Source organism: Aquila chrysaetos, chromosome 8 (assembly GCF_900496995.4).
Source record: "Aquila chrysaetos chrysaetos chromosome 8, bAquChr1.4, whole genome shotgun sequence".
NCBI classification, from domain to species: Eukaryota; Metazoa; Chordata; class Aves; order Accipitriformes; family Accipitridae; genus Aquila; species Aquila chrysaetos.
In genome coordinates, this window is record NC_044011.1 from 8,847,642 (window position 1) to 8,919,730 (window position 72,089).

Below are 72,089 nucleotides of genomic sequence, written 5' to 3' on the forward strand. Positions count from 1 at the left end.
AAATGATTTTTCTACAGTCTGTGCAGCTAGGCTGAAAAACATGGATATAGATAGAGCTTGGCTACATATTCTCTTAACATAAAACCAGCAGTAAAATGTGTAGTGAAGACTGAGATGGACTATATATAACAGGCAGAGATGAAAAACATATCCTGCTGAAAGCAGTTAGTTTTATCATTGATTTAATTTGAGGCAGGATATCAGTCAAGGTGTGTACATGCCTCAGGCCTTGCTCACAGGAACATGTCTTTATGTGTGCACCCCCCTACACCTACTTCCCTTTGTTATCATGGTTTTCCCACCAGCAAAATCCAATATTTTGAGTACTGATGAGAGACTTGAGAGTCCATCAGTTCCAAAAAGCAATCTCCAGGTCAAGGACAGTCTGATAGCTGTTAGAGTTGTACTTTCAACTGCCAGAACTGACTGTTGCCAGAAGAAAAGCCTAGTATCCAAATGCACTTGGAAGTCAGATTTCCCAGTAGGATCAGTATAGCTTTATTAAAGGTGAATATGGTTACACTTATACCAGCAGCTCATCTGATTGATTAGTAGAGTCTCACCTTGCAAGATTGCAAGAATGGCAGTGGAAGGAAGGCAAGCATTTTCCAGCGCTCCCTTAAGAAAGTAGAGAAAAAATCGGTATTAAAGGGACCGTGAATGCCAATGTGTGATGTTGACTGTGGATGAAGGTTGCAGAACTTGTAACAACTTTTGCTGAGCACCCAGAGCAGTGGTAGGTTTCGAGGCCCATTCATTTGGACTGTAATCTAGACCTGGATGAAAACTCTTTTTTTGCCAGCCAAAGATCTCAGAACTGGAGACCTGCCATATCTTAGTTGAGTTTATTGTACAATCAGCTGGGCTACAACTGAATTGGGCAACATGAGACTTGAAATGGGAACAAACTGCTTCCCAATGAGGTCAGCTATGGCAGTAATGATTCTGGGGCAGGCGGGGCTGGCTTTCTGGTACTTGGGCGTATTTTTCCTGTGAATGGGCACTTTGAAATAAAATTCCTTTCCTTGAGAATTCCCAGACCTCTCTACTTAGACATGCAGATGCCAAATATAGCGGGAGGTACTGAGTCCTTTAAGAGTCTCTGTCTTCAACAGTTTTCATGGTGCCCATGTGGGACAGAGCTGTTAGTGAAAAGGTTTACTCTGGGAAGGAAACTAATACCACACAAAACAAGGAGGAAAGATCTTGCTCTTGAAATGCTTTTTTTCTCTTTAAACCAGAAGAAAACTCACCTGAAGACCAAGGCATTTAGAAGTTTTAGAATTCATTAAGCATAAGGAAATAACCTTGGCAAAACTTGCTTTTCTGTGTCAATAACTTGAGCAAGAGCAGATTCAGACAAAAGTAGCAGGAAGTACTGAAGGAGGGGGGTAGGTTTAAGAAGGCTGGGATGCTGCTGTCTTGTAGTGCTGAGCTAATTCAACAGCCCATCAAACATCCTGGCACAAGCATACAGCTCTCTGTCACATAATCCAGATGGCAACCAGAAGCAAAACAAAATATTTCAATTAACGTACCACTAATGGTAACATGAAGTCCTTGTCTTGTCTGGATTTACCCTTTAGCAAATTATATGCATAAATAAATAATGGCTGACATTCATAGTCTTAATAAAGATTGTTGTATTCTGTATGGGGAGATGAGATCTTTCCTTTCACAGTATTTTCCTCCTCCACTTTTATCAACTTACTAACTCTATCATGTTTTCTTCATGATCCTCAAATTTAGTTCTATGTTGTTTTGATGCTGGTGTAGATAACGAATCTCATCCAAAATGACCTCTGGCACCTCAGCTTAGTTCTCACCTTTTCAGGGCTGTTTTCAGGTATCATAGCCATCTCCCACAGATGGCATGTTCCAGCCTTGCTCAGTCTTTAGTCCTCTCTAGGCTATCCATGGACTAGCCATGAGTTCCGGTAGTAGGGACAGCTCTTCATCAGCCAAAATATCCATCGAGCTGTTGCCCAGGTCATATCCCAGATATATGTCTTCCTTCCCCCTGTACAGCTTGTGGCTGATCCAGTCTTTTAAAGGAAGTGAGATGTGCTTCAGAGTGCTGTGCACCCTGCACGCTTCAGGATGTGCTCAAAATGCCAACATCAGCAATATGCACAGCCAAGTGCTCCCTATAGAGTCAACCCATTTTATCCATCAGACAAAGAGACATAACTGTCATCTTCTAAAGACAGGTCCCAAAAATTATAATCCTAAACTCAAAGCAGACCCATGAGATCTGTGTAAGTAAAATTTGCTGATGCTCTTTTGTTATGTCCAAAGCTAGATATATAGATGACCTGGCCTATTATTTATCTTCTACTCTCCAGGGAGCTCATCTTGGTCATCTTGATAAAGCCAACACTGAACCTTGCTTGGACTGAGAGCCAGCACAATAGCAATGTCACTGTCAGCTGTGTGATTTCTCAAAGATTCTCACATGTTCTTTTATTTTTTCCTTTGCTAAGGAAAAAATAACCTTGCACCCTATTCCCTTGGCTTTATTAAAGGAGGGGCAAAATCACATTTCTCTTGGCTATTCAGAGAAAACTCTTTTAAAATCACAAACTAGACTGGTGCCCTTATGGTCTTCATATATTGGTGTTTTTCCAGCTGGGATTCATATGCCTCTGCCACTTCAAGGTCTCAACAAGATCATGTGAAAAATTGCCTTTCTGACAACTGAGGAAAAGAAAAGGCTCCATAATACACAAGACCAACCAGTGAAAACGTTTCATCTGCACTTTGCCCTCGGGCCAATAGTTTAAGTATAATCTGCAAGCAACAGCTTCAGAGTCCTACAAGCACTGCCCATATCCGTTAGCAGCATTTTTGGGAGGAAGATCACGGGTCTCTCAACTCCTTAGTCAACTTCTAAAAGGCAGTTGTTCCAGGGAGGAGGATCTCTCTTGCTCTGTCTCTTCTGAACGGGTTCTCATCACAGGTGAGATTTACAAAAACCCACAGCCTCTGTATTTCCATGACTGGCTTCCTTCTAAAAACTTACTCTCAGTTCCTCACAGGACAGCCAGAATACCAGGCGAGCAATTAACAATCTTCTGCCCACCCCCTTACCCTCAATGCATTTCAGTGTCTAACAGCATAAGAGAACATAACTAATGACCCTCACAATGCAGAACAGAGGGAGGTAGAAAACATAATGAGTTACTGTGGAATAATGCACTTATCCCTGCTATCGAGGAAATGAGCTGTAAGGGGCATGGTTAAAGCCTGGGGTTTTGTACAACTATGTGTTACCTCACTCCATGTTCATTTTAATTTAATTGAGTCCTTTCTTTAAAATATTACTTTCAATTTCCAGTCATCAGGAAAAATTATTAAAATAAGCTACTTTTTGCCTTTGTCAATAAACTGTACACATGACCAAATTTTTCATCATTCTCTAAGCCTTAATTTCTGAAGCAGTCATAACTCCTGAGCCTGCATGTGAGAAAATGTGCTTGAAATCAGTTTTATACACAGAGCTTATAACAAAATTTTCTTCATTTCCTACCACCTGCTAGTGATGATCCAATTCAATATGGGCAAAACAGTGGATAGATTCTCTCACATGGATTAAAAAACAGAACTGTTTGAAAGTAGGTGTAGTTTTTTGTTTGTTTGTTGTTTTTTTTCTCTACACTGGCTTCCATTTGATTCCTAGCTTAAGGGTGTATAGTCTTCAAAATTGTTTTATTGCTGCAGTTTGATGTGATAGATCACCCTCCAGCTCACACTTGGGGGAATCCCGCAATTCTTCAAACAACTCCCGGTTTGCAGTAGTAGTGCCCCCAATATCTGGATATAATAGTCCTGGACAGTGGGTTTTCTGATGAATAGTGCATCTCCCCTTTCCAGTCGTCCATCACAATAGCTCAGGTCTGATAGCCATTTCTCACTCCAGGGAGGAGACAAAGACTTGTCTGGCTGCTGGCCCACAGACCATTGCTGACCGACGACTGATTTGTGCAGAGGCTGCCCTACAGCTGAGCATGGCTCTAATAGTCTCCTGAGCTATTCGAGCCTGTCTTTTCTTCTCTCTTCCTCCTGCTCGCTCCCCCCTCTTGGCTCTCCAGTTTCAAGCCTTCTTGATCTTACTCTGTGATGACTCTGCCAGCTCTACCTGGCAGCTTGCACTTTGCCAACACCACTTTATAGCCTTTGCTCTTTGGTGGGTCATCAGGAAGTGTCCCCTGCACGGTCTTCTCAGAGCTTCTGCCTCCTGCCCGAGCTTTCCTTCTCAGTCCTTCCCATCCTTTAGATAACCCCTCAAAAGGACAGCCAGACATTGAGCAGTATCTGCTAAAGGTACATCAGCCATGTTGTCCATGTGAGGTTCATAACTTCATCCCGATAGAATGCAATTCAGCAATAGGTGTTTAATATTTATTTACTATCATTGCCAGATGCTCCACAAAAAAAGTGGTGAGAATATTATTTGGGGATGGGATTTCCAAAGATGCAATTTTTTGCCATGATTTAGCTCCTGTTTAAATTCACAGTAATATTCATCCTGAGTCTCAGAGGTAGAGAGTTGATTATGGATAGATGAGGAATGATTTTTAAAATGTCATCCATCTTGTCAAAAATAAAGTTTTTGTTACATTTAAAAGAACAAATGTAAATTATCATTGTGGTTTTAAATCTTTATGAAAGGAATTCTGAAATTAGTCTTGTGATTTCACCAGCTATTTTGTGCTTTATTATCCATTGTGGGATTATTTGGGTACAACCATTTATTTGGGTAATTATTTTTAGTATTTTTACATATGCAACTTTGAAAGGCTCTGTAAGAATATAATTGTTAAGACTGCATTTCTTCAGGAATGATTAAGCATTATCATGTAACTATAAGCATGCATTGCACAGAGAAGTAGAATGCAGAATTGATACAGTCTCAGTTGTGGTTGCTATGTAATTTTTCTTTTCATACTAATATTGAATTTGATGTATAAAAGAGAAACTGATTTCTAAAGGTTGAGAAAAAGCCTTAATTCAGACTTTCCTGTAGATGCAGGCTCTTTATTTTGGTAAACTGCATTACATATTTTAACTAACATGATATTAAATATGATTTTGCCTCGGATGTAATCGAAGTTAACTTTGACCATAACCAGATAACACATTTTTAATGGCTACTGTCCTTTTTAATTTATTATATACATACATATATCTGTATATCATATCAGATATGTAATAGCCTGGTGGAAATAAGTGGTGGTGATATTTTATATATTAAATTAAAATTGTATAGGAAGGCATTGTCACACAAAGCTGTCTCGTCTGTGTGAGGACCTAGAAATTGGATATTCATGTAGGAAATTGTATAAGAACTAATAATAATAATTGTCCTCTTTCTCATCAGTTCCTCCAACATGCACCAAGCGTGCTGGTTCTATACTGGAAAAGCTTTATTGAAACTAATGGAGTTGCTCCAGTGTCCCCGAGCAGGGAACCTCGCTCTTAAAGTTTCTTTCTCTGGAGGGCTCTTAGCACCAGATATAATAGAAATATGATGTTTCCCGAAAAGGTGAGGTATCTCACCAACATCACTCAGAATAAAGGCTGACAGAAATTGGTGGAAGGTTTACCTGAAAAGGAGTTGAGGAATCAGATGCTGGATCTGCAAGAGTAAAAATATACAGTAAGTACTAAACCAGTGTGTTGCTGATATAGTGTTATCATCAAGCTCTCTGCAAGCTTTCTGTAGGAGAAGCATACTTTTCACTCCAGAGGCCAAGAAACGTCACGGCCTCAGGGCTACCAGGAGGTATAGGTGACTCTAACCACGACAGATGGCAGCTAAGAGACTGCAGCATGCTCTCCCACCAGCTGCAATAGCATGACCATGGCTGACCTCGTAGCAGCACCTGAATGCTGTGCACCCAAGGACTCACGCTGTCCCCATCCCTGCAAACTGCCAAACAATGGCTGTGGCTCCTTGTGGCCTCTTGCTTTCACCTTTGGACACTGGAGCCCATGAAAAACACTCCTGTGTTTTCCAAGAGTGTTCATATAGTCTTTATGGAGAAAATTTGGGAGTACAGTGGATAGCCACTGTGGCAGGTACTATCATCTGGGTGAATTCAGCTAAGACACTATAGATCAAAAGAGCTATGGAAATCAAGCTGCCCTATCTGATGCAGTAATAATCCTTCAGGGCTGCAGAAAAGCCCATGTATGGATCTGTTGCTCTTCACTGCTTCAAAACACACATATCCAGTGGCAGCTCAAATGCTTTTTAGCTGGTGGAGATCTCAGCATAAAATTTTTGTAGTAGTACTCTATCCCAGCCAAAACCAGGACCATAAGTAACAGTTAATAACTTGTTACGCTGCTACTACACAGCACTGTTAGAGCAGAATGGTAAAACAAGACTTTAGAGAGTTTTATAAAGTACTGGAGGGGATAGATCCATTATTCCCAGGTAAGAGTCATTCCTGCACACACCAAAGAGTCTCCCTTTCCACAAAGTATCAAATGCTCCCAGAGTCCCTGTGAAAGCTAGCACAAACTAGAGCTGCCGTTCCACATTTTGCACAGTGTAGATAAGTGTTTGTTATCACCTTGTTTGTTGGCTTTTGTGTACAAAAATAAAAGCATTTGCTTTTTAAAATTATGCATGTAAATCTTGTCATTAACACCCAGCAAGGACCCTAAACATGTTTACAACCTAATTCCAGATCTCACAAATGCAAGAGTGAGGTTGATATTGCAACTTTCCACCTGCTCCGTATACCTATGGATAAATTAGTTGCCAGCTATGCAAAAGGAATTGATGAGTCCAATTACGCAAACCTTTACTACAGACAACTCACCAGTTTGCGGGAGGACCCATCACAAAGGCACACAGGAGAAAGGTTCCCTCTTTCCCCCTTTAGGCTTCCCCTTACCCAGTATACAGGATATCTGTGGAACTGTCTCTTGTCACTGGATTTGGAGGACCTGTGGCTATTTAATCTTTGCAAGAACCAGAAGAAGGAAAGTTTTGTTTCTCTCTATTTCTACTATCCTGGCCATGGGAGATCTCTGACAGCAGAGAAATGTCCATGTCACCTTCTCAGGTCTTATCTTCACAGAGGAACAGAGCAGTGCCCAGGGACCATGCTGTGAGTGTGGCAGACCTTGAGTCTGGCTGGGGGTTTAGACAGTCATCTGCAGTGTCTCAGAATATCAAAAACCTCAAGCAGAAGAGACATCTTAGTATTTCTGCTTCCTTCTCAACCTTGTTGTAAGCAATAACTCAGAAGCAGGCTCACTGATGCCAGACATCCCTGTTATATCTACAAACATTAGTGAAGACTGACACAAAGGGGGACTTTTTAATTTAATGTTGCAGACTACAAATTGAATTCTCAAACTTGAGAATTGCCAATCTGACTTGAGGCTTGACAGTTCTTAATAGCCCAGTTACAAATTAATAATTTTTATCTAGTTGAGTGCATAACATTTTGATAAATTGTCCATTTGCCTGTCTGCTTTATCCAGCTATGCCTTGTTTCCTTTCTAAGTCTAAGGAAACTCTGTCCCTAAGTTGACTGTGATGGAAAAAGCTGTTTAAAATCCCAGATACCTCAATGCTTTTCACGTATTCTGTATTCTATTATAAAAGGTGTTGCCGAGCCACTAAATAAAAATAACATCGTATGTATAGATAGTTTCCTCCTTCTTTATTTTTGTCTTTTTTCTTTGCTTCTTTTTCTCATGTCATTGCAGACTTGTAATTTTTGTATATAGTTCAATATCTTTAACTTACGAGTATATTTCTCTGTCATTACTCGACTCCTGTGGAGTATTTCAGTCCATCTCAGATGTCCTAGAATACCACCCTTACTGCGCCATCAATAACACAGACAAAAGAGGTTTGCAGTGACACATGACATTCTTTCCAAAGTAAAGCTTTATCTTCTGGGCAAAAGGTCTGGAATCATTAGTAGTTTCAGGTTAGAAAGGCAAAACAAAACCTAACCAAGCATCTCCCTCTAAATCTGATAGCTTGTTTGTGTTAAGCTAGCTGGACCACTCCTTGCCTGGCCTGGAAGGCAGTTTGCATACTTGCCTTCTCTGCCTCTGCATTTGTCAGGCTACCCCAGCCCACCATCTCTTTGCAGACATCTCTTGAGAACCCTCTTCCTACTAGTTTGACTTCTTTTTTGTTCCTAGTGCCCAGGCCTGTAACAGTTTATTATTCCCTTTGATATGTCTGCTGCTAATTATAGCTATAAATCTAGTTGCTCTGCTGGTGGGCATCCACCTCATCTGGTCCTTTGTTTTCCTTGCATCTAGTCCAGGTTATGACACAAAGTGGATTAAACCAGGCACAGTTAACAGAGAGCTTTAGGAAACCTCTCTGCATTAATGCCGCAGCTTATGCCCTGCCATAAAAAATAACAAGTTGAGATTGTATTCATAAAAACAACGTGCATGTTCTGTATTTGATAACACATGGAAAAAGAGCTTTTGGAGATCTTCAAGAATATCAACAAATTCCTTTATTAGAAAACAAATGTCATTTAAGACATAGATTTTTACACTTGAAAAGCACTTTATGACTTTGGGACACTTTCTCATCTCAAAATATACTTGAAGAAATATGAATATTTAGAGGACCCATAGCAACTCTCACATGTGCTGGCTGCAGTCAACCTTGCCTCCAAAAGTCTTTCTGACTCCTTACACCAAAGGGATCACATAATGGTTGGCAATAGGTCTCTGTTTCTTGTATAATCCACTTTCTGTCATAACCTGGACTAGATGCAAGGAAGCAAGGGATGTCATGATGTCTACTATTTTATTCTTCTGACACGCTGCAGGGTCAGCTAGGCTTAAACCATTCCTGATAGATACTATGCCCCTGTGTCTGCTTATTTACTTTTTCTAGTATCTCCAGGAAATCTATTCCAGTGTTAAACTATCTTTCCAGGTCAAAAGTTCTTTTGATGTCTGGCCTAAAATTTGCTTCACTTCAGGAGTAAACCCATTGCTCCTTGTGTTATTACCAGTTAACTCAGAAACAATCTGTTCTATCCCTTTCAGTAACCTTCTTATGGAGATGACCATGATCTGTCTCTTCAAGTTTTTTTCAGAATTATGCAGCTTGGTTTGTTTGGGTTTTTTTTTCCTAGTCTTCCCTCAAGAGCCTTCATTTCTGTATCACTAATCCTCTTTGGACTTTCACTAGTCAGTGTGGTGCTGAAGATGGAAAGATTACCTAAGCTAAAGCGTTACCAGAACAGACTAGAAAGCCAGATCAACTTCATCTGTTTTACTTGCAGTGCTTGCATTTTGACTTCCCAGTATGACGTTTTCTTTTTTTTTTTCCACAGTTATGTTGCTTCATATTCAGTTTCCAGTCTACTATAAGGCCCAGATCCTCTTCTGCGGAATGACTGCAGAGAAATTAATTTCCTACCTTGTATTTTTGTGGTTCATTATTTCTGTACAATACTTTAAATGTAGCACTCCACACTTACTTTTAGTGAATTAATTGATTTTTTTTTTCCTCAGACCATTTCTCCAATTTGTCATGATAATCTTGAGCTTTCATCCTTGAGCTTTCATTTCAATGTGTTGCAGCCTCACCCAGGCTGGTATCATCTCCATGTTTAATAAATTTAATCCATTCCATTATCCATCTCATTAATGAGATTACTGAATAGGAAACACCTTGGTGGCACCAGCATAGGGAGCTTCAGTTCAATTTGACAGTGAGCCTTTAATAATTACTTCCTTTCAGTACCATCTTTGTGAAGGATGAGGCACCTGGTGCAATGTGGAGCCTGGAGAAACATCTGCCCTCCATGAGCTGCAGAGCTTCCTGCCTTCCAGGGCTGGGAAGCTGAGTACTGTATAATAGGCAGTTTATTTTGTGCTAGCAATCTAACCTCCCTGACTTTATGCTAAAACCAGCTCTGCTTGGGAACACGTACACACTTAGCTAACCATGCGTGCAAGTGTATATGCTTCCCGGTACAGAACTTCCACCTTTCAGCCTGGAAACCACAGGTGTTCCCTGAGCTGAACAAACATGGCAGGTGCTCCTATAGATACTCCTATAGATACCTAAGAAGCACTGGCTTTGCATTCAAGCTAGTAGGTTTGAAGGAGACCTTTTCTTTTGCTGATGTGCTACTTTACAGTGTTTCTCAAGTGTGGCTCACAATGGAATAGGAAGCAATCACAAGTGGGATGACTCACAGTCATGAGCTATTTTCACCTGGCTTATATTGCTCTGCTAATAATGTTTTCTCTTTGTATTCTGAAGTCTTTTTCAGAGAAAATGAGGTCTGCTGGTGCGAATCCACCGGTGCCATCCCCAGCTGGCATCATGTCTTCCTGACTGAATCGTTCACCTTTTCTTTTCCTCAGTTGCTCCACTGTGAATATGAAATTCACCTGAAAATGTGAAACATTCTTCAATCATTTGTAGATGCAAATGACTCCAATTAATTCCCATTTGTATTTTTATGGTGATTTGATTCCTAACCTCTTGTAGAAGAAAAATCTGCCTCTTTCCATCCTCAGACCAGTGTGGCATCCAATCACTCAGTGAGATCACCCAGTACCTATGTGTGAAGTTGTAGTCAACTGATTTCCTAACAACTTTCCACCCACTCTGACACATTTTCCTTGCCTTTCATCTATTTAGCAGCAATGGAAATGAATTTAGCAAGTGCAAGACAATGGGTGGTCCACCCCTTTTTGGAGAGGTTGGGGCTGACAGCTTGGTGAAAGAATTCATCTGCAGCAACTGTGCCAGAAGCAATAGAGGATTTTTCCTCCCCACCTCTTAAACATTTCTGAAATGACATCCTGTGTAGGTGTGTGTCCATGAAGGTCTCCACAAACCTGCCCAAGTCAGACATTTGTCTCCATTAAGTCATGTGCAAAGATAAGGGCATTCCTGTAGTTACCAAGACGGCACATTGTATTTTAAAATGAAGGATTTGCAGGGGTGGCAGCTCATTTGCATGCAAGCAATGTGAATGTAGCGGAGGAGGTGTTGTAAATCACCAAAGAGCTACTTGACAGTGCCACTCCGTGAGTCTGGTTCAGAATTATTAATTAGAGCAGGCTGAGGATGGTTTGTTTGCATATCAGTTGAGCTAAGCCATGTTGGAATCCCTGTAAATAATAAAACAGGCTGATTAGGCCTAGTCATTAATTAAGTGTCTTCACTGTGAATAAACAGTAAAATCTTTCGGTTTGCCAGGGACCCCTATGACACTGTGATAAATATGCAGACGCAAAAGCTCCTATAACATGGTTTGACATCTTAATCTATTAAATTGCAGCTTTCTCCCCAGTGACAATGGGTTCAAATCCCACAGTGGATGATACATCTGCCTAATTTTGTTCGTTAAAATATATTGCTTTGGAGGTCTCTGATAACCAGGGTTGAGAACCTGCTAGGAAAAAAGAAGGGGGGAAAAACTTGTTAATACTGTAAACTGCAGTGTTCAGTCATCTGTATGGGTGGCTTTTTATTGGTATAACAATGCAGAAGCTGATAAAAAAGCTGGTTTTATTATTATATGGATGTAAAAGTCAGCTATTATTTATTTGACTAAAATGGTATACATTTAAAACCTAATTAACTCGTCTCAGAGGTTGGTGCTTGAATGGTTGTTTCTGGTTCTAGTGTCTGCTGCCCTTCAGTGCGGAGAAAGACAAAGTTAAGAAATCATTTTTACAAATCATACTGTTTCAAACTAAAGACAATGTTAAAGGCAATTAAATCTCATGCCCCAAGGCATGAATTGATCACGGTAGGTGATCAACAAGGAGATTTTCTCCCCTTATGCACTGCTGAACAATTGGTGAGGTGCAATGTGGGGATCTTTCATCTTCTGAAGATTTGAATATTGGCAACTTTTGCAGTCAGGATATTAGACTGCTAGACAGATCAATGTGTTGAGCAGACAGGGATAAGTTCTGTTTTCTTGTGTAACATACAAGTACTGCAAGTCCCATGTGAACATTGTCTCCTGGAAAATAAGGTAGTTTTTATCAGTTCAGCAACAGGGCAGAGATCCACTTCATTCCTCTGAAAATTGATGGCCTTGTCCCCAAATATTCCCCCTCTGCAGCATTCTCCCTGTGCTCTGCCACGGCAAAGAGGCCCAGAACAGCCTTATTTAGGAAAAGGGATATAGCCATCATTTTGGTATTCTGATACTCCTAACAGCCAATTTAAAGGTCCTGAGATAATTACAATGCTGATCATGAACATTTGAATAGGTGGGAGACAGATGACTCGGTGAGATCAATCTATTGATCTCAAGATTTTCTAAGTATTTAAGTGCCATGCAACAATTAAAGGTATTTCTGAGCATGCACTAAATGGCTTTATTCTGACAAGCTTTCTTGTTTCTTTTATACACAATAGAGACTGAGAATGCCATTGAACTTAGAATAGCTTTTAGGAAGCCAGTGCTCAGCAGACTGACCGTTTGATGCTGACAGCCCTGTGTAGTGGTAAACAATCAGCCAGGTGGCAGGAGATGACTGAAGTTACTGTTGTGGCAAATAGCAACTTCCCAAATCTTCAGGTTTACCTGGATGTGGTCAAAGGTTATAGGCTTCAAAAGGAAATTAATACAGTGATACAAGTATATTTGGAACAGCTGGATTAACTCCTGGTAAGTACAGACAAAGAAATAGAATCCACAGCGGTTTCTCAAGGAGGATAGCAATAACCATGAGGTTTGATTACTTATTTGGAGAGTCCACCATCGATGTCCAGAGTTGCTCTGTGAAGCTGTCACTTTCGTGCTCCAGAGAGACCCTAATAGGTAGCCGTTGGCAGCATTCCTCTCTCTGCAGTGATTCCAGCAAAGTAGCATGGGAAAGGCGCATGATATGTGTGCCAGGAGACCTGGCTCGTGCAGAGATTTGTAGTGATATTCACTATGCTGATGTCAACCAGCTGGCACAAGGGAAGGATTAGCCAATGTCTAGACAAACTTGAGGCTTGCAGGGGAGCTGGCTATTTGCAAATGAGCCTGGAAGAGACTGAGACAACCTCGGTGGGCTGAGCAGGGGCAGGGAGAAGTCCTGCCAGAGTTTCCATCCCTGCTGCTCGCTGAGGGAGCGTGGCTGCTGTTGGTGAGGCAGATGAAGAATTTAGGTGTGTGTTGAGAGTCTGGGCTTCTCCTCCTGGACATTGTCCAAGAAATCTATTTTAGTTTCTGTCTGAGGAGGAGACACAGCTCTTCTCTTTTCCACTAGACTTTCCTATTACTATCTGCACCTCTGTTGCCTGGAGATATGGCTGCCATAATTCTGCCTGATAACCTGCTGTGGAGTCTACTGTTGCTTTTATCCCCGGTTTCAAGAGCCTGAGGGATCCCATGCCCCTAGTTACGATTAACTGATCCCTTTGGGCTGGAGTGCCTTTGCTATAAAAGCAAGGAACTGCTGAAGGAGGAGGCATCCCCGAGTTTGGCATTTATTCTTCTTCAAGGCCTTTGGGACTGCAGGAGTTTTAAGTTATTAAGCCTTTGGCCATATCACAAACCATGTCCTTTTTTTCCTGGCTTTTGCAGAACAAATAGCCTGAGAGCTGGAAAGGTTGGAGTTTATTTTATTGTCTCCTTATCTTGCCAACAGCCTTTGTCAGGTGGGATGAGCAGTCTTTTTGTTTGTGGCTAGAAATGTGCATTCCACCCAGAACAGACAATGACCCCCAAAGAACCTTTTGCAGAGCTAAAGAAATATGTAATTTAGAAAGCTTCTCCTTCCCCATATAGCCCAGTTAAAGCACTTTTCAGCTCTCATTAAAGCTGATGAAAAGCCTCCTAGGTACCTCAGTAGTGAGGAATCAGGCCTATTAATTATTATACTTCTCACATTCTGGGGATACATACCAATGCTGCACAGTCATCACAAAGTATACTACAGACAGCTGTGAGAGTTCATGATAACTTTATTTTGGTTGATGGAACAAAATGGCATTACAGAGAAATTTCAAGGTAAGTCTTGCACACTATCACAGCAATTAGCATTGGATCACTTCAGCTTCATCCTCCTTCATATGAAATCAAGACCTTCCATGGGTGTCTCCAAATTTAGCGCTGCCAGGTTACTCATGCACTTGCCTTGTACACTAAAGAAATGGTCTGGAGTTTGCTTTTCATATGCAGCCAGGACTTCCAAGAAAATAAAGAAGTGTCATACGCTACAAGTAACTGCCTCTGGGAAAGGAGAGCAGAGGCCTATGTCCTGCTTTGTGTAATAGACCACACGTTTGGCACTCTAACAAAAGGAAAACGTGCACTGCATTGCTGAAAACTCCACAAAAAGTGCAGAATTTGCTTTGTTCTCTAGACCAGCTTCTCCTCCTCTTCCAAGCTCCGTCTTTTTTAACAGAAAAGATTTCTAGCTGTGGAAATAGCCTTCCCAATGCAAATGACACACAGTTTTGTTGAATTCACAGCCAAGCAGACAGGGGAAAAGAAAGCCTGGAGAGCCAAATCCAAATCTCTCAAGTAATGCTGAAGACTCCTATTGACTTTGGTAGTCTTTGAATCAAACTCTGAAAAAAGTTTTAATATTCCATAGTCACCTTAACATAGAACATTTTTTTCTGATGCCTGACAACCATTTATACACCTCAAACCCCTGTAAGACACTACAGAATGACATACTAATTACATCCATCAAATGTGCCCATCTAGTGTGGCTGGCGCATCCTTTTAAACAGATATTGCATGATAAATTGTTCCTGGAACACATGCTTATTCTAGCAGCAGTAGTAAATAGGCTAGCCAGAACATCTGGGTCTGGTGGTGTTGTCTTTGTTTGACAAGAACCCCTAGAAAAAGAAAAAAAAACACTTTAAGATTCTGCAGAAGAAACAACAAAGGCCAATGAAAAGCTTTCAGCTATCTCTGCTTTACAGTATGTGTGCATTGGTTGACTTTGCTCATATCTACTAGCTTACGTTTTCCTAAAATGAATCTCATTTTTTTTCTCCTGATCATGTTTCTAATCTCTAGGCCCTTTTGTAGTATTTCTCTTTCCTCTCTGGTGCCTCCCAATTTATTACCATCTGCAAATTTTGTTAATGCATTTCATTTACCCTCTCGACTGTCACGTAAAAGAGGGTAATAAATTAGATCCCAACTCCTTAGAGGATTAGGGTATAAGATTGGCCCTAAAACATTCCTGCTGTTGTGCTTTAGTCATCTCCCTTCAGACTGACCCTTCCAGGTAATACTGCTTACTCTTCTCTGGATACCTCAGCAGTTTTTCAACTACATGCCAGTATTTATGAATGAACCAGCTGAATTAATTTTGAGATGAGGGATGGGCTCCAGCCTGCTTAACTCCTACCTACTGTGGACAGTAGTGCCTAAAATCTCTGAGGCCGCAAACAGGAATGCTGTCTTGTGGGCTTCTAGGACTTTTTAATGCTGTGGACACTTGAGACCATTAGATGCAACTTAGGCCGAAAACTCCTGGGGATGCCTAACTTCCTTCACATGCTCTGAGGTGCCCATTCTGGGGGGATGTTTGTGTCTCAAAGGTTTGTTACAGCCCAGCGGAGGCACCTCCCTGTCAGTGTGATCCCGACAGCTCTGCAAGGTTTGGAGTAATTTGTGCTCTTACGACCACACCAGTGGTGTAATCTAGTGCTAGAGTATGCCCAGAAAAAGAGGAGGACTTGGATTTCTCCCTGGAAAACAACCTGGGAGAGACTGAACCTGTGTTTTGGCAGTGGACCTTACACAGTAGGCCAGGTGATATCCTAAGTCTTCACTCTTGGGCTGAACTCCAGCACAAGCAAGAATATGAGGCATGAGGGCAAAAGGCATGGGGAGGGCTTTTTAAGATGGGGACAGCTTGAGCTTTCATCATCTGCTCCTTACAGTGTGTGTGCACTTTCATCAAGCCATCACTGGCCATCACAGCCAGGTACCAGTCTGGAGTGAGGAACCAGCATCCCTGTTCTGGTATCCCTTCAGCTGGAAATCCTAACTCCTAACCTAGAAACCTAAAGCAGCAGGTAGCACCATGTCCCCAGTGCCAGCTCTCAACCTCACTAAAGGAAATATTGTGTTCTTCGGTTTGGAATTATTTCTGGTAGAGAGTTGACTTGTTATTTCATTTTCTCCAAAAAGATTGCAGCAACTCTAAATCAAAGTGTATACTTTCAAAATCAAGACATTCACATCAGTATTATTTTTCTGAATGAGACACATTCAAAAATAGAAAAGATTTTCATTTCTAATTTTGACTTGGATAAGGAAAATTTTTCAGAAATTTCACCAGTTCCTGAGGGTTTTCTATTCACTTTTATTTTGATTAATTATTCCTTATGCTTTGTTCAGGTTTTGAATATCCATGAAAGGCCCTTTAATCCAGGCTCCCAAATGCTTGTTACGTTCTTTGAAAGCTTTCTGTCTGTATGATCCTCTATCTATATGACTGAATTTGCAAGTCTCTGTGTGTGTGTGTTTATGAGTAACTATGTGTGGAACCAGTGGCCTCAGAAACAATAGGAAGACACCACTACATTCAGAAAAATATAGAAAACTTTCTCTGAAGTCACAGTGAGGGGGAGATGCAATCTGTTTTATAGTACACTTGCAAAAATATTTATGCCATAGTATCAATATCATAAAAAAGTCTAGTATAAATATAACATTTTGCAAAAAGCCCAATGCATTAAACAAAGCTTATTTCTGACTAACAGTAGTAAAATAAGATGTGCATTCTGGGTGCTGGAAAAGGAAATTAAGCACATTTGGAAAATCCAACAGCAAGAAACAAGCCATTATATCTTTTCTAACAAGCTTCTTTGAGTCTCTGAGATCTAGTGATTTTACTGAAATGTGTATATTAGAAGATAGCCTTATGAAGGAATACAAATTAGGACTCTATGAAAAAAAGGAGCAGCCCAATGAAAGCGGGAGGGCTGACTCTCTGGTGTGGTATCCCAGTGGCACTTTGTGGTGACTGATGGAATGCATCTGATGTAGCAGAGAGGGGAATGAGGTCTGCTAGCGATAGAGGAGAAGCAGAGGAAGAAAAGAAAGAAAGTAATGTCGTTACTGAGACTGGAGGTGGGCTAAATTACTGGAGAAGATGACAATAGCAAGCCTATTCCCTGACTGTCTCCATTAGAAGAATTCACTCTGTCCCCTACCAGTCCTTGACCAGACACAAGGATGAGGCCTAATGAGGTGAGATGCAACCAGTAAAGCAGCCCAGCTGGCACTGGCATGCCAATACTGAACCAACTATCCACTCAGCACTATAGTGTGGCCTTCATGGTGGCAATGATAAAAAGAAAACCTGTAGGGAATAAGGAAACAGCTGCGATCTTATTAAAACACAGACAAAGAAATAAATAATTGCATGGTTTACAAACTAATCTAATTCTTCAATACTGATTACAACATATTTGCTAAACAGACTGCCAGGCACCTGGAGGTTATTTGCATCATATAGATACCAACAGACCAGAGAGGATCTTGTTACCAGGAAGCCAAATACACTCCAGTAAGGTTTATTGTTTTGCCTGTGTTTCATCTGTTCTTCACTCAGAACATCATAATTTTAAATGATCAAAACACTAAAACACAGGCCTTCTTTCCAAGTGTGCCTGAGCACACGCTTACGTTGATGCAGAGCTACCTCTGAGGAGTTGCCAAGACTCTCAAAGGACTGGACAAATGTCACAAGCTCAGTCATGTCTCTGGATGATGTGGAGACCACTCTTCCTCCCTAGAGAACATTTCACATCTTCAGAGCAGTCAAGGAGTAGAATTTTAAAGACATTTAGATGTCAAACCCATTGATTTTCACAGAAATTAGTTGTCAAAGTGCCTGTAAATGCACACTGTGCAGGTTTTCTTCAGGGAAATCTTCCACAGGTGCTGAAATGGAGATACTTCCAAGGCCTGACAGCATTTATGCAGTGACCATAACATGCACCCCTGTATGGCCTGGTTTCTTTACTGAAGAAGTACGTGTGTTGTTGATGCTGAATATAGCTTGAGTAACATTTAGGGAAGCATTGTACTATGCAGATGCCCTATAGGATGCTGTGGCAGGTGGCTGAGAAATATAGACAGACCATTAGACAGGAGGCTCAGTGGAGCATAATGCTGTAATGCCATCTTCCTCATGGTGAACTCTTTTAGATGAACACTTCCAGTTTACAAAGTGTGATTAACAGTGAAAAGTCTTCCTGAGTCCTGAGAAAAACAAATTTGGTACTGTAATTCTGTCTTTCCCCAAAAGAGAAATGTTTGCCCTATATACTTCTGAGAAGTGCCTAGAGCTCGCTCTTATTCAGTGTTGAACAAAACATATACAGATCTGCAGGTTGGTTATCGTTTCACCTCTGTGGTCTGGGAAGCTGAATGGAGGCAGGAATCCCACTGAGACAGCTTATTTATTACAAGGATGTGCCCAACAGAACCAAACTCCTTTATCAACCATATTGACAAGATTTCAGGCATCTGAAACTCTGTCAGAAGAATAGTTTCTACAGGATCTAGTTCTAACGGGGATGTCACCATCAATCTCCTTACAAGCACATCAGGGTTGGTGCATATACCTCAACTTGTGTCAAGGGAGAATCCTTGTCTGTCAGTAGATGTGGAAGAGCTGACCTCTGGAGCAGATGGGGATGTTACAGGTAAAGACACTGATGAAGTTCTCACTGAATCAGTGGACCAATGGTGTCTAGGAACATCATGAAATGAGAAACTGCCTAACTGCAGAGGTTTAAGTTGCCCTTTCTGCAGTGTTGTCCTGGCCTACATGCAGTAAGTAGGAGACATGGTCCACAGACTCTATGCTCTTGATCTTCTGTGCTGTGAAAGACAGGCTTACTATCAGCTCCCAAGTTGGAATGCATCTCATGTAAAAAGAATGTGAGGGGAAGGATTGAAATTCAGTGGAGAATCCTCTTTTTATAGTGGCTAAAGCCAAGGACAGCAATTGTGCTCCTGCTGCTAATATGCTACTTGGGATACACCAGACTGATTCCAAGGCGAGGCACTATTCCGTGGGTAAGGGGGAAACTGGCATCTGTGACTATAACATGGGTATTGTTTTAAGAAGGTTAGGAGAATATATGTATGGCTTGCTTTACCAGAATGAAAATCAGTGACTATCTCAAGAACTACTATTTTGATCAACCTTCTAGGCTGACAGTTACTCATGTATTTCCGTAATTTCCCTAGAGGAATCTACTAGTTAAGGTAACGAATGCTTTTTTACTTTTTCTTCCCAAATGACTATCAGGTCTCCTGCAGGTGATCTTGAGAAAAATCTTTGCATGAAAAGTACAGATAACTCTGGGTCTCTCCCAGAGGCCCTGACTTGCCAAGGCTGAGTTGACATCCTGGGTATGCATCAAATGCAATAATTAGTCCACCTGCAGTCCTGTTTATCAGTTTGATGTATCTTAGAAGGCAACCTTGGAATGCGCTTTCTTCCTGACACAATAATGCAGTATAATGGTAGAGAAAGGTTTATCTTTATAATGCAGCATCCTACCGGGCTTTCAACAAACAGCAAAACATTAAAATAAATAAAAATTACAGGCAAGTTAAAATGAAATCCTAGCATTATCAGAAAGGTCACTCAGCATCAATGGTCTGTGTGTAAGCAGAAGTAAAACTGTTTCTAGGGCTTGGACATGATCCTGCAAGTTGCTGTGCACATCTTCCAAGATGCTAGACTCCTTCTGTCCATGTTGAAGAAGCTCAGCACCTTGCATAATGGCATCCGTATGTAGTAAACAATAATGTAGACAGAAACAGTAGAGCTTACAAGCACAAACGTTTTAAAAGATAACAAAAAGTGGCCATGAATCAACACCCATTTTTGTCACTGGTACCTCAAAACCCAGTAAGGGTTTGAATGAGCTCCAGCTAGAAATGCTATTGTCAAAAAAAAATATAAAAACTGCTTTCATTTTTGAGTTAGGCATATTTGCTGTGCTATTTGCATAAGCAATCCTAACCTAAGGGCGGAAGGGCGAGAAGGAGTTTTCTCGGGGCCACAAGTCAGAAACTGATTAGAGAAACTGTGATCATGTTTAGAAGACTTTCAAGAATTTTACAAGACCTTCAATTGAGCACTCACCTTTGCACTTTATTAAATGATACAAAATGCTTATCTTTCAATGAAAGGAGAGACTTAGTGACACAATTTCTTTCCAAATTAATGGCAAATAAAGCCTTTCTACTTCAGTATAATGGATTTGGTTACACAGCTCTAGCCCTTTACTCATAAAAGTCATTACCATTGAGCAGCCAAAGAAGGAAAGGGATTTCTGAGGAAGGGTACAATTTTAAATATCATGCCACTGGAAAATTTTAAACATCTTAGACACTCATCCAAAATGCTGTTTATACACTGTGTGATGCAGATATACTTGTTTTACTGACTATTTAATGTCACTGTAATCAGCAATAAAACATAAAATTACGGCTCAGGAGCTGGAGGAAAAAAAAATGGTTTTCTACCATTTTTATCACCCTGATTTACATCTCTACATAAATATTTGAAGATTCTGCACAGAAAAGTTAGAAGTGGAACAGCTAAAGCAAAAAAGTATAGTGTTACTGATATGTCTACAACTATCATCTCACCTGTCTGACCTGCTATTAAGATCTGACCCATTTATCCACATTAGAAATACAAACACAGATAATGAGAGGTTTCCACAGTAAGACCCAAATGAAGTAAATTTCCTTCAAGATGTAATTTGAATTTAATGGCTTGTCCATGAAATAAACAAAGCATCATAAAAAAAAGAAAGTTTAATGATGCACAGTGAATCAAGAAAATGTATGATGTGCCAAAGAACTCTTTAATCTTAACAGGCTCCTGTCTATATTTACTGCGACACGTTGTCAGAAAAGCTGAGCTCATCATGCTACTTTTTCGGTAACATCGTGATGCAGAATTTTAACTGGAACAATCAATTTTGATTGCTGTTCCCCACTGCTTCATACTGGAGGGGAAAATGTGTTTTGGTGGTGAAAATTACTTTGCAATCTTTCCTTTTGCTTTGCAGAGTGATCTGTGTCTCTTCTCTTCTTGCATGCTGAAAAGGAGTTCATCCTGCTTTTACTGGTTCAGGTGTAAATCCATATTTCCCCAGAGCAATTAAAGAAAAGGAGAATTTGGCCTGACTTGGGAAGATATATATCTTTCTTTTCTAATGCCAGTGTTAGGTATTCATACTAGCTTGGCTTAATACTAGACCCTGATGCTATCCTTAAAGCAAGATGAAACTGGTTTCTTCTTTCACCTCTGCACTATGCCACATCAATTTTCATAGTTGGTTTGGTTTTGCTTTTTTTTTTTTTTACTATGGAGGAGCATAATTCAAACCTACTCAGATTTCTGACTTTGCTGTAAATTAATCTTGCCAATGCATGTCTGGCACTTGAACTATGCTGTATCTTCCACTTCTTCAGTAGCCAGCATGACATCAAATAGTACTCATACTGTGCACTGCTATTTCTTATCTAGATTATGACGATATAAAGAAGACCAGAGGAAAAGTTAAAATGACAAAAAGACACTCTGTGGTGTTTTCATAGCTTGTTCCTATCCTTCTCCAGCTCAAAAATCCATCTACAAGAGCTCTGAGCTGTCATGGGCTGTAAGGATGGGTGACAAGAAAATCTATTTGTCTTGGTTGAAATGACAGTTTAAAACTCTAGCCCTTTTATAATATGAGTGCTTTTATGGATATAATGGATCTGATTTTCCTCTCAGTTACCTCAGTATAAATCAGGATTATCTCCTTGAAATTGCACCAGCTTAAAGCAGAATCAGGCCCATTTCCACATGTGTTCTCTGGTGAAAAAGTTGTCTTCAGCAGTTACATTTCCAAGCATTAAATACTGTGGGCTAGACAGAGAACAGAAACAAAGTCCTGTAGTGTCTGGTTTCTCTTACTGCTAGGACTCTTGATCTGTAGGAACTTTACCAATATACACATTTCAGAGTCAAAACAGTGCTAGTGTGGTCATGCCAGGAAACTTGATTTCAGTGTTAGCCTACTCTGAAGAAAAAGGCTAGCCACCATCTCTCTGCTAGCCCAAAGCAGCATGGCAGACTACCCTAGGAAAGTCCTTTGTGAGCACACTAATGCTGAGATAGCTGATAAAGTCCCCCAGAAGAGGCCGTGGAGAGGATGTGGTCAGACAGAGGGAAGGGCTACGCGTGCCTGTGCTGCAGGGAGTCCCAGGAACCACCACATCTCCCTCAGCAAGCCCAGGGTGCTGTCAGCACTCTTGCCTTGTGTTGATGAAAGATACTTTTCAAGATACTTTAGCTTGTGCCAGGGGAACCAGCATAAGCAGACAAGGACTGGGGAAATGAAAGGGTTGCTTAAAATTACCATTGCGCACATGTAACATTTGAATCCTGCTGAGCATTTCTTTGTATTAATTTGGGACCTGTTCTACAGTATTCCTAGAAGAGAGTTGTTCTAGGGAGGGTATTTCCAGGAATTAAATTGTAGCCCATTTAGTTCCAAGCTATCCACCATAAGTAGGAGGAAATATATGTCATTAACAGAAAACCAAAAAATTTGTTGTAGAGCTATGGGAAAAGAAGAGAGAGGTCAGTACTGACTTCGGTATTTTTCTTCTTTTTAATGCTTCTCAAGAAAGTTTCCCTTATGGTGAACCTTTTTAGAGGAAAAGCTGGTTTGCTACTGCAGGGGGAATTAAAATTGCTATTTGTTTGTGTTCCCTTTTTATATAGATACAAATAACTATGAATGATGAGTCAAATGTCAGCCGTGATGCTTGGAGCTATGGCTCTGCATTAATCCTCAGCTTGGCAATTTTTTTTCCCTCTTCCTTCAAATTTGTTTCTTCTGAAGGGTTATCCCCCTCAGCTGCTCAAGTGGGAGATCAGTTACCCAGCTTCAACTTCTCTGCCGTAATCCCTCTATTTAAAGGTGAGATAATCAGCTTTTGTTTGGTTGACTTGGATCTAAGACAATCTCTGGACTAAAGACAAAGAAGAGCCTACATGGAGAGAATGCAGAGTCTCTGCTTGCCCACAGAGAAAGGAGGTGGCCTTTTATGCTCTTTCCAGCACTGAAAATTCTCATGCCCTGCAAACCCCAGCGGTATAAGTTAGATCATTACCCAGAGACAAACGTTCCTGTTAGTAAGTGAATATCATTTGGACAGCAGGCTCAGGAACGTGCCAGAATATTTGGCATGGGTGATCATCCCAAGAGAGAGAAAGAATAAACACTTTGTTCATCAAGTGATGACACACAAGGTTGCTGCTTGGGGAGCTACCTTTCAACTCCTGTTGACTGTCACTTTCCTTTTAGGACTGTGTGTGTTTTGGAGGAGAGGCAGAACTAACTTTCTTTCCTTCTTTCCTTCTTCTTTCTTTCCTTTTTCTTTCTTTCTTTCTTTGTTTCTTTCTCTCTCTGTGTTTCTTTCTCTCCCTTTCTCTCTTTCTTCTGAATTTAATGCTATGAAAAATCACTGGACAGAAAACTGGTGAGAACAAAATGTTTTATACCCACAGAAATTTTGCAGGCATCCAGGCTACCTCACCAGCCTGTATCAAAAAGTCTCAACAGTGGGTGGGCATTTCCCCAGTGGACTGTATTCCTATATCACTTCTGCTTGGATCTTCCTTCAGAAAAGGTTTGCAGGAGTAGGCAATGGACACTGAGTTTGGACTTCTCCCCACTATGAACTGAGATCCCTTAGGAGCTGTATTTCAGCCAGAGATTCAGGGCCACAGGAAAGTAAAAAATAGAGGGAATCAGATAAAATTCCCACAAGACGATGAGCCTCTTCAAAGGCTGATGAAATGAACAGTTTTGTTATCTACAAGCAGATGTTTCACTCTGCAGTTCTATTTCATGCTTTTGATATTTCAGGTTTTAAGGTCTATTTGGGAGTAAACAAACACTAATGCATCAGAATTTCAGCAAGGCAGCAATTCCCATTTTAGGACTAGGTTAGGAAAAGGGCCTAAAAAAGAATGCTTCTCTGCGGTGTATTTCTTTAGGAAACTGCAGGTGTTACCGCTCAGGGAACAAATAACTTTCTTTGTGCCCCTGGAGTAGGATTCCTGGTTCTGGTTGGATGCAGTAGAAGTCACTATACAACTGGCTCTTCACAACATAAAATATGATCCGTTGTAGCTCTGTAGCTGTGAGTGGCTAAGGGAAAATGCATCTGGAATTGCCAAAGACCTGGTAAGCGTTGCTAAACACTTGTGTTAAAGAACTCATTGAACAAGGCAACGCAGGCCATATCTGATCCTGCCTGCAAGGCCCTATAGGCTCACCTGGAAGTGTGCAGGGTCAGGAGGGTCTTCAATGGCCTCTCTGAAAAATCACCCTGGCAGAACAGTCCAGTGTTTCCCCACCCTGGCGTAGGGACCTGCTGGTGGCAGATGTGTGAGAGCATGGAGCTCGCAGGGAGGTATGCAGGAAGGGATTCCTCCAAAGGGATGGGTCAGAGGGATGTGACACCCCCCCCCCGTTGCAATCTTATGATTGCACTATTATAGATTCAAACTTGGCAAATGCGAAAGTTAGAGTTCCCATGGCAACAGTTATCTCTACCACAATTCATGCCCTGTATACTTATCATACACATTTAGCGTCAAAGAGGAATATATTACATGACACATTTAACAAAGAAAAAAAAAAGAAAAGAAAATACTCCAGCTGTGGAATGCAGCCAAGTTAAAGATTGCTAGAGAAACCTTGATTTTTGCACTGCTTGACCTTTTCAATTTTAACTGTAAAACTTTATGGTTACATTAACAAAGATTTGTACTTATTATCTGTTCACCTCATCCCACAGATGGTAAGGGCATTATCCAAGCAGAAGAAATGTTCTGTTCCCTAGATACAGTCTATCTTCTACTAAGTCAATGTTTATTCTCATTTTCCACTGGTGGGCTGAGCTTCATTTGTAGTCTTGCTGGGACAGGAATTAACAAATATATTAAGAGAAGATGACTGGTGAAAAATTCAGTGATGTGATGTCAGTTCAGGCAGCTGTCTGCTTTAGTCAGTTCTGTAGTTCCCTAATCTCTTAGAAATATAAGCAGAATTGGATGAAATTACATAGTTTTTGTATCCTAGTTTTGATGCAGAAATGTGTGGGTTTTGCCATTTCATCATATGTATGGGAATGGCCTTAAGAGCTCAATCCAAACTTGAGCTCCTCCAGCATCGTGCCATCAACAGTGACTGACAACAGGTGCCTGCAGAAGAGTATAGGAACAAAGCAAAGATATAGAGAGACTGCCCAGAAGTTTCTCTCAGCCTCAAGCAAACTGTGGCTCAGGAACATCAGGAAACAATTTTTTTTTTTTCTCTTCCTATTCTTAACCCATCGACTGATTAATTCATTTTATGCAAAATGCATCAGAAACAATAATGGGCTGAATTTAGCCCTGAAAGAAGTGGGTATCATGCTACTAATTTCAATGGAAGTACTTCAGGGATAAAATTGTGCTACTTGACCTAATTCTTGCCTGCTAACCTTGCAAATATGAGCAATTTCACCAAATCTGTGCAAAGTGAGGATAAGTAAAGAAGAATCCTGGTGGATGTTCCAGGCTTTCTGTCTCCATGCTCTCGTGTCCTTGTTGACAGCTGCTCACCATCACTATAAACCACTGTCAGATCAGATTGGCATTGCCTTGCACATTAACTCCACATTTCAGATGGTGTAACCTGTCATAGCACTGTTCATGTCAATTGATGTGAACTGATTTGCTCTAACCAGAGCTTGGAGCAATTTGATGGCAGTTGATGGCCTGTTATTACACAAAGCACGAGGCAGTGCTGAACAGCACCATCAGGCAATCATTAATTTCATCAATTTCATTAACTTCACCATCATGGTTAGAGTGGGAATTTAGATTTTTACAGCTATTATGACAGTTTTTTGCTGTGGTTTCTTGGGAGTTTCACTAATTTCACTTCTGCAAATTATTATTTGCCCATACAGGGGTCTTCCCAGGCAGATTATGCAATGCAGATATGCAGTACCTGCCATATACTCTACACTCCCCCCCGCCAAGATGCGCAGTGTGTAGGAGGGTATGACAGTGTCTATGTATGCAACCTATACCAAACCATACAGAGGTTTATTTACCTGTTCTTTACTCACGGCTCCACTGAAAGTGAGATACAGGCATTTCTTACACAAGAGACTTGCTGTTAGGCTGTTACATACCCACTTGGAAGTAAAAATTACATAATCACGCTAACTACCATGCCCCAAAACAGCTGCTCTGCAAGCAAAAGACTTAGAAACATAACCCTAAGTATCATCAATACAGTTTGTGAACAGATTCTTATTGCAGAGTTATGATCGTTGTATGCAACAGTTACAGTGCAGTTTATTTGAAAGATATGTTTTGAAACAACATCTCATTTAATGGGACCATAACATCTCTAAAGGAGAAATGTTACAGTGATTTAATATCAAAGAAAGAGCATAGATGCATACCTGCTGATACAAAGGTTGTCTTTGCCCTAAGGCTTTCATGGGTTGAGGTTTGGGAGTGTCTGAAAAAGCTCACTCTTTAATTAAAGCAGAGAAAACCATGTCTACTTGTGACCAGATATGATTAGCTTTTGACACTCAATTATCTCCATATACCTACAGTAAACAGTTACCTAGATTTATTGGATTTCCAAATTTAACACAAAGAGAGCTTTGACTCATACAAGAGGATAATAAAACTGCTTAAGTGTGACAGTTTGGGAAAACCTGAGGTTTCAATGACAAAAAGTTGCTCCTTATTGTAGTACCATAATTCAGACATCTTGGCCTACAGATTGGCAGATTGTTTCTTTTCTCTCATCCTCAGACAACAAATGTCTTTGCTGGTGGTGGGTCAATATTAGCATTTAATTTGCTTGACATACACACAAGGAATATCTGCCAGCTCTGTCAAGTCTGAGGCATACATGACATATTCCCTCATGCCTGCCATTATTGCAGCTTCTAACCGAAGAAAGAAAGTGTTTCTTGTTTCTCTGCAAGCCCGCTTGCCAACCCACAATATCTCAACAACACAACCCTGGCAATGATCTCCTGGTCATAAAGGCCTATGCACTGAGCTGTTCAATCTGTACTCAAATTAAATTGTTTTCCTGATCAAAGAAAACAGTTGAAAGCTACGGAGTTGGAGCATAGCCTGGCTGCATCCCCATTTCTGTATCAAGTCTAATTCAGAACAGCATGGGTCCCAGCAGGGGCCATGTGGGATTCAACCAGGCCCCACTCCTCCACTGTGTAAGGATGGCAGTTTATCCCTAATCTTTGTTTCTTTTCTTCTAGCCATGTATTAAACCATGTGAGGGGACCTCCTTTTTATCCCATGACCATTTAATTTCTTTAAGACCCTTTGGTGATGTGAATCACTTTTTGAAAACCCAAGTCCACTATATATCAGGCAGCACGCCCTTTGCCTGATTCTCATTAACTCCTTCAAAGGATGCTAATGGATTTGTGAGGCATGTTTTCTCTCTACAAAATGATGTGTTTACCAATTCTATTTTCTATGATCTGTACCAATTTGTCTGGTACAGAAATCAATTTTACTGGTCAGTAGTTTTTCAGCTCTGCTCTTTAAACTTTTTTTTTTTTTAATAGCATCAGATTTGCCACTTTCTATTTCTCTGCTTTCAAGAGTGATTTCAGAAATTAGTAGTTTAGCAGTCTCATATTTTAGCTTCTTTAGAATGCTTGGTTGAATGCTACCTGGTCCTTGAGATTTGCTACTGTTCATTTTATTGAATTGCTCTGAAAATCTCTTCTGTTGACAGTTCGATTTCAGACTGCTCTTCAGGCTTGTCCCTGTAAAGAATGGTTCAGGTGTGGAAACCTCCATGACCCCTTCTGAAAAGAACATTGATGCAAATCATTCGTTTATCTTTCTCGCCATGGCCCTAGCTTCCTGGAGTATCCCATTTGCACCTTAATCATCTCTCAGCCCATTGACTTTCCAACAGGCTTCCTGTTTCTGAGAAAGTTCTTATTAGTCACTTTTATGCCTGTAGGAAGTTGCTCTTCAAAATCTTTTTTTGGCTTCCCTCATTAGAGTTCTATGTTCAACAGGATGAGTTTAACTTGTCTTTTATTTTCCTCATTTGGACAGGATTTCCACATTCAAATGGATGAGTATTTTACTTCTAATAACCTTCTCTATTCTGTTGTTTAAACACGCTGGCTTTTTTAAAATCTTTTGGGGATTTTTTTTTAAATACATGTGATATACTGACTCTCAGATTCTAATAAAGCATAGTCCTCCAAAGCATTTAATTCCTTTGCCCAGTCCTTTTAACTATTTCTCTTCAGTTTCATGTAGTTTTCCATTTTTATAACTTAAACATGATCATCATTAACTTTTTTCATGTTTTCAGTCCTGCTCAGAAGATGTAAGTATTTACAGTTTGAGCCAGCTCCCATGCACTGCTTCAGAGAAAATGCATTTTTTTTTCTCCTTTTGGGGGTTTTGGATTAGTTGCTCCAAGAACTAGCTGTTTATTGACTCCGGGATTTGTACCTCAGACTCCAGGGACCTTACTGCTACTGGAGGAGAACTAAGATTTGAAATTTCCTGTGTGCTGTCCTTGGAAATAAAATCGCTTTCCTGTCTCTTTGACAATCCAGCTGCAAAGAAAAGGGTTAAAAATATCGTATGTTGCTGTAAATCAGAAGTCACTTACCAATCTAAAAAAATTAAGCTAAGACACAAGGACAGTGGTGTTACCTAATATCTGGAAAACTGATAGCCCTCATATCCTTAATCATCTACAATTACCCGTGATGGGCAACAAATGAGGTACACTGAATCTTGAAGGTAGGTAAGTCACCCTTAATAAGCCAACACATTTAACGAATTCCCTCGTTTATCTCCTAGGTCCAGAAAGGGCTGTGAGGTTCATAATGAGCTCTGCAGCAGCAAAGCGGCGCATCAACTGAACTGGCCAAATTTCAGCGGGCCCAGCCCATCTCCCGTTGCTTGGGGATAATGTCTGCAAACCCGTGGCCTGCCAGGAGGAAGCAGGTGGCCAGCCGCTGTTTCTGTCAGGAGGTCCCTTGCTGTCAGTGCCGAGCCTGGGACAGGAGCCACGCGGCCTCTCCTCCCCACCACGCGGCTGGCCGGATCACCCGCCCGCCGTGCCAACTGCCCCCTCTTTTCATTGTGTCCTTGGTGCCAGGCCTGGGCTGCAAGGCTGAGCTTTGGATGCATCTCCAGGTTTTTCCATGCAACAAATTCAGATGCAAATAAGAGTAAACACAAAGGTGCCCAAGGGCAGCTGCTCACCTTGAAGCTTCACAGCCGGACCAGTTACCCAGCCCACAGGGCTCTTGCCAACAGCAGCTAGGGAAGGCAATTTTCACAAAATACCCAGGACTGCTCCTCCTTGTGTTGCCTTCATAGGCCACTCTGAACTCTGCAAGTGTCATGTTAGCGCTACTCCTGTTGACTGAACTACTGTGGTGTTACCACAGCTCCCTCGAGGCCCTTCAAGGTGCCCTGAAAGTACGTGGTCTGACATGGTTTTCTGTAGCTCTGGCTGCCTCAGAGAAAAGGGCTGCACTTTTCCAGAACTGAGACAACTGATTTCATAGATTTTTAAGGCCAGAAGAGACCAGCATGTTCATCTGTCCCCCTCAAACACCATCCCTCTAGCACCAGGCACAGATATGACCCTGTCATTGAAGCTTATTAAGTTAAGCTTATTAAGCTTATTATTTATTTTCATAGCTGCTTCTCTGTATGTGTTTGACTAAGGGGAGAAATTCTCAAGTCAAAATTGCTTTCCTATTTCATATTGCCTTATCAATATGTTTGTCTTTTGGGGTGACTGGAAAGGTAACCCCCCATTCTTGTATTCACGAATATTCATAGAGGTGAGAGGATTTAAGCAGTTAGGGTATTGTTTGAAAGAAAATTTAGATCCCCTTTGCAAACACCATCATGGTGATAGAAATTCTTTCTTTTCCCTGTAATAATTTACTTTACAAACATCCTCCTTGTATTATTTCCAGCTATCAGAATTAGTCAGCAAGGTATAGCCTAAGGTCTGATACAGGGCAATTGTAGTAAATGGAGAAACAAGCATAAATTGTATCACTAGTGAGCCCAAGAAAGGATTGCAGTGATAATGGAATATGAGCTGAATCATTTATTTCACCTTATCTTCTACTGGTAATAAAAGAAAAAGAATGAATAATAAATAATTGCTTTTATAAAGAATGAGCTATTTGTATGCCTTGCCCTTCCGTCTTCATATGAAGTTCTCACCAGCCAAGCATAGCGCTTGAGTTCACACCGTGTCATTCATTGGACATTTGACTGTATGTATGTCACGCGACTCTAGATCCCATTCAATTCCTAACATCGAGCTGTCTATATCATGAAAATCTCACCCTGTATGCAAGCAGTCTCATTTAAGGCAGATGAACTGTCTTCACGACCAAGGATCTGCACAACCATGCTGTCAGTAGATAAGTCGCAGAGCAAGCTAGCATGGACAGCCAGGAAGTCGCTGAGCTCCCCAGAGCATAGGTGAGCCTGCAGGTCCTGCACTTGCGCTTCTGCCTCTATTTTTTGCTCTTTCTGTTGGCAGAGAACTTCCTTTACCAGCGGTCTCCACCACAGAAACTTCGCGAATCTTGGATGAGCATTTTAAAAAGGAAGGCTTGGTGCATCCCTGTTTCCGTGGGCATGTTCACGAAGGCAAGAGTCATGATTTCAGCAGGAACAGACATATTTGCACTAGTATTGAGTAAACCAGCTTGGGCAGCAGCAGCAGCACACTATGGCGTTGGGAGTTCAGGATAAATTGGAGAGATCTGCCTAGAAATGATGAGTACATGCTGAGGCAGCTGTTATGCACTAAGGACCATGCTGCAGAGCATCCTTCTAGTGGTACCCAGGCTAACTGCACCAGAGGTGTCTCTGCCCTTGCTGCAATGACACCTCTGATTACAGTGTAGGTGGTTTTTGCTGCTAGACACATCAGTGTGTTGAGACTGTTTTGTGCTGCTCTGGAGACATGAAGCAAAAGTAAATAAACATTTACCAGTCAGCTGAAATGGGTGGTAATGGCCACTAATTACGTAAGTCAAATAAAATAACTGGTGTTTGAATGACTGACCTTTAATTTCTATAACTGAAAGAGCATCCATTTGCTGCAGCATTCAGACATCAGTTGCTGTCACATGGCTAAACTTGCTTTATTATATAGAAATTCCTCTTTCTGTCTGCCAAAGCTTGGAGTCAGGAATTTTTCAACAAAGTTTATTATTGTCTTCTCTGAATTTTAACCCTATGATGCAGGACTGATGAGTGGGTCCTTTTGAGAAGTTTCTGTTTTCAGATTTTCCCAGATGTCTGGTGTCTGGGGGAAGATGTTTTATGAAAGAAGAACAAATGTTACCATCAGAGTAATAAAAAATAATGAAATGAAATAAAAACACCTATAAGCTGCTTCATGAAACTTGAGGAAATAACTTATTTAAGGCACTGTGACTGTCGGCAACTAAAAATGTGCAGCTATTTTGCAGACCTGAATTTCCTGCTGAGTAACAATTTACATAAACAAACTAATTATATTTCAGAGTTGTTAACAAGCTTATCTATTAATTTATGTGTTCATTTAAAAACTACTAAATAGAAATGTGTTCCTGAATAAATACTAACCTCACTTTTGGGGGTAAATTGTCACTCAATCACATTTATTTTAAAAATACCATGAAAACCTCCACATTGTTTAAGGAATTCAAACCCAGACACTAGACTGATTATAGCTAGGACACTGACAGCCAGAACTAGCAGTGTTTTCGCATCTGTGTCACCTGCATCAATACAAATGCTTTAGACACTATTGATATCTATTCATGATCATATTAACTGCTCTCAGATTAACAGAATTCGGCATGGCCTGTTGCATGTCATTAATTTTGAGTCATATTGACCAGAGAGTGAAAGGCATACAGGAATTATCAAAACTAGTCCACACCTGAGTTGCATTTAACTTTGTTTTGGTGGAGGGTTTCTTTTCAACCTAACTGCTGTTGGTTAAATCCCTTCACTGATCCTGAACAGAGTATGCAGAAGTTGCTACCTAGATACACATTTCTTGGAAACTGAGAGGAACATTGTTTTTAAGATGAAAGCATAGGCTGAGACTTGAAAGATCTGGCTTCACCTCTGAGATGTCTTCCAGACTCTCCGGAGGCTTTATCAAACCAGGTCATGTGTCCACACTTTACTGTCTTGCACTCTCTCTGCTTTGGTTTTGCCTTGGGGTTTTAGACCATGTTATCAGGCTCATGAACATCCACAGGTAGCTATTTGTTAAGGGGTGGCAAACAACGGCTAAGTGAAAGCAAGCTTACTCTTGGCAGGCTGCTATCAGTGAAAGTGAAGGTATTTTAAAAGGGACACAAATAACGAAAGCTTAAAATTCTACACTTTTAACTTTCAGTTCTACCAGGTGAGCTGTCTTTGATTAGGTGGGGGTACAGCTCTTTGCACAGTGGAGCCTTTGAACAGGAGTGCAACGCCATTGGTATTGGCGTAATACGAAGGTCAGTCACTCCATCCCACAGGACCTCTAGTAGAGCTCCCCCACACTGACCTTCCTTGTAATGCTCTATTTCTGTCCATACATTATAAACAGTTACTCAAGGAGTAACACATCTTATTTTCCATGTTTTTTAGCTGTCTTAGTTTCAGGTATTCACAGTAAACACAGCCAAGCTTCCATCAAGGTCAGGAGCCCAGTGAAGACTCTAAAATACAAAGGACAGAGGGATACCAAAAATCTGCAGTTTTGTCTGCTTTGGTGATTTCTATGGCTCACACAAACTTCCACACCTCAAAAGCATAAGCATCTTAAAGGTGGGAGAACACATCTTCAGGGGAAAAAGGCTATAAGTCTTGTTTTAGCTCTCTGTGAGAATACAAATTTCATCCTCATGCACATAAACAGTAGAAAAGACTTTATGTTGAGAGCTAGTTTAACAACTGGAAGAATGCTCCTTCAAAGACTGAGCCATTAAAAGGAGATACATGACCTTAAAACTTAGACAATTTAGAGAAAGTATTTTTCCATTTAATGAACAGCTGGTTGAATGCAGAGAAATATAGTTATTTTTCTTGGAGATGGATTTATAACTACTGATATTTTCATGCTAGTAGTATCTTTGTGCAAATAGGATATGTTTTATGATGTACCATGGTTTTATATACACATTTCATTCTTGTTATTCCTTGAAAATAAAAAACCCGCAGCAAATATAAACAAAAAACATGGAGTGCTATAACACTGGATTTACCTGAAATCCTAGCAATAATGTGTCAGAAGCTTTACCAAAAAAAAACCCCAAAACCAAAAACAAACAAAAAACCACCCCAAAACCCAAAGCCTTAAAATGTAAACCTCTCTCAGCAAAGACACTGACTGAATGCCATAAACCGTCTGAAAGCAGAACACTGAATTTGCATCCAGTCATTCACTGGCATACTTACATCTTTTGGACAAATGCAAAGCTCTCAAATACCATAAAAAATGAAAATGTAATGGCCTCAGCATGCAAAATAAAACCCCAGTGTAAGATAAAATATATTCCAATGACTGCAATTAATTGCAAAGTAGAATAAATCATTATACAAATAATTTATCTGCTTTAAATATCATTAAAAAAGCCATTAACAAGCCAACAGGAAACTGGCAGCTTGACAATTTTATGACACTAAACAGGACTGCAATGGTGTGATTCTGACTTCATTTAAGACAATGACAAACCTTCCATTAACTTTAGTTGGGGAGAACTGAAGTGTCAATAATTTTTCATTTAAAAAAAAAAATCTATTTTTCTTCTGCAATGCAAAGGAAATCATAAACTCTCAGAGGTCTGGATATACTGACATTTGGGCTGGTGAAAGTATGCTTTACATACTTACAGAAATTAGCAGAATAATTTGTTATAGTCAGGCTTGCATTGTTAAATAACTCTTGCATTGCAGAATCCCTTTATGTTAATTTGAAGTTTAACACTTATTTTTTCCTCTGATCAAGAAAGAGTGTTAAAAACCATCATGGTCTTATTGGATGGTTTGAGCCTCTAAAGCTAACAAAAAAGAGAGATGACTTAGGAGAAGCCATTTTGTATTGTTACTTTATCAAGTCTGGTCTTTACAGAGAGCGAAAGGTAATCTCGAGATGAGGGCAGTCAATATTTCTCATGTTTATATAATTTTTGCAGTAGTTTAACAGTTTTGAAAATATCGTGCACAACAGAAGTGTGATTTATGCTGAGGGCAACACCCAAATGAAGGAAGAGAAGAAGAAGGTACCCAGTATCTGAACGAACTATCGGTGCTTGGCAGGCGGACAGTGGGGCAACCTTCTGCTCTGCACTTCAGTGGCAGAGTCAGAAAGCCCAGGGCCCTCGTGGCCCCGTGGGGGGATGACCCATCAGCTCCATTCCTGTTGGAGGAAAGAGCCACAGAGAACTTGAAAAACCAGATGGGAGAACGTTTCTGTTCTGAGCAAAAGGCAGGGAGAGGTTGTAGCTCTGCAAGACAAGGAGTCCCACCTCTTGCCTGAGACCCTCTGCCCATTCACCATGAGCTGGTACCTCAGGATGAAGGCAGAGACATCCTACTTTATCACGCTGTCTCCAGAAACAGGGGCTGGCACACTATGGGCTTCTCGGGGTTTGTCCTGCCACTCTTCGCATGGAGCTGCTCACTGAGATGAAGGAGCCCCAGCCTGCTTTTCCCTTCCCTCTCCTGCTCATCCGCAACTCCAAAATACACCATGACTGGCTCCCTGCCCCATCCTGCACTGTCCCTCCCGCTCCGACCCGACCTCTCTGCAGGGAGAAGGGTTAACAAGGGTCTACAGGGTGATAGCCAGCAAGCAGGAGGGGAGGAGGAGATGGTATTCTGGGGCTGGGAGAGTCAGAAGGGAAGGGGTGCTTCATGAATTATTGTCGTCTCCTGAACTGAGTTTCATTTAGTCCCTAGGACCACAAGCTGCTTTTGAGTAACTGCTAGGTAGTGCTCTCTGCTTGCACATGTCAAACACATGGCCCCTTCCCAACAAGGGCCATGGGCAGAGGTTTATGAGACAGTTGAGCATTGAGGCCCTGTGGTATGCCAACAGATGGGCCGGGATGAACATCTTATGTTGGAGATTGCTCCCCAGAGGCTATTTCTGGCCTCCTCAGGCCTTTTGTGTTGCTGGAGGGCAAGGGAGCTACAACATAAGACAGAATTAGACCTGCTAGGTCTGAATAAGGAAGGTGTTTCTAGCATTTGTGAAGCAAGTGCAAGTCAGCTATTTCAGTATTGGAACGATAATTGTCTTGCAATTTGAGTAATTACCATGTGTGGCAATATATGTGTGCTGTGACAGCATTTTCTAATGCATCCATTAGTGTGCAACTATGCTGTGCAGTAGCAAGGCTTCACCCGTTTCACAGACTTTTTAAAGCTTGTGAATAAAGTTAACTGCATCCTTCAGTTCCTTGCTGAGTTGGGAAGAGATTAGTTACAGCCTTAACTCAGCTCCACCAAGGTGCATCTTCATTCCTCGGAGAAAAATAGCAGGGCTGCCTGCTGCTTTTATGCATTGCAGTCCCTATATGTAGAAAGACTTCAATGCACAACCTTCCTTCTTCACAAAAATGATATTAAAATAAAATGTAACTGTGTTAAGTGACAACAACAGGAAAAATATAGCTCCAGATGCTCCAGGTGCCAAATTCCCATTGAAATTGTCTAGCTGAAACCACTCCTTCACTCGAGTAGTTTGTGCGTGGCCTTTGGTTATGTCAATATATCACCTTTTCAAGAAATCTTCACCCATTCTCAGCAGGTCATTACGACTATCTAAGCTGGTCAGACTTGACTGAAAAAATTGTAAATGTTTAAGTGCTCCCAGTTCTGGGTTCTTTCCCTGTCTGAGATGACGGCTTGTCAGCAGAGCCAAGCCCTGCGCTTTCTCTGCACCCCCCCCACAGCTGAAAATGGTGCTTCTTGTACAAGAAGAATGGACTTTTTTAGTTGGTGTTTTCACTCCGGGGTTGAGTGCAGAGCCCGGAGCTGAACCAGGCAGGTGGGATAACGTGCAGCTGAGGGCAGCGGCCTCTCTCCGGCCGAGGAGCTGCAAGAGGGCGAGAACAGACGCGGGTCCGGAGGGACTCTGCTGCTCACGGTTCATTAATGGGCCTCACAGGCTGGCTGAGCATGAGCACCGCGGTGCTCTGCGGTGGTTATGCAGCTAGTTACAGGCTGGAAGACAGTTTTTGGCATTTATTGGTGCCCTGTGACACCTAAATTATCATAAGGTCAGGGAATTCATTGAACCCGAGCAGCACTTAAGCACTGTTAGACTCATTTGTGGCTATTCAGACCAAACAAGTTTTTCAGAGGGAGGCTATTGGCTCCAGGTAAAACATTAATGCAAAGAGCACAAAAAGAAAGCCAGGCTGTTTTAATAAGCTGTCTTGCTGCTGTAGCAGGGATGGGCAGGAGATTATTCCAAACAAGCGGCTTGCTGTGCCAGCTAAAGGAGTCCCTGGGACGCCGATAGGAGATAATCAACAAGGAGACGCCCGTGCTACATTTTTTTCTGCTGGCTTTCCTCTCTTTCCACCTACTGTGGGTATCTTACTGATCTCAGAGCACTAGGATTCAACAGCCACCTTTTTAATGCTCAGTACCTTGAGGGAAACATGACGCCGAGTTGTTAATAACCTCATCTGCCCACTCTTAACACATCCATTGCTGCTTTCGCTATCCCGGTAGCAGTGGGAACTCAGCAGGGAAAGAAAAAAACAGCCTGATGCAGACCCAAGAAACATACAGCTGCTACTTCTGGAAGGTGATGTTGAAGCCCAGGCTGTTACAGGATCCTCCCTAGGTGGCAGGAGGAGTGACCCGGTCCCTGGGAGATGGCCAGGATTCCCCCTTCTGCCTTGCTACGGGGGCAGAGGGGTCAAGGAGGAGGAGGAGGGAGGGACTCCAAGGGAACAGGCGGTGGAGGTCGAGATCCCTTTCCTCTGAGTCAAGGGACAGCAGCTGTCAGTGCGAAGGTGGAGATATGTAAATGGCAGGCTGGGTTCACTCTCTTCCCAGAGCAACAGCAGCTGAGTCAAAACAAGCACAGCCAGAAACATGAAGCCCTTAACGCCCCCCCTTCCACCTCCCCCCCCTGCACACTCACTTACATATATATACACATCATAATTCATGCTACATCAAAGCAGTGATTACCACAGCTTCCTGGCTGTCTATTTCTGTTTATTTATGGTGCATTACACATTTTAATGCTATTCTCATACAGCGGCTCAGCTGCCACTGTTCTGTATTTGGGTGGGAAAAAAAAAAAACCCAAACAACAAATGGCTGTAACGTACAGTATGTTGTCCCCTGGGAACAAAGGACGAACGAATGCTCAGCACCTTCCAGGGAGCAGCAATTCGGAGATATTAATAGCATGATTCCCCCTTCCCATTTCAATCTAGTTCATGGCTATGCACTTGAGTGGGGGATGGGAGGGGTGACGTGGGGTAGGGTAGAAGGGCCAGAGCTGCTCCCAAAGCCTGGCTGGCTTCAGAGGAGTTCTTACATCATCCTCCGTCTCTGTGATCATGTCTAGCTCTGGGTTGCTTCAAGGTAGGGGATGGAAAGGGGAGGGCAAAGGTTTGACACTGGCCTGAGGAGAACCACCAAACTTGTGTCTTGTTTGAAGCTGGATTTGAGTTAATGGCAAGAGATCAGCTACTAGAAACGCTGCTCGCTGTGAGGTCACAGCTCATTCCCTCTTCTCCCCCTCCTCATAACATAAGAACATGGGGACTTGACTTTATTAATTTATTTAAGGAAATGGCAGTCAGCTGAGACCAAGTTGAGCATGCGAGATTTATTTCTCCTTCCCGTCAACCTTACCATCATTCCCCCTTGAAGCCTGACTTCTCATTACCATTACTCTCCTTGCAAAATGCAAGTCATTTTGTTTATGCCATGGGAAAAATATATAATCTCTTTAAGTGCATCGACAGTATCAACATAAAACAAGTAATACTGAACAGGCAGCAAAACCAGAAGCCATTGTGCCGGCAATCCCTGCTGTGAGTGACACACAGACCGCCGCTGTGCACCTCCTGCTGTACCCTGGTGTGTAGGAGTGACACTTCTAAAAGGCTCTTTTTACATCCCTTAATAATCCAGCCATCCTTGTGAATGCACTGCGGGCACCGTGCTATCAGCTGAGCTTCTGCTGTAATAAACTGCTCTTTTACACGCCCAGTGATAGCTCCCATAAAACATTCTGCAAGTATATCCAGGGTCCCAAAGCCCTTGTTGCATAGGGCAGGGGAAGTGCAGCTATGCCCTTGGTGCCATGCCAGTCTACGTTGGCCCTGAACTAGGAGAAAGAAAGAAATACCATCTTTCACCTATTCTATTCACAGCCTTTTTTCCAATGGGAACCTCAGCTCAGACCAAAGGGTCTGGCAGTTTCTGAGAGGTCTCTGTCCACTGAACGGAAGCAGAAACAACACAAATAACAAACCGCTCTTGATGGGAGCGAGCTTCAGGCACTGTTGTGTGGAGTCACACCTCAACCAGACAGCCAAGGGTGAAGGGTTCCATGCCTCGTCACAAACTTCTTGAGTCACCCAGTCCCTCCTGACACCCTGTTTGCAGAAGCTGTTGCAACATGAAAGGGTAGCCCGAAAGGGCTAAGTCTTGCGTCACTTATTTTTTCAAGCTATTACAGTGACATTTGTGCTCTTAATTTCCGAGCTGCTGAATTTCATTTAATTTCTATGTATCTACATAGATATTTTTATACATATACATATATATACACAATGGCAAGGACAGACTCTAAGCCAAACGTTGACCTCATGCACAGATAAAAAAGGAAGCTCTACTCATGCCGGTAAGATTGCACTGGATTTACAGGGTAAGGAGTGACAGCCAAAGTGTCTGGATGGTATCGTCTACACAGAGTTAAGTTTCCTACACACTCCTTCCCTGCTCTATCCACGTACTGCTGGCAGGGGCCTCACCAAGCCCCTTCCCATGCCCTCAAAGATTTGGAAGTCTTCCCGAAGGAAAGAAGGAGGAAAACCCTCATGTGAAAGGTGGGTTTGGGCAACAGCACTAAGAAGGGGAATTACAACAGAGCTCAAGTGCCAGGGAGCATGATGGGGAAGTCACGATGGGGACTGGGGAGGGAGGCACTGACTGCCACTTCTTGCCAAGCCTGGACTACCCCTGAAGAGGGGAAGTAAAACAGATGCTGACCCCCCTGAGGGAACACAGCTAAGTCTCCCACCTGCCCTCATGGAGGGCTCCGGTCCGGGGGCAGAATCGGGTTTGAACTGGCCCCCGGCAGGTATTGGTTTCATGGGCTGGTTGATCCCAGACAGCATGTGCTAGCCGAGGCGGGACGGTAACACGATCCACACGGAGGGATTTCGTAGGGAGAAAGAAATGCTCCTGCTATGTGGTAGCATTTGTAGCTGGCGGTATTTTTAGCCTCTAAGCTCAGTGCACATGGGCAGCAGCCACAGCCCTGAGGAGGATGTGGTAAGAGCTCCAAGGAAGCTGTTTAGGGCAGCCAGGTCAGTAACATGGGGCTTTAGCGAAAAAAATATAGGTCTTAGGGCTGGGTTTATATGAGAGACAATAATAGTTCACAAGAGCTGGTAGTACGTCTTGGCTCAGAAATTTAGTTGCAGCTGGCCCGTTTCAGAGCTGACCATCAGCCTCATTTTTTTCACTATACGCTTTACTATCTGCAGCTGTAGTTCTCACATCACCAAAAAGTACTGGGCTGGGTTTGCTGTTGCTGTGTTTTTGCAGCCGATCTGTTCCAATTCAACAGAGAAATTAGAAGCATCTTAGGCAGCTCTTTTGTCATTCAAGGTTTTGCTGTCACTGCAAATCAAATAAAAAAATGCCCACTTTGTCCAACCACGTGTTCAGCTTAAAGTCGAGGCGTGTAAGAGATGTTTTTTATTATTTTCGTCCAGTGTTGACAAATCAGGAAAATATCATTCTGATTACAGCAAATGATTTTGGGTTTCTCAGTAGGGTAATTCAGATTAAACTGTTCAACCCAAAATGAAATACAGACCTCATTTTTCAGGTGTTTAGTTCTCTTGTTGAACTTTGTTTCCTTTTAGTTTAAGTCACTTTTAAAATGAAAAATGCCATTTTGAAACAGAAGGTCAAAAAGTTTCATTTGGAAAATGTCAAAACAAAACATTTTGATGGGCTTTTTTGAAGCAGTATTCCATTAAAGACTGCTGAAACAAGAAGTTTCAAACTTCTTAAGATTTTCCCTTGTCCGTACTTTTTTGACAGAAACTCCATTTCAGGAGTTACATCTCCTAAGAAAGTTTCTAATCCTAAAAAGATTGTAAAACAAAAGGAAAGTAGAAGAACAAAATTAGAACATCAGCCCACTTTCACTCAGCTAAGCTGTGGTCTTTCTTGCCACCTGAGTGAACCCCCTGAGAGCAAGGAATAGGGATTAGGTGTCCTTGACAGACACTGTTCTTTTTTGGAGAAAGCAGATAGCTCTCAAGAAGAAACAGGGAACATGAATTCGTGAGAATGGTCGTATTGCTTTGCAGGGCAATCCTGAAATCAGCAGAAAAGTGCTGCATCTAGAAATATTTCTGCCCTTTATCCCCATGACCGATTACACAGGCTTTGCAAACTGCCAATAGCTGTGTAGGCAGCAGCACTCCTGTCACAGGGAAGGTGTTTCCATTTTTGCAGAGATTTGTTTGCTTTGTCGAGACCCTGCCGCATGATACTAGCAACCTCTCAAATCCAGACTTGCAGCGCTTTACCGTAAGCAGTGAAGTAATCTTGGAGTCCTGACTTGGCTATCCATATTCCCCACTCTGTTCATAAAATATTTTGCTGTTTACGGCAGAAAAAAAATAGGTGTATGAACATTATCCTGTAGCTGAGGCCTTTCAGTGAGGAAATTCAGCAGTAGAGATAATTCTTGGTTTTCTGCTATTGGGTCCTCCCTCCTCCCCCTGCTCTGTCCCCGCCTGACACACACACCAGCAGTGATTAAATCAATGGGAATTAATCATATCCTGTGAAAGAAAAGTGGGCCTATAGTTTCCCTTTTCTGTGTGATGGACTAATACAATCAACTTCAGAAATAATTTGTGATTGCTCTTGTCACAGGCTTTTGGCCAAATTAATCACTGTTACATGCAGACAAATCCAGAACCATTCCCTGGACTTCATCTTTCAGCTCCAAGGTGCATGTGATGCATTCCCTGTATGTGGCGTGCATCACAAACAAAACCAGTGAAAAGTCACAGCGATTTCATCTTAGACGATCACAAATTTCTTGCTGACCTGAAAACCTGAGTAAGGACCTGTGTTTTCTATAACTCGGGAAATTTCACAACCTCGGGGAGGGGAAAAAAGGAAATCCAGAACAGCAAGAAACCACTTACAAATTCTTCTGTGATGCAAAAATTGCACTGGTCCAAAACAAATCTCTTCTTCCCAACTTCCTCCAAGAGGTGCTTTCCTTCTTTTCAACCAAATCCTCTTCAGGCGGCCCCGGTGCCCCCTCTACCCTTTCGGTCTGGGTGTTCACGCACCAGCGTCAATAAATGCTGAGAAGTGGCCAGTAAGCAAATCCGTTTTGTCATTAAATTAAGCAAAAGCCATTTTGAGGACCAAGCGTACGCTGCAAATTAACACACTCCTCGGCTAATTACCACTTGCCGTGGGCTGGAGGTAGGGGCAAGGGAGCAGCCGGGGCTGTGCCGTACCCTCTGCCCGGCCGCAGCCAGGGCAGGCAGCCTCACGCCAGTGAGAAGTGTTGGCTTCGGAGGGGGGTTCCCCTGCACCCTTCCTTTTCAGTTCTGCGTACGGAGCCGTGGGATGCCCAGCCAGATCCGCAGGTCACCCCGCTGGGATACGTAAAGCAGACTGGCTTCGCTGCAGGGTGGGTCCCTTTTCCTGAGGCTGTGCTTGCATGGCAGCAGGGCGTGGGTTTGTATTTACTCCCTAAAGCACTCTTGCAGCAGTCACCTCAGCCATGCATCTCATCACAGCGTGATTAGTTATTGAATTAATTACAGTGTGGTGCTGCTAGCTACCTCTCTGAATCGAGTGGGGTGTACGATCAGCTCAGGGGCCTTCTGAGGGGCTGAGCCCTTTAGCATCCTGCTGTGGGCTGCAAGAGAAACACGTCCCTGTCTATTTGCAACTCAGACAGCATACAGTTCTCACTCTTACAGCTATCCCGACTGTAGCTATGTCTTTGTCCTGCAGTCTGGCCAACTTCTTTAGGATTCATTGTCAAGAAGAGGAGGAGGAAAAAACAGATTTTTTTTTAAAAAAAGATCCCAAGAGCAAATGCAAAAGCTGGTAACAAAGAAGATGAGTTCCACTGGGATCCAAGATGTAGGTGTAAGTCAGACATTAAACCCTTTATTTAAGAAAATTAATAAAGTTTTTATTAAATATTAATGAACAAGGCTGGAGTCCATTCTCTCCCTGGAGAGTACTAAGCAAAATTAAATATGTCATTCTTCTCTCTTTAATGTCATTGGTAGGGGTTAGTTTTAAGGTTAATTTTTTGCCACTTGACACGTGGATTTCAGGAGGTTTACACAGTATAATCACAACTGGCATTTCACCATGGTGACAGGTTCCTCACAGAGGCTGCCCACAGAAATGTTCTTTTCCTTTCCTCAGAGGGACCGGGGAAGAGCGTGTCCTCTGGCTGCAAAATATTAGTGCTCAGACTATCAGGGTGCAGTCATGCTCTGCTACCAATGTACTGCATGATCTTCAACAAGTCATTCCATTTTGGAAAAACTGCATAAAATTGCCACCAGGATGTGAGCTCCTCCTCAAAATCAGGTGTGTATGTAGAGTGATGGATTACCTTCAAACCTTGTCTTCCTAGCAGAAAAGCAGCCAAGTGCCAATCCAAAAAGTGGGGGACGGGAAGGGAAGGGAAGGGAAGGGAAGGGAAGGGAAGGGAAGGGAAGGGAAGGGAAGGAATAAGAGAGAAGAAGAGAGGCTCATCTCATCCTTCCCTGTCATAGAATCATGGCACAGTTTAGGCTGGACAGGTCCTTGGAGGTTTCCATTCCAACCCCCCACTCAAAGCTTGCCTAACTTTAAACTTAGAGCTGGTTGCTCAGGCCTGTCTGGTTGAGTTCTGGCTGTCTCCAAGGATGGAGAGTCCACAGCCTTGCTGGGCATCTGCTTTAGTGCTGAACCACTCTCACAGTGATCTTTTTTTCCCTATACTTAGTCACAATTTCACTTACTGTGACTTGATGCAAATGCTGCAACTATCACCTTGCTCTGATGCGGCAGCAGTCCCAGAGAAAGGCAATGAAGTCCCATGCTACGTTACTCTCATCCCTGAACCACCTCCCTAGATGAGGAGAGCACTGGGACACCCACTGTGCCAAAGCATCATGTTTCTGCAGGACCGGATGGTCAGCTGTGACGGTGAAGCCTGGTCCTTCAGAGAGCAGGTAGGGGAATGAGAACAGTCCCGTCCTCTCAGATCAGTCCCGAGAGAGCATCCAAAGGCTCCTCTGCAACAAGGAGCCCGGCGCAGGCAGACTCTGCCCCAGGGTGCCACCAGCTTCCCCAGCCCTTGTGAAAAACCATTGGGCTCCTTGGCTGGAAGTCCCATGGGGAAGACAGCATTATTTCATTTTCAAGGGACTTGAATATTCTGCCTGCCTATGGCCTTTATCAGCCTGAGCTCTTTTTGTAGCCCTGCCATCTAAAGTTATTGTTCACATACTGTAGCTAATTCCTTTTGATGATTTTCACAGCAAATACAGCTTCTCGAATACTTGTTATGCCAACTCTGTGGATGCTGGTTTTGCACATAAGGAAAAAAAAAATACATGGATGGATCGTACATCCATCTGTAGGTAAATTAAAAATGAGAGCTACTCGGCGACTGCTCTTGACGTGCGTAGGCATTTCTGTGTTGTGTTTGTTTTGGCTGACAAAGCAGGAAACTGTGAACATCCTTAAGGTTAAGAAAATGCACATGGACAAGGCATGATATTTTGAAGAGTATCTTGACCCAAACCTGTGATCAAACAAAAAGGAAATAGCATTTGAAAAATAAGTAAAGGATCACTAAGATATTCAGGGCCTTGGAGGGAGAAATCTGCTTTCACTTTTCCTGGCATTTTGCCTGTCAAATTATGAGCTTATTTGTGGTGCTAAATGCTTTGCTTGTGTCTCAGAAAAATGCAGGAACTGCTGGCTTTTTTTCCAATGGAAGGGAGAAGTTGTTAATGATCCCAAAGGTTAAGAAATTGGCACCTTCGGAAGGCAGCACTCCTTTATTTATTCATCAGCTGGGCTCTGTGTGGGCTCCCAACGTGCAGGATTGCCCACTTGACTGCCTGCCTTCCCCAGAGATCTCTCTGCATTTACCTGTGTGTGCACACGGGCGTCAACCTATGTATAAAGGAGGATTAGGTTTGCAGCCAGAGATATAGTAGAGATATACTTGGACCAAAACTATAATGTGCTATAAACAGGGGTCCCAAACCAAACATCTCTGTTGGACCTTTTCTTTGTTTGAGCTAAACCAAGCTCTGAATTGCACTATACATCCAAAGGCTTCAGAGACGTTTAGCTCTGACATAGGCTATGTGTTTACGTCTTTATCTTCTAGATCCATATAGAGGTGATGTGTCCAGGACCACTGATCTCCCGACCCATACTCCTTGGTATGTGAGCAACTAATCCCAGGAGGGTTGGCATAGGGGTGAGAGATGACTGCCCACGGTCCCCCCTACAGAGGACCTTGGGTCTCAGGGTCTTTAATGTCATAGTTTATAGCAAAATGTCATGCAGGCATTTAGCTTCAGAAAGGGCTGTGTGAAACCCGAACTCAGGCACATCCCTGTTAAGCATTTTGCTGTCTTTGAAGCCACAGGATGCCCCAGGGCACATGGAAATGCTCTTTCCAGCTCAGCTTATCAGGACCAGCCCTGATGTTCCTCAAAAAGGGAAGAAGTCTCCTTCTGCTGTGCCTGTGTCACCTCTGTTTTGGCATGCACAAGGCCTAGGGCAGGTGGAAAGGATCAGAAGAAACACAGCTACTTCATGCTTTCTGCCCTGTCTTTAACCTGCTGCTTCTGTTTATCACCAGAGGGGCCTCTCTGAAGCATGGATGTGTGGCAGTGACCCTATGGAGGTGCTTAACCTCAGTCCTTACACCCAAAATGGAGGAGACCCTCTGGATCAGGTCAACCTTTTATCTCCAGTTTTCAGAGACTTTGTTAGAGGACAGGTGAGTGCATCAGCTTAGAAAATCCTATCTATTGAGAGCAGAAGGTATTACCTGCTTAGGCAATTGCTTAGGCAATTAAGTGTAGTGAATTTTCCTCGACACGGATATCTAGAGAAATCAAGAATCAACTCTGCCTGTCTTTCCATTCAAACTTCTCTCCAAGGGAGCACAGGAAGGGAAAAAATTGGAGGAAATTACAATAAACTTCATCCTAAGCATTGTAAGCCTTGCACCCATCCTTCAGCTTGCCCCTTACCTTTTCTGTTTAATTTAAAATATTCATCCTTCAAAGGGAAAAAAGAACTTTAAAAGGAGGTATGGAGCAAACTTGTTAAAAATACAGGTGAAATTTCCCTGCTTGTTTGTGGAACTGAGTACAGGAAATCAAAGTGTTCTGGCAGAGGAAGAAATGCATTTGTTGAGGTATCATGCTGTAGCAGTGCACAGAGGCCTCTAATGAGATCATAGAATCATAGAATCATTTAGGTTGGAAAAGACCTTTAAGATCAGCAAGTCCAACCACTAACCTAGCACTGGCAAGTCCACCAATAAACCATGTCCCTAAGCACCACATCTACATGTCTTTTAAATACCTCCAGGGATAGTGACTCCACCGCTTCCCTGGGCAGTCTGTTCCAATGCTTGACAACCCTTCAGTGAAGAAATTTTTCCTCATATCCAATCTAAACCTCCCCTGGCGCAACTTGGGGCTGTTTCCTCTTGTCCTATCGCTTGTTACTTGGGAGAAGAGACCAACACCCACCTCTCTACAGCCTCCTTTCAGGTGGTTGTAGAGAGCGATAAGGTCTCCCCTCAGCCTCCTTTTCTCCAGACTAAACAGCTCCAGTTCCCTCAGCCATTCCTCATAAGACTTGTGCTCTAGACCCTTCACCAGTTTCATACGCTAAGTAGTCCTTATCTACATTGGAAGCGGTTACTTTACCAGCAGGAAAAGTATCGCACTGAGAGATCAGGCTTCATACCTCAAAGATGGGAGCTGAGCAACTTTGAAAAGTGTGTTTAGTCTGGCTTAGCCGTGTGCCGCAGAGCTGGGATACCAGTGCCGATCTCCTCAGGTGCAGGCCAGCACCTAATTAGATGCTGACTCACACATCCTCTTGCATGTATCACACGTACACCATACACTGGGATGCGGAGTTTGCTATCTGAAAAGCCCCTAGCATTCAGTTTGCGCTAGATAAATAATAATGGCATTAATGGACTAAAATTTTAACATAAAAGACTAACTGTTGTAATTTCTTCTTTGTATGATTCGAGCTAACAGCATCTTCTTTTCTCGAAGGGAGACTGCTTTGAAAGGATCAAGAACAGCTCTGCAAAAGTGGGAGGAAGGGACATTTATATAACAATAAGCCTTTTCCCCCTTAATTTTCTCAGTTGGCTGCACAGTCTTCTCCTGTCTTTTGATGAGATCTCTTAATAAAAACATTAAGAGGATGAGCATAGGCAGCTCCATTTCCAGTAATAGGATGGGTATGAGGCCAATGAGAAAACTTCATTTCATAAAACCTCCCTGCTGAAATCTACCCTACCTCAGCGTTTATCAGCTTCTCTGCTTTATTGTCTATTTATAATGGAAATAGCTCAGCTTCAGCTCTTACTCATCAAGCCATGTGGATGACAATGTCAACTGACACTGGTTTTCATAAGCTAAAAAAGCTGCCCTAGGGTAAGCAGCAGTGAGACCAATCAGATTTTAGTGATTAATATTTCCTGCTTCAGAAAAGATAAAGACACACATACAGTTGAAATTAGACTTCACTGGCAAAGATGACTTGAGAGAATAGCTGGGCAAACATCAGGTTTCTGAATGAAGGACCAGTGGCTCGATTCTTCAGTGGCATTTCCCAGTGCAGAAATGAAGTTTTCTGGTTGTGTTACACAGACAGGCAAGCATTAAAAAATAGAAAAAGGATTTGCCTCCTGTTATCCTGCGACCACATCTATTCCCTTAGCCATTAAAAAAAGAGGCAGGCCTGCCCTCGGTGCTTGCACAGTAAGCGTTTGCACCAACTCCAGCCAAAAAATGTTCCTCTCTCCTTCCAGCTTGGATGTGTTCTTTAGGATTCCTGCAGCGTTCCCAGTGGGGCTCTGAGAAATATCACACTCTCTTATCCAGTTTTTTTATTCCTTTCACTCATTTCGCTTTGCTTGCTTGGCCACCTGAAGGAAATGCTTGCAGTCTTTCAAACTGGGCTCAGAGTTTGGCTGTGAAGGTGTTACATCAGTGCTAAACCAATGCACCATCAAAATGGAGTGATCCAGCTAATGAACAGGCAAACTCCAAATGTTGGGTTCATGCCGATGACTTTGGTATGCTTATGCTGGGTATAACAGAGACTTGCATTGGGTTTACTGTCTCTTCTGTAGTTTTATTTTAGAATATTTACTCTCTAAAGATGTACAAAGAGGAAAGGCTTTTTCTCCTGCCTCAAATTTATCTTGTAATAGGGATCCTACCTGACAACTGGCATAGGGATGAAACATCCCTTTATTCATGAATACAACTCTCTTAAGGCTTTCACAACACTTGCCTTTCCTCAGTCCTTGCAAGAGGAAAAGAGTGAGGAGGAATGCTGTGGCCCTCAGTGTCAGATACGATTGCTAAGGGTCCCCTGCCATTTCTGGTTCAGCAGAGATCTCTCATAAGCCAGACGCAGAAAAGCCTGGGTGGCCATTGCAGTCCGGTGGAAGAACTGGGCCAGCAAAGTTACAGTCTGCTCTTACAGATCACCTTCTGGGGTTTCACACTGTCCCCGTCGGGTCAGATCTTCTCACACAGGAGCCTCATAGCAAGTCAAACATGCACTATGAATATGGAGCATCTCTCATGTTGCTGCTTCCAGGACAGAGGCAGTCAGGAGAAGAGCAGAGCACTGTCAGAGCAAGCTGTGTGCTGTTACCTACTTGTTCTTCACAGACTTTTGGATCCCAAGGTAACTCTGAGCAGCTCTAGGGCTGTAGGACACACTTACCGGCAGCTAACGTGGTCCTTGACAGGATGCTGAGGCTTTCTGAGCCAGAACTTCCTAATAAAAAAGAAAGCAAAGTCCAGCGGAAGAGGCTTGGAAACAAAGAAGCCTTTGACAGGGGAGTGAACAAGAACAAGCAAGACACAGCCCAGGTGGCAGAGGAGGAGAAAGAATCCCACTAAATAAGGAAAACTCAGGGAGTCAGAAACAGGTCTGCCAGAACAGAAGGAAAGAGAGACCAAGCTTAGAAACAGGAAAAAAGAAGTCACTAAAAGCAGAGAACAAAGCATTAGGAGCCAAAAGGGGCTGAGTAGGGCACTGAGATCAAAGAAATTGCTTTATGGAAGTTGAAAGCACAAGTGAAATATAAAAGCCATGGAGACACTCCATCCCAGGTAAATCCACAGCTAAGGTTTTGAGGTTTCACAACAGAGGGTGTAAAATGCTTGACCTGGTTATCTAAAAAGGAAAAAAATCTCAATCACTGTCTTTTTCCAGAAGAAATCCTGCCTATCAGTTTGAAATACAAGACTAGTACTGTGTTTTTTTAATCCTTTCTGAGTTTGTGCTGTTTTTTCCCTGGCATCCTATCATGACCAAATTTGATGGTGATCCCTCAGTATTGCACATTTTGGTGTGTAGATAGCCCAATGGAGTGAGAGAATGAAATCACATTGCATCTAGTCGAGGCATACAGTTGCTTGGAGTATTTACGGTGCTCTGAGAGGAAGGAGATGATTATAGAGGGATTACATCATACAGACAAATGCAGCAAATGAATATATTAAGGGACAAATTTTAAGTCCGTGTCACAGGTCGTGGCTTTCAAAAGTGCTTCGTCTGCATTTGGGCATGTAAAAAAATGGTCAGATTTTTTATATGTATCAAAACTTATTTCCAGAATGAGATTAAATGTTCATTTGGGGGTGGTAAAGGTTTATGGTGAATCCTGAAGGTCACTGTAAATTAGAAAGCTGGGTTCCTTTTCTCTCCATCGTATGCTCTTAGTCCTTCTAATTTATACTCCCTCCCCACAAGGGATTAGCAAATAAATTCATTTTATTTAAATGGGTTGTCAAAATACAACACCGTCAGCTTCAGCTCATGTGTTTCAGCTCAAAAGCAGAAGCAGTCCATGCCGAGAGAAAGTCGCACTGCCAGTAGATCAGAGCTTTCAGTCAGGGCCATGGGGGTAGCTTTGATGACTTTACAGTTAGTTCATGATTAATAAACACCTTTTGTAAAATGACGCTCCTGCATCCCCGCTCTCCCCTCTGCCTGCTACCTGGGGGCTCTGCCATTCTGATGTGTGACTGCTCTCGCAGTTCATCTGCGTTAGGGGAAAAGAGAGTATTTTGGGGAGTGGGTGATGTATGCGCGCCCATGTGTGTGCACATACAACGCACAGCTTGTGAGCCTCCATCCTCTGAAAACAGCTTTTCATTCTTGTCAGGACAAACCCACAGCGAAGTTCAGAAGTCATTGCTGTTAGACAGGAAAAGGGCCAGTTCAAATCTGTCACTCCATCAGAGCATGGTATTCCCCCCTGGTAAAGGTCACTTGGAGAGAAGATATGAAAGTGATTCAATACTTGAACTTACCCAAAAAGCCAAGCAACTTATTTACTATGCAGTGACCCTGTAGTGACCTCATCCACAACATATGCAGCTCCCACAGGCATTGGTTGGTGTCATGAGTACAGATCAAGAAAACAGTATTGCTGTGCTAGGGGAATACATCAAGTACATCTCTGTGGTTTAGTTTTACAAAACCTGTATGCATCTTTCAATCACTTTTTATAAAAATTAGTGAAGTATTGAGTAGAACTTTGAAAGATGTGTTTTTATTTTCATCCAGGTGTTTCTAATGGTATTTCTCAAGGCACAGCAAGCAAGACACATATTCCAAAGACACAAAAGAGTTGTTCAAGCTGTGCCATCTTTTACCTTGAACAGGAATGTTCACAGTGATGCTCTGAAATAAATTCCACTCTGAGTGATTATTTCCTTAAAAGTGAGGAATAAGCAATATTTTTTTTTCTTTTTCAAAACACTGGAGGCCAAAGGGATAAGGTAGAACTTTTCTTGCACTGAAGTTGATTTTATTAGTTCTCAAGTAAGCAACTAGTTCAGAAAGTAAAGAAGAAAATTGATGATCCACATCTTTCAAAGGCACACCACGGTTCTCGGCGTTGCAGGACCACTGTATGAATCAGTGTTTTGTGTCACCACTTATACACAGCTGTGCTGTCACTGTGCAGAATTTTTCTGAGCATCAACATCCAAATCCGGATTAAAAGGGAAACCCAAACAATTTCATCTACTTCCCTCATGATTCACCTGCTTCCTTGTCACCATCATGCCTGCAGCACAGGGACAGAGAAGGAGAGCAAAAAGTAAAAACAACAACCCCAAAATATGAAAAGCTGAGGCTGTTTCACAGATAGAAATCAAAAGGTCTTGCTTGACTCTGGGGTTTCTAATGTGATTTTTTAAAAATTACATTCCCTGGTTTCCCCCAAACCAAGTTTGTATTTCTAGTATAAAACGGCCAAACTGCCTGACTGATATAAAAAGCTATTTTCTTTCTTCCCCCTCCGCTTCCCCACCCCCCCATCAATCGACAGCACTTGCCTCCGGTGCCTCAACAGTAGCTATGACTGTGTCTTAATGAAAAAAGATGTATAAAATATTACCATAACCTCAGAGGCATGAGTAAAGCCCTTATTAGAATTCGGGACCTACAGCTGTAAGGGGGGGGCTCGGCCGGCAGATAAAGTTAACTATTGTTAGCTCACAAGTGGCTCAGACTTCCTGGCAACTGCAGTGAATTACTCAGCCCTTTATGCAGGGTTTCAGAAACAGTTCACTGTTTCACAACAAAAAAGGCATTCAGGCCGGCAAAGATGGTCTCCCAGGGCTCTAGAAAGCTAGCTTTAAGACAGTGAATGGACACTGGAGCCTCCGAAGTGAATGACCACTGTGGGAAAGGGTGGTGATGTCAGCTTGAATGCATTTCCAATGGTTTTGTCCCACTTTTCATTGCTTTTGCGCTCTCCCTCGCTCTCTTTCTCTGCCCCAAGCTGTCCCCTTCCTGTTCTTTTCAGGCCATTATTTTAAAAGTTTAGAGCTCGCAGCCACACGGAGGGGAGGGCCCACTGCGGCATTGCTGCCATGGCAATGCGTCTCTGCACTTTTGTTTGCATATAAAAAATATTGGGGGGGTATGGGCAGGGGGAGCTGAAAAGAAGATGAAAAAGTGAGAGGTGGAGGGACAGGAGAAGAGGGAGTGTCAGCGTCCTGCGGCTTTTTGCTGGGGCTACAAGCCTGGAAAGGAAAACTGGGGGCACCAGGAGGGGAACTGATGAAAGCAGCAGGGATTTGGGGTCCTTTGAAAAACAAATTTGTAATCCTTCACACTGCACATGTTTGAAAGGATCGGCACTTTTGAAGGCCTAGAGAAGAATCGGAATAATGTTCTTAGCTAAGCCCTCAGAAAGAACAGAGCCGTGCTTTGGAAAACATACCCAATTACATAAGTTTATCAAAAGCTTTCAAAGGCTCCTCTGTCCTCGACCAAAAGGGAAAAAAAAATAGCGGAGGGGTGAAAGAGGGAGAAGGCTCCTAAGTGCATTTACCCATGGTAGCAGGCAAACAGCAGCTAAGCTGACATATTCCAAACCGGTGTGGCCCATCATCCCAGGCCTCCCCATGTCAGCAATGTGCAGGCTTCAAGCAACAAGCCCTGGAAAGCGTCTTTGCAAAAACCAGCTGGACGTGTAAGTAACAAGGGAATATGGAGCGAGGTGCTCGATACGTACTTGCTCCTTGTAAATAAAACCATGACTCCCCTGTCCAGCAAGCCCACTTGGTTTGCTTCCTGCTTTCTGTGAATTACTTGGTATTCATACGGATAAATGTATGCAGGCTTGGCTAAGCCTGTCCTCAGGCAAAATTATAAGATAACAGCATTGCGCAGAGAGCGAGCATTACAGCTTAGCCCACACTAAGTTCCCAGTGTGCTGGGGGTTTTGACGCTAATGTGTCTAAGAATGCAGATGTACGTGCTGCATGCACAAGCGCGTCTTAGCAGCAATACCCTCGCGGAGGCTTTCCTGCCCTCTGCCTGAGCTGCAACCCCATTTCGCTAAGACTATCTTTACAGGCAAAAAAAGTAGCTTTTGCTGATGGATAATTAACACCAATTCGCAATCCCGCTGCAGAAATACCAGCAGAGACCAAGACAGCCTTATTGTGCCGTAAAATAGGTGAGGAGAGACTGCTGGCTTCACCTAAACTGTCTTTATATTGGTGCTTTCTGTTACCCCCCCCAGACAGGCAATATGCTTGTGTAGCCAGAGGTAAATGTGCTTTAGTTTTGCCATAAGGTAAATTCACTAAGATCAGCCCTGTACCCCATGTGAGGCTGACTTCAGTGAGTTTTCCTCTGGTAAAACTTAAGAGCCTTGTCTTCACTGTGTTTTTATTGTGAAATAACTCTTGGATATGATGAGAGACACGGCTTTTTGTGCTTAAAAAGGAAAGGCCTGTGGCTACCTTGTACTAAACACAGGCTCCCTGTCTCCAGACAGGATTTAGCAGTGAGGTACCTTGACCACGTTAGTTTTTGTCTGGATAAAACCAAACCAAACCTTTATGCCAGAGCTTAAGAGGGCAAACACAAACCCTGCCTTCTTAAAAACTATTGACACTCACTGAACCACCTGCAGCCAGCCTCACAGTATGAAACTCACTTTTTGAGCTGGTGAGGAGACCTGTGCTCCTGAGGTGCTTCTGAAAGTTCCTGTCATAAAGATGAACCACTAAGGATATTTCTAACCAGTCTTATCAGATAAAGCAAGGAGACATTTATTTCCCTGAGGCAGTTTTTCCTTCTCATTCTTTTCCTTAAAAAGACTGGCAATACCATATCTTGTTCTGCTTGGCTTTAGCAGGGGACCTCAGATCTTGTCAATGCAGTAAAATCCCAAGACCAAGGAAAGCATACAAGGCTGTGGTTTCATGACTGGTTTAGGCCAGCCTGAAATTAAGCTACCACCAAAGGGACACTCAGCCCTGGACACACATTGTGCCCTTGCTTGCAAAGGGCAAGCCTATGTTTTCTGATGGCAGGACAATCTCTGATGAACTTATGCTGACTGTGAAACCCTCTTTTAGCTGTCTTTTGCTTCCTGGGCTAGTGCAGGCTGGTGTGAATAACATTAATATGAACATTCCAGTTCATTATAAATTAATTTGCTGGCTTCAGTAAACTTGCACGGTGCCAATAGGAAAGTTCCTTTACACGGATTTCAGTCAAAATAAAAGCAGCAGGACTTATAATTAATATAGTTGTTTCAGTATCATCAATCATGTAGACATGCCCACTGAGAATGTATGTGGTCCCTCTGTCTCCACAACTGCAGGGACTGAGGTGGTAACTCCTTGATACTGGTGCCATTTACCTAAATTGTTAATGCCCTGAAGATAAATAGGTGTTAAGAAAAACACCAGAATTTTAAACTGCCTGCCTGAGGTGTTTTCTCTCTTCAGCTTCCTTCCACCTGGGTCTTCTGACTTCACCATTTCATTAGTACTTTTCTTGCCCACAATAGGCTTGAATGACCAATATAAAAAGGATTTGTCAATGTAAAGAGTTGAAAAATGAAAATACTTTTCAGGCCGTCTTTATATACTGAAAAAAAAAAAAAACAGAAGGGCACAACTCTATTTTCCCAGTCACCTCTAATTCCCATCCTGGCTCTAAGCAAGTCTAATCGGTCTGCAGTCAAGCACTGCAGAGCCCTAAAGGCCCCAGCATGAGGTGAAGCAAGCAGAGCCCATGTGGGAAGGGGTACTCTTTCTTGGGTAGAAATGGCCCTGAGTTGAAGCTTCCCAGGAAAGATCCCCTACAAAAAAACATTGTTTCTACAAATCCTTACAGAGAAATATTTTGCTGTGTTTAGAAGGCCTGCAAAAACCTGCAGGACAGAAAGTCCTGTCTTCTGTCAGCTCTGCTTGAAGGTTGTCTAAACGTTGGACTGCCCTGTCTGGCACCAGGCTCTTAGTAAGCAACCAGCATCACCATTTTCTTTCGCTTGTCACAGAAAAGCTCATACCATTACGAAGTTCCAGTTATTTAAGATATTGGTCTAAGAAAGAAGGGATGTATCAGCTAAATTTGAACCAGCTCAGGGAAATAGCCCCCAAAGTTTGAGTTGGATAAAAATCATAGGAAATAAACAGCTATGAAGGCAGAAGGCCAAAACAAGATTTAAAAGGCTTTTGAACTCTATCCAGACAAGATCAGGGGAAATTAAAATGATTTTCTAAGAGCTGGCTCCTGGCAGGTATATTTTAAAGTAGTCTCTCCTGAAACCTTCCCTTCTGTGCTTCAATCTCTCACAGCTTTGCTGTGACTATGGTTAATTACATTCTGGAAACAAAATCTTTAGGAATATAATCTACTTTTTTTCTTTATATAATATTCCTATCACCTTGTGTCTCAGTTCTCCACAGACACTGATAAGTTTCTCCTGTCTCCCTCCCTTCCTTTGCCCTCCATGAGCTGAGGAAGTAGACTTTCCCAATTTTCTAGTGGGAGGGAGCTGTGAAAATCTCACTCTGGCAAAGATTAGAACTCTGCCTGTTGTCTGCAGCCACCTTCAATTACAGAGGGCTTTCCTCCTCTCTCCTTCCCTTCCTGGCTTTGGCCATGGTGGAAAAGTTGGGCTTGCCCTCTAAGCCCTTTCTCCTTCCCTTTCTCATTCTTTATCCGCCACACAGCACTGTAGCTGATACTTCTTTTCCCCTCTGTCCATGTTGCCATCTTTTATCCCTCCAATTCCATCAGCCTCTAATTTTAGCTATAGATTCTCTTGGTTCTTTTCATCACAATCATCTTGCAGCCCATCTACATTAATAGTTCATCTGCTTCTCCTGCTCTCCCCCTTGTCTTTGGTTCCCTTCCTTCCACTGACATGGTCCTTTGCGCAGCAAGAGCAGGGGCAGTGCAAGTGTGTTATCAAATGGAGACCAATGTGTCCAAGATCCATCAGTAGCTGTCATTTCCACATTGCCTAACATGGTCGTCCTCAAATATTTAATGCTGCCACAGCAACTGCAACAGCTGGGAAGGATTTTATGAGTAGTAGGAGAAGAGGATTCAATGTGGAGACTAACTGTGATAAGTGGCATACTGGGACCAAGGGAAAAGAGGGAAGAAAGGGACTCTGGCCATTTTGCTACCTTGGCTTTCCCAGATTTCATTTCTACCAGCGTACATGACCTTGCCAATTCCTCTCTAGAGAAAATTATCAAGGTATACCTTGAATTTTTTCTTCCTATTTATTGGCCTTGTCTTCCATCTTCCTCACCTGTAACTCTTTTCTCTCATTTCATCTGCAAACGTTTCTTGTCTGCTCTCTTGTCTGAGCACACCACCTGCCCCAGATGCTTCTCTCCATGACATGAAATCTTATATGATCTCCCTATAGCTTACCCTTCAGCATCATAGTGTCCTCTGACTCTTCTCTCACAGTAAGTCTTATCTTAGGAAAAAAAAAAGAAAAAAAAAATCTTGACTCTGCTTCTCCAACCCCCCACCCTCCCATTCTCCTCCTTTTCACCTTCAGCTTTATTCAATATGCTGCTTGCGTCAAAGCTTGAAGTCCTTTCCTCCATTTCTACCCTAGACTCTTTCCAATACCTCTCCTAGCAGTCCACATTAAAAAAAAGGACTTTAGAGATCTCATAAATGTCAAAGATTTCACCCTTCTCGATCTCTCAGGTGACTTCAACATAGCTAAAATTCTCATTTTTGAGAGATTTCAAATGTCTGAGATTCTGCCTCAGATCACCTTCTTTCTTCCCTCTTCAAAGTATATTTGGGTAATCCCAGCCACATCCATTTTTATGGTATTTTATGTTGTTTCTCAAAACAGCCTGAGATGCAGATTTTTGCTGCTGTTTTTATTACCACCGTTGATGCTGCTGTGTTGGTGCTTAAATGTGAGTTGAACTCTTTTGATAATCCACATTCAGATTGCTTGTCTGTGGTCATGCAAGAAGGATACAACAGAACTAACCCAGAACCAATATTTCTGATTTCTCTTGTTCTCTTCTCATTCCTCTTTCAAGAGGATTGTCCACACAGGCATTGTCCACACAGATAATACTCTGGATGCACAGAATTCCTTCATTAACTCCAAGATCTAGTTTGTGGTTCTTTGCTTTCAGTATGCCTATTTTTCTTCCTTGTATATGTCTTGCTCTCTGGAAATACCTCATTCCTTGTACAAATATCCCACTACCAGGTTAAGGTCTTGCTCCTCTTTGATCTTGCCATGGCACTAGGAGTACTCCTGAAACGCTTGGCAGTTAATAGCTGATCATTGATTTAAGTGGGAAGTGAGAAATGTGAATATTTTATCGGATCTGGGCCATGGTCCCCCCTCAGGGAGCTTTTATCCACATAAACTCAGAGCGTCTGCCTAGCATGCAAAAGGTATCTGCCTCTGCTTGAGAGATCTACAAGTACTGACAGACAATATCTAGTTTCATATTATATGAATAGACAGGGAGAAGCCAGGTCAATTCTGCTCTCTCATGAGTTTTTCTTCATCTTTGGAGTAGAGCAAACACCAGACTTCCTCCCTTGCCCCAGGGTGTCACAGAGTGATGCAGTCCCTCTGACTCTGGAAATACCTTAACCAGTTGGCACCATCACCCCATGGAGCAGTCTTCCACGGCCCCTACTTTGGAGGTCCCACTCATGGCCAGGGCAGGCTGTGCAGACAGGAGCAGCCAGGGTCCTATTTCTCGGGTACGCTGGAGCTAGGTGATAAGATATTTGCGCTGGGTAGTTAGAAACCCTGGCAACACTAAATTAATCTGGAAATAACAGCATCTCCAGCAGTAAAAGCTACCATTTGCACCCTGGGTGAGAGGCTGGAAGATGAGGTTTCAGTCTGCACTTTGCTGGAGAGTGCCCTGACCACCAGGCTTTAGCCTAGCGTCAACTGTGTGGGTAGGAGAGCAACACCGCCCATCCTTGCCCAATCTCAAGTTGTGACACTGTGCAGAAAGTAACTTAAGTTACTTAAAAGTTAAAGCCTTGCTCACAAGTAAAGATCCATGAAAAGAACAAGCAAGAAGGATCTTGACTTGGTAGCCCACTGAAAGTGTGGGGATTAAGGGAAAGGAAATTCTTATTTACCATGTAAAGGCCTACGGAAAAAAAACAAGCTGAACCATAGCAGGTCTTTCAGTCCTTCATGAGGGCATGAAGACCTCAAAGCATGGGTCCACAGCTACTTTTGGTTGGAAGAGTCAGGTTTCAAGGGCTTTTCTGCCTGGGGAAGCTTGTGCACAGAAGGCAATTTACAGCACCCAGGAGACCCAATGCTCACTTCCCTTGTGAACACTCACCCTAACCTAAAAGAAAATTTGAGAAGGGCAGCTTACTCTAATTTGATGTTGAAGCAAGCTACCAAGCACATGGTGCAGTCTGTATGCAGGTCTCCACTACACAATGAAGTACAGTGCAGGGACGCCCAAGACAGTAGCAGGACTGGACTGGCCAATCTGAAGTCATTGCCAAAAAAATAATTCCAGTAGACATGCTCTAAAGGTAGAAACCACATGGACAAAACCTCATGAAGAACCAGTTAATACAAGGCAAGCAACAGTATTTCAGCTGCTGGCTGCTTTGGTTTTTTCTCTGTTTTTGTTTTTACTTTACAACTGGAGACATCTGTCATAAAATCCCTTCTCACAACATACACAAGATTTCTGGCCTCCTATATATATGGTTAATTCTGGCAGGATGTCAGCAGGATTCTAGGGGTAATAATTTCACATAAAAACAGAACGAGTGATCCAACGTGTTAATATAATATTTGTGATACTATTTATTTTGAGATTACCATAACATTTCACCAAATCCAGTTTTATATTGTCATTTTTTCCCTTTTTTTAATCTTTTATATCTGATTGTTATTTTGTCAGTTTTATCACTTCTTTATTGTAAAATAGAAGCATTTTATATTTCAATTTGTACCAACATTCAACATTATTTATTTGTTACATTCCTTTGTGGTTTTTTTTTATGAAAATAATAAAAAGTTTAAACATTAAAAAGTATCAGGGAAACCCTTTCTTCTTGTTTCAGTGCTGAGAGTGGATTTTTGCAGTGGTCAATGCAATAGCAGCATCGAGAGACAGCATCAAGTCTCATTTTCTAGTATTGGAGTTGCTGTAATTCTAGGTCATGTGGAGACGCTTCACTGACCACTTGGAATCACCAGGAGCTGAGGTTTCAAATGTGTGTGCTTTCAGTTACACACTTCAGGACTTCCTTAGGTGCCTATCTCAGTTTGGTCCCTGGAGCTTCAGAACTGCAAATGAAGCCAGTAAGAGCTTTTGATGGTCAGCACCTCTGAAATTCCTGCATCATTTAGGCTTCAAGTGCCAGGCTGGACTCTAATAGAAAGCAAATCTTAGAAGCAAAACTTAATTACTCTTGTGACAGCACCATATTTATTCTCAAGACTTCTTCTCAGAGAAAGATTCAGAAGTCATAAAAAGTAGTTCCACAGGGGATGGATGACGTCTCAAACTCCCTTTACATATGCAGAGGAGAAACCACTTTATTCCATTATTCTATTTTAAAAATAGAGGTTCCTTCTTCATCTCAGAAAGTACAGTCACCCTTCCTTTTTCTCTCAGTGTCCTTTGTACTCCTGGAAAAATTAGTGAGAAGGAGCAGGAGAAATAGAGACTGGAAAGAATCTGTCCTGAGAGGAGTAGAGAAGGTTGGAGAGAAGATCAGGCAGGTATGACTTGTTTACTCTCTGGCATACTAAACAGCTGCAAATTCAAGAAAACACATAGAAACAAAAATCTCTGGGAAAAGATTACCAATAGATTCCCTCAGAAAGTAAATTTGGAACTGTTTTCAATAAACAGGACCATGAAATATCAGAAGTCTGGGACCTTCTTGAGCGCTGCAGAGGAAGATAAGCATCTACATTCTACACAGCAATTCACACTACCAGCCACCTTTGACTGCCAAACCCTGTCAGTAGAGTGAAAAAAATCATGGCACTGAAGTGTTCACAGTAACTTTTTCAAACAGTGCAGTATAAATAATTGTGGCAAAGAATAGATGGATGGATAGATAGACAGATGGATGTCTCTTGTCTGTAGAATTAATTACAAATTTGGATAAGGAAGCACTGCTTGTACAGGTGACTTCATACCCTCCAAGCCAGCCTGCCTGATGGAGAAAACATTTTCTCCTTTCTGCTTACTGAAAAAAAAACACCAAACCAATCAACCATACAAACAAAAAAACCCCACCTTTTATTTATTCCTTCAGGAACACATAAAACCAACTTCTGCTTAGAGGCAAGCCAAATGCAGTTAAGCAATGTGTATAATATGAAGAAAAAAATGCAGCTCTCTTTATGTTAATATAATTAATATTGCCTATCAACTAGGACAGTAATATTATCAGGAAAATATAAGGCAGCATCTGTTATAAAACAAGCCATAATTTGTGGAAAAGAGCCACAGGTGAGAGAGGAGAAAACAAAATCCAAACAGGGAATATAATGTTTAATGCCCAAATTTACTTCTTACAGCGTCAGAAAAACCAACACAGTTATTAGCATGAAATGTCCAAAGAGGGCAATGACAGCAAGGTGACGCGCGACCCTCAAGAGTCCCATACTGGGGTTTGCATTTTAATGCCTCAGAACACACGCTTGCCTGAGACCCAAGGAATCTATGCACTTGGAATGGAATTTTATATGATGAAAGACAGGTAGACCAGTGATGGTCTATTAAGAAGTGCTAGGAGCAAAAAGGCATTTAGTGGAGACCTGGAAAAAGCCTCCACTTTAAATCCTTCAGACTCAATGGAGCAGAGAAACAGTCCCTTGGCCGGTGGCAGCAAAACACTGGCGATGTTGAGAAAGTCAAGTAGCCATTCATCACTGTGGCATGGGAGAAGTTGCATAAAGGATCTGAAAAGCCCTCCAAAGCACCCTGAACCCAGGCAGTAATTATGTTAAGCATTTGACCCACTGAAACCACTGTTAACCTCTAACAGAGGCACAGTTGTACAGCCAAACATTCGCAATGTTAGTCATGTTTAAACAGCTTCCAGTAAAGATGACACAGGCCTATTAGAGGAATTTGCACATTCCCTCTGGAATTTATGGATTCTTTCAAGTCTTTATCCTCAGCCTTGGCTGCCAACTTCATCTTTACAGTTCTTACCCCTTATTTTCCCTGGGAACCTAATAAATGAAATGTTGTCCCCACAGAATTAATTTTTCCTATTAGAGGAAATTCAGTTGGTGAGGTTGGGCTGGCCTATGCTATGAATTTCCTAAATGGTTGATTTAAATACGTATATTTAAAAACTTGGCCATGAGCCTTAGTTTGGGGCAGAAAGGAAACACTGTTCTCCAATATTTCCTTTGAGGCACACCAAGCAAAAGATAGTAAATGTTATACAAAATGCATCGCCAGTCCCCAAAAGATGACACATCACCTTTTCTCCAGCATCTCTTTGGGTAACTCCATGTATACACTCAAGGAATTCTGGGAGAATAAAGCTGTCCTTCCCCATAGAGGAACCAATCCCGGCAGGCGAGGCTCCTCTCTGGCTCTGAAGCTGCTTAATGCCACTGAAATCAATAGAGTTATCCTCATTTGCAGCAATGGGAGGCAGCGTCAGGTCCTTCCCTTCCTTGGCAGTCTGCAGCTCTGGCTCGAAGCCATGAATGAAATGGCTTATCCTATGTGCAGTGAACTAACACTGCTGCTGGACTAGCGAGCAGAGGGACCAGCTGGAACCCAGACAGGCTGGAAAGAGATAACGCAACAGGAGGGACCCCCTCTCTCACACACATGCACGCACACACACAAAAGGGTGACAAAGGCATTGTTGTCAAACTGTTGATTCGACTGTCTTAATTCTTAAGAACGATAACCACTGAAATGCACCATTTATAAATCAAGGAGGGGCCATAAGGACTATTACAAGATAATTTTTTGTAGTCACTGCTTTATCATTCCAGAATAACTTCACTGTATTTAGCTGAAATCAGTGGAATTACCCTAGCATGAAATGGGAGTAATGTGGTGGTGAATCAAGTCTTTCAGGAATAAAACACAAAAATAGGGCTGTAGGAGACACTGCATACCCAGCTTAACAGGAGTGGACCAGGGACAGAAATTAAAAAAAAACTTGTAATTTTCTAGGTGAAGGCACAGTGATAACCATCAGGTGGATAGCTGTTTGTACTGCTCTACTTCATTTTCTAGTATTTTATAGAAAAATGAAACTAACTAAATTAGTCACTAAGTATGTTCCTAGAAATTTTGGGAGTAAGTTCTGTTTATAACCTTCACCTGACATCAGAAACCTTTTAAGGTGTTTCAAACAAGGTTTAAAGTAGGCAGACTTGTTTTCCTCCTTTTCATGCCTCAGCACTCTGGGTTTTTTTGGCAGCATCTTTTTATTTTCTTGTAGAATTCAAGCAATGCTACTCAAAAAAGAACACCAGAGATTAGGACCCCTATGTATATTTCAAAGAAACCAAGCTTACTGTATAGGCTCTGTCTGATCCTAGATCTCTTGGCTAGTCTTTCTTGGTCACCTGAATTGTGCCCTGGGTACCTGCAAGTAGTCAGAGGCATGTTTCTCCTGCGATTCTGCACTGTGTTCAGAATAATCTTGTCTCCAGGTCCCCAAAGACTCCTTTATGATGTTTTAATTCAATCCTGACACTGCAGCCATGAGGTCTTGATGAGGAGTTGTGTAATGCAATAGAAAAAAGAGTTATGACTGTGGCACTGTGGGATCAGCAGCACCGGCACATCAGCTGTACTTTGGCAGCCAAATGCAGGCTGCAGGGAAAAGAAGTGTGGAAAGGCTATCACATAAGAACTTCACTTTAAAAATGACCAGCCCTGTAGTGCAGCCATGGTGAGTGGGCTTCTCCTAAGCATTTTCCTGAGAGTCAAGTTTTGACCTAACCATTGCCAACCCAACCCTTGCCTCTAGCAGGGTCAGTTTTTTTGCTCTTTGCTAGATTTCCTTCAGCTTCCTTCATACAAGCTGAGCAGTACCACTGAATATCTCAAGAGTCAGGGCGAAACTGAAGCTTTTTGCCTACATCAGTTCCTTAGATCAGTGCTTAACCAAAGCCTGAAGGCTCTCTTCCCCTTCAGTGACTGCTACTATCCCTGTTCCCACTCTTTCTTTGCAACCATTGGGTATGTTCATGGAACAGAATAGCAGCACTGAAGGCAGAGGTGATGCAGGCAGAACTAAACTAGCTTTAAACCAGACAGCTCATATACCCCTAATGGGTGAAACTGATGTAGCATGGATCTGAGTGTGAGCTACTTCAGCACCTCCAGCCTAAGGTGCAATCCATGCTTTGCTGCATCTTGCTGCAGCTGCACTGAGCAGCACCTGAGCTTGGTAATGTAAAGCAAGTTTATCTATGCTACCTACAGTACTGAGGTAAATGACTACTGATGAATCCTGTATGTCCTCTTAGGAACATAGTTTAGTGGCGGACTTGGCAGTGTCAGGTTTATGGTTGGACTCAATGATCTTAAGGGTCTTTTCCAACCTAAATGATTCTATTCTATGATGCTATACTGCACAGAAGTCACTGAGGTGTAAACCAGTCTTCACGTTTCTCCAGAGGACCTTTATCACCACCTGCAACAAACCTATTGCTCACTGTATCTTGTGATACTGAAGTATCCTCAGCACCCTAGCTGCCCTGGAAGGTGCGGCATTTGGTGGCAATGGCAGGCAGACTGCAGCTAGACACTGACGAAAGATCTGGGCTCAGCAACAAGATCTTTAGAATGAGGAAAGCAGGTCCTGAAATCATGGGTTGGGATTTTGGAGGAGGCCCCAAGCAACGTATGCAGGCTCAATTTCATTGCATCCTGTGAGAAAAGCACCAGGAGGGAAAGAACTTGGCAAAATGTCAAACATGAGTAGAGACCTGATAAGACTCCTTCTATAAAATTAATGTGAAATAACTTTGGGTTTCATTTCAGTGCCGAGAGAAGGTTAGGGTCAGTTTTTTCTCTCCTTCTGAAGTGATGCCCTGATTCCTTCTTACATTTCTATAATAGGCTTCTATGAATTCCAATAAAATAATCACCTGCAGGATTCAGCTTTATTGGCCTAGACAAATGCATCATCTTTACTCCAATTTAGAAAAAGCGTTACAGCCATGGGTAATAGTCCAGATCCTCTAAAAAAAAAAAAAATGGAACAGTCATTTAATTTAACAGCAAGGCTTTTCTCCATCAAAAGGCTAGAGACATCACCATTATCCAGGTTTTTCTTAATTACAGCATATGGCAGGAAAAATTCTATAAATAATCATGCTTGCACTGTAGTTTGAAAGTTGCCATCTCCCACTGACTATATGTACCTCCACAAAAGAATCGGGTACAACCTCTGGAAAAGGAATTGAAACATTGTCCCACCTCAAGCATACTCCCTTCCCATCACGTTAGGACACTTACCCAGGAAATGGGATCCAGGTTGAGATCCTCTTCACCTAAAAGGGTTCAACATCATAGCTCCCACTTCTGAGGAAGGACACGTAGCCATGTTATCTAATATTAAGCTTATGAGCAGGCCTGTGTTATGGATGTCACCAGATTTGTCACTCAGGCATAAAGTGCCTTTTGAACTGAAGCTGTACTCATGGACTCCACCACTAACACTGACACAGCCATCATATGTATCCTTCTCATGAACTGAGGAGAGAAAACACCAGAGAGAAAAATGAATTAAGTTTAATTTTTATCCCTGCTGAACAATTTTTCCCTTGATTTTGAGTCACACACATCAAGACACTTTTCAAGGAAGAAACACAAGGTAATGCTTTGCACCGCCATGTAAGACAAAAGCCCGTAAGAGGTAGTGTGAGGAGTCTGAGTCAGCGTGCAGTTCCCTTGCTTCTGGATCGTGGGCTCAAATCAAATCCACAATGGTCAATATTTGTCCACTTGTGAGGTGCTCTATGTGAAGGTCCTAACTAACTCTAGGTCTAACTGACTAGGTCTAACCTTTTGCATGCCAGAAGAGCATACTCTAACATCTATGCATTGATCAAGTGGCTTCTCCATTGTGGCACACAGAAATAATAATTTCCTGAGACTGTTGACAATGTTTGGTAGCACCCCATCGGACAGACCAAATGTCCAACTCCTTGTTCTGTTTGAAGTTGGGTGGGACAGCCTCTTTGTTTTCTTTAAGCCCTGAAATACAGTGAAGTGTGTTTAGATCATAGTCATCCACTCAATGCACACACCTCATATGATAACACCCTAATGCATTGGGAATGGAAGAAGTCTGATCCAGCAACATCCTTTTCCCTCTGTAGAAGAAGAATCTTAATACCTCTGTATACTGAAATCTGAAATGTTCCCAGAGCCCTGAGGACAAAGCATCAGATGTCATCAGGAGGAACAAGGGCTGCCGTGCTTTATACAGTTCCCTGAGTTTACTAAATCTGCCAGTAATGCCGCCAGCAGCACTGTAGAAATTTCCTGTGCAGACAGAAAGCCCATGTTATATCGGCCACAAATAGCTATCCTGCACTGGTAACTTTCAAGATCTATCTGTGTTTCCAGGACTGGATAGATGGGCATAACTAGTGTATATATCATTCAGCTCAAACCTTCACGAGGCTGTTCTTTTTATACTGCTCCCATTCAGAATGAATTTGGTGCTTTCAAAGTTGGACATTAATTGTTCCTTAATAAGATATCATCATAAAACATGCAATTTAGTGCTTCGTTTCTTCCAATTTCCATATAGGAATCTGACTGTGCTAAATTCAAGCTTTAATCCCCCTGGCCCTTCTTGTAACTGGTGCTATAGACTATGAAGGGTTTCCGACCCATAACAAATAAATTAATAAGCTTGTGTAATTATATTTGGGTCATTTTATTTCAAACCATGAAATCAAAAGCTCTGTTCACATTAGTGCAGGAATTGCTGTAACTGGCCATTGGGGCTCCCTTGATACACCATCTGTGAATGCAGCAAACTGGCACGTTGGACAGAAAGAATCCATGCTTATAGCTAGCGTGCATGACTTTTTTGCATTACCTTTGCTGGACATAGGCCTCAAATCCTATTTCTATCCATTACCTGTCTCAAAAGAGTACTTCTGCCTTACACCATGATCTTTGTCTTTTGCAGTCAACAGTTGCTGAAAAGTTCTCACATCAGAACTGATTGGTAGATCAGATTATCTGGCCTTCAGCTGTCTTGTGGTGAAGTGCAGAACGTATGGGCACAGCCACAAAGGTGACTCCTAGAATGCCTAGAAAGCAGGGCTGTGCTTCACATGGGAAAAAGTATCGTAGCACTGCTGCTTATCCCATTCCTCTTGGCCTCAAATACATCTTCTGGTAGAAGGACATGCTCCTTCTGACAGCTTAAGTCATTGGACGTTCTTATTTGGCTCTTCTCCCTATGTAGCAGAACTCCCCTTCTTACCTCCGTGCACCTCCCACCCTCATTGTTGCTTTGACTTTGGACTTTTTGCTCTTGGCTTCATTATACCTCATGATCACCTTAAATTGGAGGCCTGGGAAAGTTCTGCAACTTGCATTGCTGCTGTCCCCAGGAATCTAACTGAGCTTGAAAAACAGTTCTAACTTCCAGACCTTGTAATGCAGCCACACAAGATAAGGCTGGTAGTGTTGAGTTCTAAGTTATTATGGCTATAGCTATAGCCACCTTGACATCTGTAATTCTGCAGCATGGAGCTCTGAAGAGGGTTCTTCCTTCTCCTGCTGCATGCTTGAAGGGCCAAAACAGGACAGTCATTCCATGTATTTCCCCACTTCATAGACTTGTGGAATACTATTTCTGCCCATAGCTAACATTCTGGACAGCCCATCAATTGACTGACCACCTGGCATCTCTGAAAAGACAGTTGCACACAGCTGCCCTGTGAGGTAGGCCAGCTGGCATTTTCTGGGTGTGAATTGCCCACACACCATGGTGAGGAAGAGGGGGAGCACGTGAGGAGCCTAGTTGTGAAAATAGAACTCAAAATGGCTCCAGAATGGAAGATTAGTTCACTGCATTGCTTATGATATATTACTCAAAAAATGGTAGAGACAAGCCTCTACAGCTGCATGGACTTCACAAAGTTAGCAGGGCTACATGTGAATATGCATGAGTAACACAGCAACTTTTAGACAATGAGTTAGTCCAACAGTGGCTATAGATGTGACAGCCCTTATGCAACTTCTGCATAATAAGTCTCAAAAATGGTGGTTCCTGGGTGGTAAAGGGATGCACCAAAGGAAAGATTATGCTGTATGTGCCCTGTGTTTATACACTTTTCCTAAGCATCTGCTGGTAGCCCTGTCAGCCTAGTATATTGAGCTAGATGGCCCTCTAGTCTAGGAGAAGAGTTCTTATGTCCTTCTAAAGAAGGATCTATGGGGAGATAAGTTACTGTGGCAGGAAAATGACATATCTTTCCCAGCTGCTTTACAGCAGAAATGCCTCAATTCTGCCCCTCAGTAAGCTAGTTGGAGTTCCCACCAGCTGCAGTGCAACTTGTACCTGAATAGCTGAGGGCAGACCTTCTGGCATTCACATTTCTATATGTTTAACCTAAACTGAGAATAGTTTACCTATCTGGAATTTTGGATGCAGTTCTTCATACAAGGGTGATTTTTAGCAGATGTAGCCATTTTATGCTTATAAAGATAGCAATGATTTTGGCACACGAGATTTTGTGTGCAAAAAGGCCACTGAAAGAAAATATGAATCAGAAATGAAAGTAAATCTAACCAGAAATGAAAGTAGCTGCCAGCTTCCAGCACAGCATCCAAAAACTTCAACTGTGTGGTCATCACCCTTTTAAACTTAAACCATACAGTGTTTGGCAAGAGAAAAAAAAAGCCCAACACTTTGTGTCACGTTAAGGCAGAAACAAAAAAGGCGCTTTTGTCATTTAGTAGTGACTTTCCTTGAACATCTTTTTTTCCTTTGGGTCCAGCCATTGCAAGTACTGTCGGAAGACATGGGGGACGGCAGGTCCACCGCAGACTTGGTGGACAAGCCAACAGGGGGCAGCCAGAGGACAGGAATTGGCCTCAGAGCCTGACACCCCTTCACATCAGAGCCCAGAAAAGCAACAGTCAATCAGCCTAGCAGGAGCCTACTAGCTGGTCTCTAGACCGATTCATTAGACAGACACCTCCCTCCCTGGCTCATCATTTCGTTATGACACAGGAAGATGTCAGCCTTTCATGGGACAAAAGGACATTCTTAGGAATGCAAAGGACTGAAATATCATCTCATATCCTGGCACGCTTCCAGGACACCAAGGATGTGCAGTCTCCTTAATCACAAGTCCTTTTTTGGTCCTGCTACATTTTAAGAGACTAGTCTGACTCAAAGACGATATCAAGTTCGCCTAAAGTAACCTGGAGTATTTGCATTTGAAAGCCATCCAGCCTAAGCTTAACCAAACCCTCCTTCTTTAAATTAAAAACAAAAAGAAGGATCTTGCTTGACAGTATTCTCTTTTGCTTCTCAGCTTTGCCCTTGGGAAAGAACACTCCTGTCTGCCTCCAAGATAAGATTTTTGGAAGGTATGTTCTTTTTATTTGGGCCAGGACATTAAGCAGACCACCAAAAGGACATACACAAGCTATTTTGGAAGGCTGGTTTTTTTTCCTCTGCGGATGTAGTCACACAAGTGCACCTCTGCTTCATAGCACTGTTCGTATGCTGAAAGTCGGTGTTCAGAGAAGACCAAATTAAACTGGGCAGCTTGGCATCGCAACCAGGCCAGTCACTGGATCTCAGGGAAAATTAGAATGCCATGGCACAATGTTGTCAGAGTATATTAGAGGCCTGACAAGTAGAAAAATTCTCATAGGACCCTATACCTGTGGTGGACTCTGGAACCAAACATGACCAGCTCTGAGTTTCATCTCACATGTGGGATAGTTACATTTTAAATATAAATAAATGATAGATTATGCTCCTCCCTGTGAAGCAAGAGGAGTTAGGAAAGGAATATTGCCCAATGAAATCACTAGAGCCTGATCTTTTCAAAACACTGCTACTGAAGTCACTCTACTGTCATTTCTTCTTGGCTGCCACAACTTTCTAGAGCCCTTTTTCAATTATTTCCTATCCTTGAATTTTAAACTCAAGTCTCCTACCTCTGTTTATGAGGTGCAGCAAATTTTTTTCCCCAATCCACAGGGCCTCTTTTCCTCAACTCTTGAGTCTACCCCCATTGCCCCTTCTGAGGCACATTATCTATTCACCTATTCTCATCTACTTCTCTTTTATCACTCATAATTTTCATATTCTTTTATATTCTTAAGTAAAAAGACCTTTCTACTTCTCTCCTACCTTTACTTTTCTCAGACTCAATGTCAAAAACTCATTCCTACCCCATAACACTCTCCACTGCTGAAGTCCACATTTCTTGGCTCTATTATTTGCCAACAGACATGACAAAGAGTGGGAGCCATGGGCACGTTCAGAAACACAGTAAGTGGAAAAGAAAATTTTAAGATAGTGGCATTTCAGCATGGATGTCACTTTGGTTCTGTCCCCATCATTAATTCTAAAGGAGTCTTTCATCTCTGCATTATTGTGTTTTCAAACTCTATAAAGGAAGTTTCTCAAAATGCTTAAGCAATTCAGACCACATACCCTAGTCAAAAAGCAATCATGCCTCTCAAAAAAAATGCTGATGGCCGCAGCATATTTGGAGGGTGGTTTCCTCTATTCGCTGCTCAAACTGCTACATGCTAGCTGAGCCATGAAAAGATGTCAGCTTCTTGGAAAACCACTTTATAAGCAAGTCCCATTGCCTGCCTGAAAACTGTTCAGTCAGTCAGCCAAAGCATTTGTTCCACTTCCTTTCTATTCTCTAAGGGACACAGCTGGCCCTCTCCTATGCTCCCTTAAACACCTCAGATTTGTTTATAGCTAGAAAGAGACATGTTCACTAGATTCTAGAGGCATTTGTTAACAAAGTTAAAAAATAAGAGTGAGATACTCAAGGTCCATCAACATGTATGAAAGACTGAGATGCCTCTAGCCCTGGAAGTGAAATACGTGTTTCTTTACACCTTGTTGCTTCAAGCAAGTGCCAGCTTATTGTCCGTCAATGTCAATGGCTGTCCATCCACCTCAGTGGGCACTGCACTGTGCCCCAAATCAATAACATATTTCAGAAATTCGCCTGAGAAAGCGCAAGAGCATTAACGGAGCAGCACATGAATTAAAGCAGGCTTGATCCGCTTTAATGTGCGCTCTGAGCCTGGGGCCCACTAAGAACCTTCTGATCACATAATCTGCCTATCTGGAGGATCTGTATATATACAATGAGATAATCCTGGTAATCAAGAGTGTAGATAATAACATTATTATTTTATTCCCATAAATATTTTAAAAGATAGGTTTTCTTCTCCAGTGCAATCTGATAGGTAAAATTCCCACACTCATTGAAAAAGAAAAAAAAACCTGCCAGCAAACTGCGGAAATGTAGTAGGAATAAGAGCAAGGGTAAACTGTCTCAAAAAGCAAAACACACAAAGTAAAAAAATTCTGACTGCATACATGTTTTAAAATGTTCAGGTGTAATCAAAAATCACTGAGAAACAACGTACAGCTGATACTGTTCTATGAGAAGTGTCAGAAAAGCATAATCCTATTTACACACTGTAGTTGTGTACCAGGAACCCTTGTTACCATGGCAGGTAGGGGCAGAAGGCAAAAGGAGACCAAGGCATAGCTGAGACAGAAACAGACAACTCCTTTTGTCCAAGGGAAGGGGAGCTGGGACTGCTGGGGCAGCGGGGGACAGGCGAGAAAGCGTGTAGCCAGAGAAGGGCAGTCCGGGTCTGTCATGCTGGTGAGTGATCACAGCAGTTGCAGTCCTATTCTGGTGCCCCCGTAGAAATGCAGTACCTCCTTGAGCCCTACTTAGCCTATTATGTCACTACTAAAGCCAAAGAAAAATGTTGACAACTCAAAGACAGGGCTGAAGGATGGAGTGTTACTGATATAGTTCAACTGGTAAGAGTGGAAAGCCTAGTCCTCTCACGGGGCAGTAACAACACCAGAGCAGGAGTGACTTCTGCTAATTGGGTGAATGGTTTCTCCTAGCTGTTGCTTCTCTGAAGAAATGGACGCTTCATCTTTCCTAGTAGGAAGTAGGGAATTTCCTTCTGATCCTAAGGGAACTGCAGCAAGGACAAGAGGTCACTGCTATGAGAAAGCCACCAAGGTTTGAGAATAGCAGTTATTGACAAACATCTATCCAGTGAGTGCTGGAATAATCCCCTAAACCATCGAGGAAAACTCAGGTCACCTGCCATTCCACACATCTCTAGCTGTGGTTTATTAATGGTCTGAATATATTTGCTATTTCTACATAAGAGTAATCTTTTCAAAAGTGAATTTGTTTTGGTGTGCGTTTTTTTAGTAAGATGAAATGATACTTATTTTGTCAAAAAAAAAAAAAATCTCTCTGCAGCCTAACTAGTTTCACAAACTTCTGCAACCTTGGCCACGCAGTGTAGAAGGGGCTTTGGAGGGAAGAAGTTCCTCTACAGCCAGGCTCTCCTGTTTCTTGTTGTTTTTAAATTGTAGATTAATAGTGAGGGATATACCTATGAAGCAACTGGATTTATTTGAAAATTAACACTGGAAACTGGCTTCTCAGAGTTCCTGCCATCAGACTACAGCAAAACACTTTGTGATAAACCACAGCACTACAGCTTGAAATTGGACTTAAAGAATCATCTACATCATACACCATCTGCAGAGCAGGAATTACTCACCAGGAGCTCTTGAGCTACAACAACAAAATAAATGTATATGTTTCTGCCAGAAGTATTATGCCAAAAAGAGCAGACTAACCAAGGAATATTTTTTGCTACATGATATTTACACAACTCTTATTATGGCTGTAGTCCCCCAAGTGACTCAGTTTTACATATCTTCTGGAAAAGTATTCAGAACACATGATATGAATCCTTATCCTTATTACATTTACAGTATTTTTTTTTTTTAGGTTATGGTTTTGGTCTGATCCACAATGAAGACAAGGGACCGTTTGCAAAATCTGGATTGATTTTGCTTTTCAAATTCTCGTGACATTCAGTGAAAGCTTAATCCAGCACTATTGAAGTCAGTGGAAATTTTGCCAAAGACTTGAATGGGGAGTAAGAATTTAATTATGCACTACTGACTACTGTCAGCATTTGATTCTGGTACTTGTAAACACAGGATATGGGCCTAAACAGATTACAGTTGGTCCCTGAATGGCAGTACCATGGATTAAGCCCAGCTCGAGAGTCTTTTTCTCCAATTTGTTTCTAGAATCCAAGCCCCAGGAGACTTGCCTTCTGTTTCCAAAGTATTCCCTTGATCTGCAGGAGATTAATACCCATGCTCCTTCTTCTGTAGCAGCATTTTTCGGGAATAAATTCTTTCCTCTGAGTCCAGGTCACTAACATCATAGGACAAAATAAAAGGTTAGTATTGTCTTTCTATCTGATTCTTACAGTTTGGCTTCCCAAGCCTGCAGTCCCCTCCCTCCCAGCAACACGGGGAGGATCGCTTTTACGAGTCCTCTT

At 42.2% G+C, this 72,089-nt stretch overlaps 1 long non-coding RNA gene across 1 annotated transcript; it reads left to right on the top strand.

The window, feature by feature from the left end:
• The first annotated feature begins 39,089 nt into the window (after positions 1-39,089).
• On the top strand, positions 39,090-50,582 carry LOC115344815. Its single transcript, XR_003924655.2, has 5 exons — positions 39,090-39,197; positions 42,805-42,972; positions 44,774-44,828; positions 45,254-45,394; positions 50,245-50,582. It is a non-coding gene; the product is annotated as an uncharacterized LOC115344815 (long non-coding RNA).
• Positions 50,583-72,089: the final 21,507 nt, after the last annotated feature.